At 36.0% G+C, this 72,089-nt stretch overlaps 4 protein-coding genes across 4 annotated transcripts; 2 read left to right on the top strand and 2 right to left on the bottom strand.

Annotated features, from left to right (window-relative positions):
* Positions 1 to 13,530: 13,530 nt before the first annotated feature.
* On the bottom strand, positions 13,531 to 14,556 carry LOC141629230 (uncharacterized). Its single transcript, XM_074442263.1, has one exon. It carries the CDS (start codon positions 14,554 to 14,556, stop codon positions 13,531 to 13,533), a length of 1,026 nt encoding a protein of 341 aa, XP_074298364.1.
* A 22,303-nt stretch (positions 14,557 to 36,859) lies between these two features.
* Positions 36,860 to 38,391, top strand: LOC141626415 (histone H2A.6-like). The gene is made up of 2 exons (XM_074440244.1): positions 36,860 to 37,113; positions 37,897 to 38,391. Exons 1-2 carry the CDS (start codon positions 36,925 to 36,927, stop codon positions 38,107 to 38,109), a joined length of 402 nt encoding a protein of 133 aa, XP_074296345.1. The 5' UTR covers positions 36,860 to 36,924; the 3' UTR covers positions 38,110 to 38,391.
* Positions 38,392 to 39,272: 881 nt separating this feature from the next.
* Positions 39,273 to 55,853, bottom strand: LOC141627118 (formin-like protein 5). Its single transcript, XM_074440580.1, has 7 exons — positions 55,680 to 55,853; positions 42,173 to 42,755; positions 41,729 to 42,067; positions 41,344 to 41,638; positions 41,064 to 41,266; positions 40,266 to 40,501; positions 39,273 to 40,160 (listed from the first exon to the last, which is right to left on the bottom strand). The coding sequence occupies exons 1-7, from the start codon at positions 55,851 to 55,853 to the stop codon at positions 39,306 to 39,308; spliced, it is 2,685 nt and encodes an 894-aa protein (XP_074296681.1). The 3' UTR covers positions 39,273 to 39,305.
* A 9,645-nt stretch (positions 55,854 to 65,498) lies between these two features.
* Positions 65,499 to 66,113, top strand: LOC141629229 (uncharacterized). The gene has a single exon (XM_074442262.1). It carries the CDS (start codon positions 65,499 to 65,501, stop codon positions 66,111 to 66,113), a length of 615 nt encoding a protein of 204 aa, XP_074298363.1.
* Positions 66,114 to 72,089: the final 5,976 nt, after the last annotated feature.

Raw genomic sequence — 72,089 nt, 5'->3', positions numbered from 1 at the left:
TCTAAGGAAGGGATGCCCTTTGATCTTATGCCATGTGAGAGATGACCGAATAGAGAGTCCGACGGTTGATCAGATACCAGTGGTGGGTGAGTTTGCAGATGGCTTTCCAGAGGAGATTCCGGGGTTGCCACCGAAGAGGGAGATAGATTTCACGGTTGAGTTGAAACCGGGGACGGGGGAAATCTCTAAGGCACCGTACCGGATGGGTCCTAAAGAGATGGAGGAGCTCAAGAAATAGTTAGATGATCTGATAGAGAAGGGATACATTAAACCTAGTGTATCACCATGGGGAGCACCAGTTCTGTTTGTTAAGAAGAAAGATGGGAGCTTGAGGTTGTGCACAGACTACAGGGAGCTGAACCGAGTGACGGTGAAGAAAAATTATCCTTTGCCAAGGATAGATGACCTGTTTGATCAGTTGGGTGGTGCATCAGTCTTTTCCAAGATTGATTTGAGGTCGGGGTACCATCAGGTGAAGATTAGAGAGGTGGACATACCGAAGACAGCTTTCACGTCGAGGTATGGCCATTATGAGTATGTGGTGATGCCGTTTGGGTTATCTAATGCACCGGCTGTGTTTATGGATTTGATGAACAGAATCTTCAGACAGTTTTTGGACAAGTTTGTGGTGATGTTTATCGATGACATCTTAGTCTATTCCAAGACTAAGGAGGAGCATGAGGAGCATCTGAGGATTGTGTTGCAGACCTTGAGGGAGCATGAGTTATATGCTAAGCTGTCTAAGTGTGAGTTCTGGTTAGAGAAAGTTGCTTTATTGGGGCATGTGATCTCTAAGTATGGGGTAGTTATGGATCCGGCAAAGATTGAGGCAGTGATAAAGTGGGAAGCACCAAAGAATGTTGCTGAGATCAGGAGTTTCTTGGGTTTAGCTGGATACTACAGACGGTTCGTGAAAGATTTCTCCAAGATTTCTAGACCTATGACAGCTTTGATGAGGAAAGAGAACAGGTTTCGTTGGGATGAGAGTTGTGAGACGGCGTTCCAAACATTAAATGAGCGTTTGACCACAGCTCCTATCTTAGCATTGCCTGAAGGGATCGAGAACTTTGAGGTTTATACAGATGCCTCAAAGAATGGGTTGGGATGTGTGTTGATGCAGAACGGGAAGGTGATTGCCTATGCTTCTAGGCAATTGAAGCCTTATGAGGAGAACTATCCTACACATGATCTAGAGTTGGGTGCAGTGCTGTTTGCCCTTAAGATTTGGAGACATTACCTTTATGGGGCGACCTTTAAGGTATTTTCGGATCACAAGAGTCTCAAGTACATCTTCACTCAAAAGGAGTTGAACATGAGACAGAAGAGGTGAATGGAGCTGATTGGCGATTATGACATGGATATTATCTACCATGAAGGGAAAGCCAATGTTGTTGCAGATGCTTTGAGTAGGAAGAGTGTACATTCTTTGTGTACAGCTCTATCTTTGATGAGGTTGAGAGATGAGGTGGGGAGGTTTGGGATACATATGATGCAGAGAGGGGATGCCATGGGAGATTTGATAGTGCAGCCTGATCTTTATGACGATATTCGAGGTAAACAGGCGTTGGATCCCAAGATAGTTGAGTGGAGAGCAGGAGTAGAGAAAGGGACAGTGTCTCGATTCTCTATTCATACAGATGGTAGTTTGAGGTTTGATGGTAGGTGGTGTGTCCCTAATGATGAGGAGCTGAAAAAGACAATCATGACAGAGGCACATTGTACACCGTATTCAGTACATTCAGGTGGTGACAAGCTGTACAAGGATTTAAAGAACACGTTCTGGTGGCCTGGGATGAAGAAAGAAACAGCTGAGTTTGTGGCCCGTTGTTTGACATGCCAGAGAGTTAAAGGGGAACAGCGACGACCACAAGGTAAGATTCAGTCTTTATAAGTACCTGAGTGGAAGTGGGAATCCATTTCTATGGATTTTATCGTGGGTTTGCCAAAGAGTCAACAGGGTAACAATATGATATGGGTAATAGTGGATCGACTGACCAAGTAAGCTCACTTTGTGCCAATGAAAGATACATAGAATAAGGCACAATTAGCTATGGCTTATCGGAAGAATGTGCTAAAGCTACATGGAGTCCCTAAGGACATAGTATCTGACAGAGATGCGAGATTTATCTCAAGGTTTTGGAAAGAGTTGCAGGAATCTTTGAGAACAACTTTGAAGATGAGTACAACATTTCATCCTGCGATAGACGAACAGACTGAGAGAACGATCAAGACTCTTGAGGATATGTTGCGAGCTTGTGTGATGGACTTTGGTGGTAGCTGGGAACAGAGGTTGGATTTGATAGAGTTTTCTTACAACAACAGCTATCACACTAGTATTGGTATGGCACCGTTCGAGGCCTTATATGGGAGGAGATGTAGGAGTCCGATTTGTTGGGACAACAGTGCTGAGGCAGTGGTTATAGGACCAGAGATGGTACATGAGATGGTTGAGCAGATTAAGATGATCAGGGAAAGGATGAGAGCGGCTCAGGATAGGCAAAAGAGTTATGCAGATCTACATCGCCGGGATATAGAGTTTCAGGTTGGGGATAAGGTTCTTCTGAAAGTGTCTCCTATGCGTGGGGTTATGAGATTTGGGAAGAAAGGCAAGCTGAGTCAGGAGTTCATAGGGCCTTATGATATCTTAGAGCGGGTTGGAGAGGTTGCATATTGTTTGGCGTTGCCAGCTGCGTCAGAGAGGGTGCATAATGTGTTTCATGTATCTCAGCTGCGGAAGTATGTGAGTGATCTGTCACATGTGTTAGAGGCAGAGAGCTTAGAGCTAGATGAGTCTTTGTCATACCTTGAGGTGCCTAAGATGATTCTTGACCGGAAGGTTAGGAAGATAGGAGTGGTGAGACACTTTTGCTTAAGATCCTTTAGTCTAACCACAAGACTGAGGAAGCTACATGGGAGGCAAAGGAGGCTACGAGAGAGCATTACCCTTTCCTTTTTGATCAGGTATGTATGGTTACGGGGACGTAACCTTGTTTCTTTTAGGGGGTAGGAGATGATCGCGAAGAGTTTTTAAGAGCTTTTATACCTTTTTCATTTTGTGTCGGTATGTTTGTTTTGGTTGAGTCGGGTTGAGTTTGGGTTAGTAACATGTTTTATGTTGAGTTTTGTTTCGGTTGTTGAGTCGGGAGTGTAGTAGTGCGTGTCTTTGTTTTGTTGTGGTTTGAACTTCGGGGACAAAGTTCTTTTTAAGGAGGGAAGACTGTAATACTACGGTTTTATGAGCCTCTGGGTACTCTATCGAGTGGGCCTTACTCTGTCCAGTAAGGGTGTTTTGCGATTTAAAAAAGTTTCTGACCTGTTGGGTACTCGATCGAGTAGGCGGCACTCGATCACGTATGTCAGCTACTCGATCGAGTAGCCGGTTTACGGAGGGGCTGATTTGTCGGGTTTTGTTAATAATGCGATTTAATATATAAACTCCTCCGTCACTTTCTTAATACACTTTACAAACCTAATTACTTTAAAAAGAGAAAACAATCTACGTTCTTCGCATCAATCGCATTGTTGGCAAATCCCGGAGCTTGGAAGGTCGGAATTCGTCTTTCTTTATACCTTTGTAATCCTTGTGTCGAGGGTAAGATCTACGTACTGTTTTTATGGTATTTCGTTAAAGTTAGTTAAACCCTAATTTGGGGATTTGGGGGTTTTGTTGTGTTTCTTGATTGGTAGTAATTGTATGATTGTATGTTAGGAGGAGGATTTGTAGAAGAGGCCTTTTGATAATAGCTGTTGAGATCGTCTGACTGTGTTGCTTTCCAGGTAGGGTTTCCCTACTCGGTATTAGTCCCATAATATGTGGTGGTGATTTGTTATTGTTGATTGTTATCATACGAGTATTGTGACGGTTGTTGGTGTTGATTGCTGTTTAGTAGTTGTGATTGTTTGTATCTGTCCGTGTTCTTCGGGGCGCGTCCCTGGCTGAGTGGAGTCACTTGCGGGAGTGGCTTCACACCCATTATTCGCCTTCTGTGGACCCCGCCACAAAAGGGATGTGCACATTAAGGAATTTGGGTTTATCGCTTAACGGAGATGAGCGAGGATTAGGTGGGAACGGCTGCGGTCCCCCACTGGCGGCGTGGAGTGACCTGTTGCGATGGGCACTCTGGCAGGGCTACACACTTTAGTGTGTAGTCAGTATTGTGGAGTTGGGAATGTAGTTCGGAGTATATCTGTGATGATTGAGTTGTGTTGTTTGTTGTGTTGTTGGATTATATAAATTGTGTGATTAGTACTGACCCCGTTTATTGTTTTAAAAACTGTGGTGATCCATTCGGGGGATGGTGAGCAGTTGTTGAGCAAGGTATGAGTCGAGTTACATGGGATAGCTGGGATGTGCCACTTTCAGATGATAGAGTCTTCCGTTGTAGCCTGAGTAGTTTATTAAACATTTCATTTAGTAGAGTAGACAGTTGGTTTTGAGAACATGTAACCGTATTTTGGTATTTGGTTTTGGATTGTATCTTATTCACTAAACTTATACTATTTAAATACTGTTTCGTTATTGTCTTATGATTATCATTGCCTCGGGCAACCGAGATGGTAGCATCTTTATACCTGAGTGGTCCTGGTAAGGCACTTGGAGTATGGGGGTCTTACAGTGACCACGTGAGAGTCCGATTTTGTTGGTCTTGCAAGGTCGATAGGTCAGCTTTATTGCTGGACATCTTATAACTCGTTTGCGTATTGACTACTCTAGCTGTAACTGTTGATTTCTGTTGCATTAAATTGGTCCAAGTAGACAAGTTATAGCTAGCTCTGAGTTTTCGTTTCCGTTCCATTAGTTTGCATTTAGTTTACTCGAGGACGAGTAAAGGTTCGGTTTGGGGAGATTGATACGTGCATTTTATATAGTCTTTTTAGCCTTATTTTTCACGTATTTCTATGCACTTTTATACTTTTTTGTATTGCAATATGCCCCGAATTGGCTACTATGGTTTGTTTTGTCTGTTTTGCAGAAATGAACCTGAAAGTGGTGAAACCGTACTCTTTTCGTCATGTTTTGCATGCATTTTGAGGAGACGAGAATGTTAGAGCGAGTTACTGCATTGGGATCCGTGAAGGAATGGTCAACGAAGCAGTCGGCGACGATTTTGAAGCTGATTTTGGAGAAAGAACACTCGATCGAGAAGACTTTTGGTCGATCGAGTGGTCTCGATCGAATTGCTGTTTTAGGGGTTTCCTCGATCGAGTGGAAATATTGCTCGATCGAGAGGATTTTCTGCTGAAGTCCTTGATCGAGTGGTTTAATACTGCTCGATCGAGAGGTTTTGAGTTTTCACGGGCTTAATTAACCCGTGTTGCCTTATTTCGTTTATGGACTTTGTTTTTCGATTTAAGCCTTCATAATTAGGTTATTAAGTACGCTGTTAATTACTCTACTACGTTTTATTCATCTTAGAACGCCACTCTTACTCTCTTAATCTCTCCTTAAACTTTCTACTGTAACTTTTCTTTTGGATTTCTTTACTCGGATTTGGGTTGTTCTTTACGCCGGAATTCTTGTGATTGTAATCTTTCTTCTCCTTTTAATCTTAATCTCGTATTTATTGCTTTAATCCTTTGTTTCTCTTATCGTTAATATCTGCCCTAATTTCATTTATGCATGATTATTGTTATTTCATCATGTTTCTTATTAGTTCATTCATCATTGTTATTATTGACAACATTAACGATATGAGTAGCTAAATTCATTCATGTTGGGATTAGGGAATCCATGGTAGGATTGTGACGATGTAGCGAATAGGCTAGATGATTTTTTTGTGAGAATCTGTACCCATGGCAATATAATTATAATATCGACTTAGTTGAGTGCACGCTTCTAAGTTACCTTTTAATCTGGTTAAATTTATTCCTGGATCGGAAGATTGGACTAAATAGACCTGCTATGAACAGTAGACTACCCTGACGAGGACGGAAGTTAAGTTAGCGGAAATCTAGGATAGAAAGTGGACCGGAAGGACCTTTCCCATATCCGTCTTACAGTAAATTATCTAGGCTATTTGCAGTTGAGTCACTAGACTATCATGGTGAACCGAAATCCTGACATGTTCCCTCTTTATTGATCATCTTTGCTACATTTTTTGTCCTGTATTTCTCTTTCCTTATTGCTCTTTCTTTCAAACCTTCATTAGTTTAGTAAACCAACTTCAACCGCCCATTTAGTGACTTAAATAAGCGGACCTTTAACAGATATATTGCCTCCCTGTGGAGATCGACCCGACTTCCCTAGCTATATTAGTTAGTGCCAGTTGGTTTATTTTGGTAGGTACACGACTAGCCTGTCAGTCCACATGAGTTTTGCACTATCCTTCGCATCATTGTTGAACCGGGGTGGCCTAACCGGTCGTGATAAATTATAGAGTTATCGCTAAACTTCTGGTTTAAAATAGCATTGACTTCAATCGTATTAATTTTCGTGTAGTACAAGCCAATAGAGAATGTAGGCAACTTTTTTAGTACGTGTTTCGTGCCTTGGGTTATACTCGTGATTTGAAGGAATTCATTATTCCCTTCACTTATTGTCTCAATATGATATCCATTTCGGCGAATATCTTTAAAGCTTAACAAGTTTCTTTGAGACTTAGGAGAATATAATGCATCAACAACTTCAACTTTAGTTCCCCAAGGTAATAATATACTTGCTCTTCCGGAGCCTTCAATAATGTTTGTACTACCCGATATAGTACTCACACTATTCTTTTTCATCGTCAAATGAGAAAAATATTTCATATTCTTAAGTGTTGTGTGAGTAGTTGCACTGTCAGAGTTACATAGTTCTTCATCATTTATTCCCATTCGAATTCGTGGGGTATTCATTTTCTTCAAGAAAATAAAATATGAGTCACTAAAACAAACATAAATATAATAATAATGATAAATTGTAATACCCCGTAATTTGATAAGTATTTATAAGAATAATTTATATAATTTGAATAATTAATTAAAAGACATTTATATTATAATTACAAATAAGACGGCAGTTAATAATAAAATAACGAACGAGTCGAAAAGACGAATTGGGCCCAGTAATAGGCATGTAATATAGTAATAATAGTACTAGTAATTCTATCTTTTATAATAGTGATAATAATAGTAATTACAATAATAATTGTATTTTCTAATAATAGTAGTAATATGATAATTATATAGTTCCTAATTGTTCCTTAGAACCTATGACCTACCTATATAAATAGACCTTATTCATCAATAAAACACACAAATAATTCACATAAGAGAAAAGAGAAAGAAGAAATAATTCACATAAGAGAAAAGAGAAGGAAGAACTAGCTAGGAGATCGTCACAAGGTAATTTTCTAATCGTCTCATAACATACTCGTCTTAAGACTAATATAACTCGTTCAATAGACAACCGTTTACTGAACCGAGACCATGACCTTGACCATGGACCAGCAGGGTGTGACCGGACCCACTATTGACCACCGTTGACCGGCGGGAAGGGGTTTGTTATTAGGGTTTTCGTTGGTGGTTGGGTGTGTTTGTATCATGGGTCATATGGGTTTTTGAGCCTTGTTTCGAGTGACCCAGAGCTGATCGGGCGCTTTGTGCGGTAGTTGGTCGGAGAACGCGAATAAAAGGAGTCGTTGGTTGTTGATTGAAACCATGTAATTGATGGGTGTTGGGACCTCCGTGCTCAACCTAGACCTTGAACTAACCTGGTGTTCAGTGTGAGGTGGTGCGGCAGGTGGTGGTGGCTCATGGTTGCTGCAAGGTGGTCGTGGTAAGGGCGGGTTATATATGTTGTTGTTGGTGTTTGTTATTTGTTGAGTCGTGGGTGGCAGCTAGGGAGAGGTATGGTGACCATATTTTGGTGGTGTTGCCGGTGATCAGTGGTGGTGGTCTGTAGTGGTGGTGTTTGTCGTGAATAGTGGTTTAAACCGCGAGTTTGTATAAGTTGCGTTGGGTTTGTATAGTGTTAGGATTAGCTGGTAGGGCTCGCTATGGCAGCCATGTGGGGTGGTTGTTGCTGATGGTACAACCGTGGTTGGGTTGTGGGCAGAGGAGGCTCACGGTGGGGACAGGCGGTGAATTTGGTGGTTGTCGTGTATGAGAGAATTTATGCAGTTTGGGGGGTTGTGTCATATGTAGTGTGTTTGGGTGTTGTCGTGGAGTTGGTGTGTGGGGTGAGTATTGTAGGGATTTCTTTTACACGTGAGATTGTATACATTTTTTTATTGTTGTTGTTGTTAGACGGGTTTTGGAAACGGGTTTATTTGGGTGTTGACACGGGTTTTGGGAAATCGGGAATTTAATATAATAACTCCATATTAGTTGTATAATTAATTTATAATTAATAAAATCAATTAGTTTTGGTTGTTTTACAGTCGGGTTTTACACAATTAACTACGTAAAGATATAAAAAATGGGAATTGAGTATAATTGATAAATATAATGGGTTTAATTGTATAATTAGTTTTATAATTAGTTTGATTATTTATGTAATTAGTTTAGTAGTAATTATAAATATTATAATTGCTAGGTGACGGTTTTTATTGAAGAGTGCTAAATTGGATATTCTTGCCAGGTAGGATAATCTACTCAACTATATCTGTTTCCGTGTTTAATACGTGAATGTTATTGGAAGGATGATTGGTTTATGATTGCTTATTTAATTAAGTTAATTGAGTCATTAATATTGTTAATTGTTGGAGTTGTGCATATTTTATGCGATTATATTGTGGAATGGTTTATGAGAATTGGAAGGCCCCGGGCTTAGTCTCTGGTGGATAACGTGTGTGATTAATTGGAAGGCCCCAGGCTTAGTCTCTGGTGGATAACGTGTGTGATTAATTGGAAGGCCCCAGACTTAGTCTCTGGTGGATAACGTGTGTGATTAATTGGAAGGCCCCAGGCTTAGTCTCTGGTGGATAACATGGATAGTTGATGTTGAGATATGGGATGTGGACAGTAGCGAGATTGAACTGTTGCTTTATTATTATAATGTATTTTATCCTACTCAACCTCGTGGTTGACCGTGTATTCGTGAACACCTGTGATGAACCATAATGGGGAGCAGATTTGACAGGTACTTGAGTTAGCTGACTTGGGAGCTTAAGGGGATGCGTGAGGATTCGGTCAGTCTACCTAGAAGTCTAGACCATTTAGCTTTATTAATCACTTTATTTATTTCCGCTGCGAGTTGTATTTAATTTTATATTAAGTTTTCGTTTGGTTAAGTTGTAATAAACATGTAATCGCTAAATTTTATTTAAAGTACTTTGGTTTGTTGTACTTTGTTATTCACTACCTCGGGAAACCGAGATGGTAACAGTCCTATTTAATTGGGAATGTCTTGCTAAAGGCTCCTAAATAAATGGGGGTGTTACAAAGTGGTATCAGAGCAAAACAATCCTTAGGCCTAAACCAATGAACAACAATGAATGTAGGATGTGTCTAATAAAATGAACCCCAGGTGGAAATTGTTAGGAGCCCCTGTTAGTGCGGTTAAGAAGCTAGCCTTAATTCGTACCATGGCTCTCTCAGTTTTGAACTGGTTACCTTGAGAGATATTACAGCGTGGGGTAATTTAAAATGAATATCGTTTATTTTGTCCTAAGAGTCCTTGTTTGCTTTATTATTGTTTTCATTGCTGAATGCGGTTACGGGGACGTAACCTTGCTTTTACGGAGATAGGAATGTGTTATGATTTTAAGCATTGGTATATTCATGTGGTTATGAGAAAAGTATGTTGGAATGTATTTGGGAGGTGTAATTACGATTAACATGTGAAGTACTACGGAAAATACGTGGAATTGTGAAGAATGTGATTTGACTGATTTCTCGAAATTTTACCCTTAATTACTTTGGCTGCCATTTATTGCTTGATTAATATCCTAGCACGAAATTTTTATGTGTGTTAGCCTTATGAGTTAGATTTCATATGCCACTGGTTTCATAATTAAATAATATACAGTTTAGGAGTAATAAATATTTTAGTGAACAATGGTCAGAATATTCCTATACAGTTACGTTTTCGTTCCATGTTTTTGTAAAATTTGCCATTTAAAACTTACTTATTGTTTAGGCATGATTCCAACTCCACTATTTAAAATATTCGTATATGTTTCTAAATTGATAAGCCACGTTGCAAGATAATATTTCCAAAATTTATTGTGATTTTTACAATTTGACCTAAGATTCTGACAAGTTGCTGTAAAATTTCTGTTTCGACCAAGTAATTTGTAAAATTTATTATAAATTTATCCTATGAGCTTTAGCCTTGATTCTTTCTCTCATGAATTTTTAACTCTCTGTATTTTCTTATCTCTTTTCACATTGATATTTTAATGTTGTAAACTATGTGAAGTAGAATAACATGTCTAGTGATATGCGGAATGTGTTGCCCTAAGCCTATGTATTTACATTAACTGCAAGCATGTTTAAGTTAGACTTCGTTAGTAATAAATAAACGCACAAGTAATAAAAAGTAATTCAAAGATTGTTGTTATACATTTATCCATCAATCAATGTTATCTTAAAGATAGTGGTTGTCTTATGTTACAATGTGTATTACATGTCTTGCGAGGTTACGATAAATGGGTTGTTATTTCTGTTGTTTGATATCTCGAACTTCGAGGACGAAGTTAATTCTTAGGGGGGTAGAATGGGATACTTCAAATGTTTTTGAGTTATTGTTGTGACGCTTTTAAAAAGTTGGTGTAGTTGATAATATTAATTGGATAATTGCGTTACCACAAGTTGGAATGTGCTCAGTTGAGTGGATGCTTATAGATGTTGTTATAGTATGTGTGGGTGAACATCGGGACGAAGTTCATTTTAAGGGGGGGAGACTGTAATATCCCGTAATTTGATAAGTATTTATAGGAATAATTTATATAATTTGAATAATTAATTAAAAGATATTAATATTATAATTGCAAATAAGACGGTAGTTAATAATAAAATAATGGACGAGTCGGGAAGACGAATTGGGCCAAGTAATAGGTATGTAATATGGTAATAATAGTACTAGTAATTCTATCTTTTATAATAGTGATAATAATAGTAATTACAATAATAATTGTATTTTCTAATAATAGTAGTAATATGATAATTATATAGTCCCTAATTGTTCCTTATACCCTATGACCTACCTATATAAATATACCTTATTCATCAATAAAACATACAAATAATTCACATAAGAGAAAAGAGAAGGAAGAAATAATTCACATAAGAGAAAAGAGGAGGAAGAACTAGCTAGGAGATCGTCACAAGGTAATTTTCTAATCGTCTCATAACATACTCGTCTTAAGACTAATATAACTCGTTAAATAGACAACCGTTGACTGACCCAAGACCGTGACCTTGACCATGGACCAGCAGGGTGTGGCCGGACCCACCATTGACCACCGTTGACCGGCGGGAAGGGGTTTGTTATTAGGGTTTTTGTTAGTGGTTGGGTGTGTTTGTATCATGGGTTATATGGGTTTTCAGCCTTGTTTCGAGTGACCCAGACCTGACCGAGACTAGGGTTGGCATCTGGGTGAAGGTTTGACCGTCTTGGGTGGTTGTGGGTGGTCAAGGGTGGCGCTTAGTGCGATAGTTGGCCGAAAAAGGCGAAATAGGGGAGTCGTTGATTGAAACCATGTAACTGATGGGTGTTGGGACCTCCGTGCTCAACCTAGACCTTGACCTGGCCTGGTGTTCAGTGTGGGGTGGTGCGGCAGGTGGTGGTGGCTCATGGTTGCTGCAAGGTGGTCGTGGTAAGGGCGGGTTATATATGTTGTTGTTGGTGTTTGTTATTTGTTGAGTCGTGGGTGGCAGCTAGGGCGAGGTATGGTGGCCATATTTTGGTGGTGGTTCCCTTGATCAGTGGTGGTGGTCTGTAGTGGTGGTGGTGGTCGTGAATAGTGGTTTAAACCGCGAGTTTGTATAAGTTGCGTCGGGTTTGTATAGTGTTAGGGTTAGCTGGTAGGGCTCGCTTTGGCAGCCATGTGGGGTGGTTGTTGCTGGGGGTACGACCATGGCTGGGTTGTGGGCAGAGGGGGGTCACGGTGGGGACTGGCGGTGAACTGGGTGGTTGTTGTGTATGAGAGAATTTATGCGGTTTTGGGGGTTATGTCGTATGTAGTGTGTTTGGGTGTTGTCGTGGAGTTGGTGTGTGGGGGTGAGTATTGTAGGGATTTCTTTTACACGTAAGATTTTACACGTTTTTTTTATTGTTGTTGTTGTTAGACGGGTTTTGGAAACGGGTTTATTTGGGTGTTGACACGGGTTTTGGGAAATCGGGAATTTAATATAATAACTCCATATTAGTTGTATAATTAATTTATAATTAATAAAATCAATTAGTTTGGGTTGTTTTACAGTCGAGGTTTACACAATTAACTACGCAAAGATATAAATAATGGGAATTTAGTATAATTGATAAATATAATGGGTTTAATTATATAATTAGTTTTATAATTAGTTTGATTATTTATGTAATTAGTTTAGTAGTAATTATAAATATTATATTTGCTAGGTGACAGTTTTTATTGAAGAGTGCTAAATTGGATATTCTTGCCAGATAGGATAATCTACTCAACTATATATGTTTCCGTGTTTAATACGTGAATGTTATTGGAAGGATGATTGGTTTATGACTGCTTATTTAATTAAGTTAATTGAGTGATTAATATTGTTAGTTGTTGGAGTTGGAGTTGTGCATATTTTATGCGATTATATTGTGGAATGGTTTATGAGAATTGGAAGGCCCCAAGCTTAGTCTCTGGTAGATAACGTGTGTGATTAATTGGAAGGCCCCAGGCTTAGTCTCTGGTGGATAACATGTGTGATTAATTGGAAGGCCCCAGGCTTAGTCTCTGGTGGATAACGTGTGTGATTAATTGGAAGGCCCCAGGCTTAGTCTCTGGTGGATAACGTGGACAGTTGATGTTGAGATATGAGATGTGGACAGTAGCGAGATTGAACTATTGCTTTATTATTATAATGTATTTTATCCTACTCAACCTCGTGGTTGAGCGTGTATTCGTGAACACCTGTGATGAACTATAATGGGGAGCGGATTTGACAGATACTTGAGTTAGCTGACTTGGGAGCTTAAGGGGATGCGTGGGGATTCGGCCAGTCTACCTAGAAGTCTAGACCATTTAGTTTTATTAATCACTTTATTTATTTCCGATGCGAATTGTATTTAATTTTATATTAAGTTTTAGTTTGGTTAAGTTGTAATAAACATGTAATCGCTAAATTTTATTTAAAGTACTTTAGTTTGTTGTACTTTGTTATTCACTACCTCGGGAAACCGAGATGGTAACAGTCCTATTTAATTGGGAATGTCTTGCTAAAGGCTCCTAAATAAATGGGGGTGTTATATAAATATAGATTTAAATAAAAATACCATATTGAATAATCCATATAAAATATACATAGGTCCCTTTAAATTCTAAACACACCATATAAATGATAAAATAAGCATTAAACGTCCTAACACGAATTAATACAGATAATTTGATAGAGTCTTAAAAGTTCATAATTATTATCCAAAGTTTAATTCCATTCAGGGGTCGGGAAGAAATTATCCACTTCTAGGTGAGTTGTATCGCCTGAATCAAAGTCACCTTTGCCATCTTCAATCACCATATTTGTTTCGGTATTCTTTCTTTTCTGCTTTACTGATTGAAGATAAAGATCAACAAGGTGTTTGGGTGTTCGACAAACGCGTGACCAATGACCTTTTGCACCACAACGATAACATATATTGGTCACAGTTTCGCTTTTATCTTTCTCACCCGTATTATCTTTTCGGTTCCATTGCAGGTGGGAATGTGTCTTTTTGAAATAACCTCCACGACCTCCATTACGACCACCAAATCTACGTCCACGTTCACGGTCGCGCCATTGTCCACGGCCACGGCCTTGACCACTGCTGCTGGCATGGTCTCTATAATTCCCCTTTTCATTATAGGACATAATATTTGCTTCTGGCAATGGGGTAGAACCAGTAGGACGTGATTCATGATTTTTCAACAAAAGCTCATTATTTTGCTCAGCCACCAACAAACAAGATATTAATTCAGAATATTTCTTAAATCCCTTTTCACGATATTGTGTCTGCAAGACAACATTATTAGCATGAAAAGTAGAGTATGTTTTTTCTAACATATCCATATCTGTGACTTTCTCGCCACATAACTTCAATTGAGAAGTAATTTTGAACATGACTGAATTATATTCACTAACAGATTTGAAATCTTGCAATCTCAAATGCATCCAGTCATAGCAAGTGTTTGGCAATATGACAGTTTTCTGGTGATCATACCTTTTCTTTAGATTGCTCCAAAGGATTTGTGGGTCTTTAATAGTCAAATATTCGTTTTTAAGACCTTCATGGAGGTGACGGTGAAGAAATATCATAGCATTAGCCTTATCTTGACATGTTGTTTTATTTCCATCTTTTATCGTCTCACCAAGCCCTTTTGCTTCTAGGTGTATTTCAGCATCTAACACCCAAGGTAAATAATTCTTTCCCGAAATTTCAAGTGCCGCAAATTCAAGTTTTGCAAGATTTGACATGATTTTCACAAAATTTGATGATTCTCCCAAATGTGTAATCGATCTTGAATAGAGAATCGTGTTGATAATGTATTATGATTCTACTTTGATAAGAGATTAAAATATAAAGAGGGAAAACAATATAAGAGAAAGTGAGTATTGTTGTTGTATATTATTCCATGTACATGTGCATATATATAGAGATATATATATATATATATATATATATATATATATATATATATATATATATATATATATATATATATATATATATATATATATATATATATATATATATATATATATATATATATATATATATATATATATATATGCTCGATACCAAGTTTAATAAATAGTTTTGCTAACTTCTTATCGGAATTGTCCATTTGTTTAGCAACTCTAAATTTCGAGGATATTCAACCTCTTCATTTGTTTAGCAACTCTAAATTCGAGGATATTCTCTTTTTTCAGAGACTTACCCGTATTAAGTACGCGTAAACTCATAAGATGAGACATCGTTGAATTATGACTTAACTATCATAAATTATATATACTTCCATGGCTCGATACCAAGTTTAAGGATCTTTTACGGTACCAACATAGTATAAGAACGAGGACGCACACCCAAGTGCTCATTATAAGTGATTGGGATATTACCACGAAATTGTTTAATCGGGAACTGTAAGCGTACGGAGATGACAAAAACGCCTAGCGCCTATCCACGGCATAACGGCAAAACGGTGTCTCTCCTTCCGCAGTTATCAATTCAGTTTTAACAAAATGTGTACCCTCACTAAACCTTCTTATTTTATGTTGATAGGTAATAAAACCATCTTAAAATAATAACACATCCATGGTTTAATATATAACTTAATCAAGTGTCGTCATAATTCAACAAAGGATTTAGCCTATTAGGCTCATCCTTAGAGTAAAATAAATTTAAAACAAGAAAAATAAAAACAAGAAAACTTACAAACTTAGATTGTGCTCAGAATAGAAGACGAACAGTTGACGAGATTTTATTAATTAAGAAAGAAGATTTACAAGGGGGAGAGAGAGAGAGCTAAGAGAGAGGGGTAGGAGAAGCTCGCCTCTAACTAAAACATTTGCCCGTTTATATAGGCAAAATAAAAACTATTCACAACTATTACAAAACACTTTATTAGTGTTTAAAAACTATTGCAAAATTAGTGCGGGAACTGTTATTAGTGCCCATTATTGCCCATGTTGCTTATTATTGTCCATGCTATCATGCGTCATTGCATGCGTGTCTTCTGAGTGGTTTTTATTCCACTATTTTCCCTTTGTCTTTTGATTTGGCATCTTTGGCCCTTTTATTGATTATTTCTTCTTCTATTAATAATTGGACTTGTTTTCCGCTTCCATTTCTTGAGCATCTTGAAGAAGTTCAAATTTATTCTTGCTATTGGATCTTCGTTGATTTTGTCATTGATACATCGCTTGTCCGGGATTTATTATCCTCTTGCATTTGTCTTTGAGCTAAAGCCTTTTTCTCGCAATTTAGCATAATAACTGAGAATTTCAGCTTCAGTTTTATTTTTTGCCTGAAATAATTCTTCAGGTAGCTGGTATTCTTCCAATTCGCCAGATTCTTCCGCATTGAAGATGATCATACTATCAATTTTGTCTTGAATTAAATTAATTGTGTAAATACACTTTAACTCATTTGTTTCTTTATCTTGTCGCATCATTGCGTCCCAAAAGCGAGAATAAGATTCTCGTTTTAAACAAAATAATTTGAGATCATTATATCCTGTTTTGGGGATAAATTTCCAAATCCAGGGAATAGAAAATTCAATAAAGAAGTTTAATTGAATAATTCCAGGAATATCATCCTGATCAGTTTTTGGAAGCAAATCTTTCCATTCGTCATAAAGACTTTTAAACATTTGTGGCAGAATGTCTTCATTAGTTCCATAAAATTGCCACCATTTGATTAACCAATTTGGTAAATTTTGGTCAAAAACTTTTGGGTAAATTTTTATTAGCCATGTGTGGCTCTTCGTAGGATTTTCATATAAGAAAACTTTATCAAAAGCCTGGACATAATCCCAATAATTGTATTCAACTTTGATATTATTTTTGTTTATCAAAGTTTTAGAAGTAGATGGAGTTATTCCCCATTCTTCAATGGATATTATCCTTTTGATATTAATTTTTGAAAATCTCCGTAAATTTCCTGGATCCTCCCAATGATTAAAATTGCAATCATTTTTTTAAAGGATTCCTTCATAAAAACTTCGACTTTTATAAGTCTCCATAGGATATTGATTATTTGTTAAATAACGGTTATATAATAACCAGGGATTATCTTCCCATTTCTTGTCAGAATTTTGGAGTATAATAATCTCCCTTTCTTCTGGTGATTTCACCATTTTCTCTTTTTCATCAAGAGATTCTTTCATAATTTTTTTGAAAGACGGAGAACTTATATTAAGTTCTTTTTGTTTCCATATTTGAAACTCTTCAAATTCTTCATTTGTGATATTATCACATAATTTTTTGGCTATTAGCCTTTTTTCACCATATTGTGCCAAAATATTATTTGGTCTTATATAACCAGATGATGATCCTGGTCCTGGGTTATTCCCAGTTTTGATAATTTCGGATGATTGTCCTGGGTTATTCCCATATCCAATAATTCTGAGGATATTATGTTGGGTTAAGTCATAATTCAACAGTATCTCATCTTATGAGTTTACGCGTACTTAATACGGGTAAGTCTACTGTGAAAAACAGTATGACTGAAGAGGTTGAATATCCTCAGAATTTAGAATTGCTAAACAAATGGACAATTCCAGAAGTTAGCAAAAGAACTATTTATAATTATGGGTTTTTTGAATATATCGGGTTAAAACACAGAGTTAAAACCACAGAGGAATCTATTTCTCTAAATAATGAAGAAATGTATCTTCAACTTTTAAACAATAGTGACTTAGAACCACTAAGAAAATCTAAGCACCAATTTATTCATATTGGTTTAGTCCAAGTGGCTTTTAAACCACTAACTCTGGAAGGATTACCAGAAAGTTTTGTTGCAGCCTTAAGAGATGGCAGAAACTTGAATTGGCAAAAGTCAATTATTGGAGTTGTTAAATCCAGTCTGGCTCATGGTCCAGTATATTTTGATGTTTACCCAAATTTACAATTATCTTTAACAGATGCTAATATATTAGATGCTTTAACTTTGAATGTTAAAACTCATGGTTACAATTATGCTAAAGGATCTGAATTAATTTGTATTTGCTACAGGATTTATTATAAACCTTTATATACTTTAAATCCTCACTTGTAGATTAGCTGATAAAGCTATAAATGAGACTATTATTATTGAAACCAATTGTAACAGATCTAATATCACTACTAGAAAGGCTATTAAATGGGAAGAAATATCTTTCCCTGAAAATTGGACAATCACACAGGCTATGCCTCCTCAACCGATTATGGAGACTAATTTACTTGATGTACAACAAACTCCTGAAGGAGCTGTTACTTTAAATTTTGGTAATAAACATATTCGACCAAAAAGTAGTACTTCAAAAATGACTAGATCTTTTTCTAATAGGACTTTTATTTCAAATTTGATCAAGATTTAGATACGCCTAGTACATCTAGGTGTTCAACTTCTCAATTAAGAGATGAAGATTTTATTGAAACAGATGAAGATGTTTTAAGAATGCATTCTGATAAAATTTTAAGACGACATTCTAAAAAGGAAGCGGACACATTGTCCCAAATGAGTTATACTGATGATTAAGAAGGCCTTCCTAGATTTTTCTCCTGGTTCAATAACCAGAAAACTAATTAGTAATGAATTTCAATCGCCTATTTGGGAAAAATTTAGAAATTGGTTTTTTCATAATTTTGATGAAAAACAACAAGACATCTTGCAAGATGAGTTTTATGAATACTGCAAATCAGTAAATGCAGTTATTTATTTTGTCCCTTGGTATTGTTCAACTTATTTATATAAACATTTAATTATTCTTGAAAGAAATTTTGAACTTCTCAATGGTAATGAAGTTAAGGGAGTTTATCCGCCTCTTAAGACTAAAAGAAAGCTTAAAGGAATGCAGGTGTTATTAACACATATATCAGCTTTTGGGATTTTAAATTTAATATCTAATTTATCTCCTCCTTCTTGAGATAAACTATGAGTAGTTTTGACAAAATACCTGGAGTCAATTTCTCCTTCTTGTATAACATTTAAATCTGCTCCAGTATCAATTAAAGCAATAAATTCTTTAGAAAATTGATTATTAATTCTAAGAAGAATCTTAACATACCATTTTTGTCCAGCAACCATATTTATGGTTTGGAGAAATTTTTTATTTTTCTCAAGTTCTGGGAGAGTATCAACAAGTTGCATAGCTTGATCCTTACCATCAGGGTTAAGAATAGGAATCTCATGGTTATCAACTTTTTTGCCATTAGATTCTTGATCATTATTTAGTAAATCATTTTGAAAAATAAAAAGTTGTTCAAGATTAGAAATTCTTGTATCACTTCTTTGTTCTTCAATTTTTAGAAGTTTAATCTCAGATTTTAAATTATCCATCTCTTTCAAAATATCTTGTAAAGAAGAAGGATTAGAAGTTATGTTTTTATTTTGAAGACGTTTATAAACTTCATTTAAAGAATAGGGTTTTTCTTCTGTAAAACTCTGTTTTCCATAATTAAAATTATTATGAGAAGTGCTAGGTATATTTTCAATAATTTGTGATCTTAAATCAGCACTTGGGATGGCTTTTAAAACATCTAACCAATCATTATTGGTGAGAACCTGTAATTTGACATCTTGAAAATTAGATAAAAGATTAAAGAATTCATCTTTTTTGGGATTAATACAAGCTTTTCCCTGTCCACAAGGTTCACATTCTGAGTTAGCAGTTGCAGAACTACTGTCTGTGTAAAAAGAATCATTTTTAAGGATTTTAAGATTATTACTAGAACTACTAGAATTATCAGACATAGTTTCTGTTTCACTCTGTAGATCTGGTTCATTAAGAAATAATTTTGAAATCTTGTCTTTAAGATCATCATCTATATCAAGATTATTAATTTGTTTTTGGGTCCAGCAATTGTTTGCCATATGACCCTTTTTATTGCATTTAAAACACCTTATTTCTTTTGAAGGTATATAACCCTTTTTTCTATAATGCTTTTTATGGAATTTTCTCTGATTTTTCCGATAAGTTTTTTCTGCCAGTTTAGCTTTAGAATATCTTTTCTTTTTATATCTAGGAGAATAAATTCTATCATTACTTTTGTTTTGTTTTCTACGAGAAGTAGAAGGCATATCCATACCAAATTGTTCACAAAATTCACCTAATTGGTTTCTTTCAATAATGTTCTGATGTTTGAGCTGCTGGTTTAATTTAATCTCATTACAAAGGTTTATTCCTTCAGTTGTACAAGCTTTAATAAGGTGACCATAATTATATCGTTCATAATAAATAGAAGGATTATCTCCACGAAGAATCTTTCTGATTCTTTCTGCAAATAAATGTGGTAAACCATCAATAAATTTAGCTTTCCAATGGGAGCTATTGCATTCAGGTAAAAGCATGACTCTGCTAAGGAAGGTGTCTTTGTACCACCTAAAATCAGTTAAAGTTTTACATCTAAAATTTTGTAAAAGAGTTCTTGTGGAATCATAATTATTCCCCAATTGACTAGTAAAATGATCAAGTATATTAACAAGTAAAGTGTAAACCGCAGTTTCTGTGGGCACTTCATCTTTAATTTCTGTATTAGTAATAATAGCTGTTTTTTGTTCATTAGTGAGGTAATTATCCCACCATCCTTTAAGTTGACCAGTGAATCCTGATGCTATCATTTTAGCAACAGTGGAATCACTATTATTAGCATTTTTACAAACTTGAGAATACATAAGCATTCTATGACAATGGTTATGAATTTGTTTTTCAGCAAAATAATCTATATTCCATTTATAGATATGAGATCCACTATAACTATGTCCAATAATCTCAGCATTTTCTTCCTGCCCAATATCAACAGGTGAAGGTCTTCTATTATAGTATAGAGTATTAATAGGTTTTTGACCCCATTTATTTTTTGAAACAACATTCAAATCATCTTTGAAATTTGGATTGAATTCTTCATTTAAAGTTTGCAACTTTAAATTTGCAACCTTCTCCGCCAACTGACTTATAAGTTGTTCATTTTTAATGTCAGATAAAAATTTAAAATTCTTTATTTCAGGAGGATTTTTGATAATAGGAGTTATTTCTTTCGAAGAAGAAGAAGGGTCTTCAGTCTTGGTATTTTGAATGACTTGATTAAGAAGATTTATGACTTTATTAGCCTTATGGTGTAAATCTGTAACATGTTCACCAAGAATTTTTAAAGATAGATTAGCATAATTATTTTGTTCACTTAAATAATTTAAATGTTTAGTAGTCGTGGTAATAATTCCATCTTCATAAATTTTTGAAAGGGGCATGTAAGAACACCCATCTAATTTAAATTTCTTAAGAGGAGGATAAACTCCCTTAACTTCATTACCATTGAGAAGTTCAAAATTTCTTTAAAGAATAATTAAGTGTTTATATAAATAAGTTGAACAATACCAAGGGACAAAATAAATAACTGCATTTACTGATTTGCAGTATTCATAAAACTCATCTTGCAAGATGTCTTGTTGTTTTTCATCAAAATTATGAAAAAACCAATTTCTAAATTTTTCCCAAATAGGAGATTGAAATTCATTACTAATTAGTTTTTCGGTTATTGAACCAGGAGAAAAATCTAGGAAGGCCTTCTTAATCATCAGTATAACTCATTTGGGACAATGTGTCCGCTTCCTTTTTAGAATGTCGTCTTAAAATTTTATCAGAATGCATTCTTAAAACATCTTCATCTGTTTCAATAAAATCTTCATCTCTTAATTGAGAAGTTGAACACCTAGATGTACTAGGCGTATCTAAATCTTGATCAAGGGCTGAAATAAAAGTCCTATTAGAAAAAGATCTAGTCATTTTTGAAGTACTACTTTTTGGTCGAATATGTTTATTACCAAAATTTAAAGTAACAGCTCCTTCAGGAGTTTGTTGTACATCAAGTAAATTAGTCTCCATAATCGGTTGAGGAGGCATAGCCTGTGTGATTGTCCAATTTTCAGGGAAAGATATTTCTTCCCATTTAATAGCCTTTCTAGTAGTGATATTAGATCTGTTACAATTAGTTTCAATAATAATAGTCTCATTTATAGCTTTATCGCCTAATCTACAGTGAGGATTTAAAGTATATAAAGGTTTATAATAAATCATGTAGCAAATACAAATTAATTCAGATCCTTTAGCATAATTGTAACCATGAGTTTTAACATTCAAAGTTAAAGCATCTAATATATTAGCATCTGTTAAAGATAATTGTAAATTTGGGTAAACATCAAAATATACTTTGGACCATGAGCCGATGGATTTAACAACTCCAATAATTGACTTTTGCCAATTCAAGTTTCTGCCATCTCTTAAGGTCGCAACAAAACTTTCTCGTAATCCTTCCGAGTTAGTGGTTTAAAAGCCACTTGGACTAAACCAATATGAATAAATTGGTGCTTAGATTTTCTTAGTGGTTCTAAGTCACTATTGTTTAAAAGTTGAAGATACATTTCTTCATTATTTAGAGAAATAGATTCCTCTGTGGTTTTAACTCTGTGTTTTAACCCGATATATTCAAAAAACCCATAATTATAAATAGTTCTTTTGCTAACTTCTGGAATTGTCCATTTGTTTAGCAACTCTAAATTCTGAGGATATTCAACCTCTTCAGTCATACTGTTTTTCACAGTAGACTTACCCGTATTAAGTACGCGTAAACTCATAAGATGAGACACTGTTGAATTATGACTTAACTATCATAAATTATATATACTTCCATGGCTCTGATACCAAGTTATTGAACCAGGAGAAAAATCTAGTAAGGCCTTCTTAATCATCAGTATAACTCATTTGGGACAATGTGTCCGCTTCTTTTTTAGAATGTCGTCTTAAAATTTTATCAGTAATGAATTTCAATCTCCTATTTGGAAAAAATTTAGAAATTGGTTTTTTCATAATTTTGATGAAAAACAACAAGACATCTTGCAAGATGAGTTTTATGAATACTGCAAATCAGTAAATGCAGTTATTTATTTTGTCCCTTGGTATTGTTCAACTTATTTATATAATCATTTAATTATTCTTGAAAGAAATTTTGAACTTCTCAATGGTAATGAAGTTAAGGGAGTTTATCCTCCTCTTAAGAAATTTAAATTAGATGGGTGTTCTTACATGCCCCTTTCAAAAATTTATGAAGATGAAATTATTACCACGACTACTAAACATTTAAATTATTTAAGTGAACAAAATAATTATGCTAATCTATCTTTAAAAATTCTTGGTGAACATGTTACAGATTTACACCATAAGGCTAATAAAGTCATAAATCTTCTTAATCAAGTCATTCAAAATACCAAGACTGAAGACCCTTCTTCTTCTTCGAAAGAAATAACTCCTATTATCAAAAATCCTCCTGAAATAAAGAATTTTAAATTTTTATCTGACATTAAAAATGAACAACTTATAAGTCAGTTGGCGGAGAAGGTTGCAAATTTAAAGTTGCAAACTTTAAATGAAGAAATCAATCCGAATTTCAAAGATGATTTGAATGTTGTTTTAAAAAATAAATGGGGTCAAAAACCTATTAATACTTTATATTATAATAGAAGACCTTCACCTGTTGATATTGGACAGAAGAAAATGCTTTGAGATTATTGGACATAGTTATAGTGGATCTCATATCTATGAATGGAATATAGATTATTTTCTTTGAAAAACAAATTCATAACCATTGCCATAGAATGCTTATGTATTCTCAAGTTTGTAAAAATGCTAATAATAGTGATTCCTTGTTGCTAAAATGATAGAATCAGGATTCATAGGTCAACTTAAAGGATGGTGGGATAATTACCTCACTAATGAACAAAAAACAACTATTATTACTAATACGTAAATTAAAGATGAAGTGCCTACGAACTGCGGTTTACACTTTACTTGTCAATATACTTGATCATTTTCTTGGTCAATGGGGAATAATTATGATTCCACAAGAACTCTTTTACAAAATTTTAGATGTAAAACTTTAATCGATTTTAGGTGCTACAAAGATACCTTCCTTAGCAGAGTCATGCTTTTACCTAATGCAATAGCTCTCATTGGAAAGGTAAATTTATTGATGGTCTACCACACTTATTTTTGAAAGAATTAGAAAAATTCTTCGTGGAGAAAATCCTTCTATTAATTACGAAAAATATAATTATGGTCACCTTATTAAAGCTTGTACAGCTGAAGGAATAAACCTTTGTAATGAGATTAAATTAAACCAGCAGCTCAAACATCAGAACATTATTGAAAGAAGCCAATTAGGTGAATTTTGTGAACAATTTGGTATGGATATGCCTTCTACTTCTCGTAGAGAACAAAACAAAAGTAATGATAGAATTTATTCTCCTAGATATAAAAAGAAAAGATATTCTAAAGCTAAACTTGAAGAAAAAACTTTTCGAAAAAATCAGAGAAAATTTCATAAAAAGCATTATAGGAAAAAGGGTTATATACCTTCAAAAGAAATAAGGTGTTTTAAATGCAATAAAAAGGGTCATATGGCAAACAATTGCTGGACCCAAAAACAAATTAATAATCTTGATATAAATGATGATCTTAAAGACAAGATTTCAAAATTATTTCTTAATGAACCAGATCTACAGAGTGAAACAGAATCTATGTCTGATAATTCTAGTAATTCTAGTAATAATTTAAAAATCCTTAATAATGATTCTTTTTACATGCAGTAGTTCTACAACTACTAATTCTGAATGTGAACCTTGTGGACAGGGAAAAGTTTGTATTAATCCCGAAAAAGATGAATTCTTTAATCTTTTATCTAATTTCAAGATGTCAAATTACAGGTTCTCACCAATAATGATTGGTTAGATGTTTTAAAGGCCATCCCAAGTGCTGATTTAAGATCACAAATTATTGAAAATATACCTAGCACTTCTCATAATAATTTTGATTGTGGAAAACAGAGTTTTACAGAAGAAAAACCCTATTCTTTAAATGAAGTTTATAAACGTCTTCAAAATAAAAACATAACTTCTAATCCTTCTTCTTTACAAGATATTTTGAAAGAGATGGATAATTTAAAATCTGAGATTAAACTTCTAAAAATTGAAGAACAAAGAAGTGATACAAGAATTTCTAATCTTGAACAACTTTTTATTTTTCAAAATGATTTACTAAATAATGATCAAGAATCTAATGGCAAAAAAGTTGATAACCATGAGATTCCTATTCTTAACCCTGATGGTAAGGATCAAGCTATGCAACTTGTTGATACTCTCCCAAAACTTGAGCAAAATAAAAAATTTCTCCAAACCATAAATATGGTTCTTTGGACAAAAATGGTATGTTAAGATTCTTCTTAAAATTAATAATCAATTTTCTAAAGAATTTATTGCTTTAATTGATCTTTGGAGCAGATTTAAATGTTATACAAGAAGGATAAATTGACTCCAGGTATTTTGTCAAAACTACTCATAGTTTATCTCAAGCAGGAGGAGATAAATTAGATATTGATTTTAAACTCCCAAAAGTCGATATATGTGTTAATAACACCTGCATACCTTTAAGTTTTCTTTTAGTCAAAAATAAACTCTCGGTTCCTATTATTCTTGGAACACCTTTTATAACAAAAATTTATCCTTTTACTGCAGATAATAAGAATTTAATCGCAAATTATCAAGGAAAAACTATTACTTTCGGTTTCATCATGAAACCCTTTATGAAAGCTATAAATGAGATTTATGATAGAATTTCTTTAAAAGAAAATCAATTAAGTTTTTTAAAACATGAAGTTAACATTTTGACTATAGATCAAAAACTTAATAATCCTAGATTAAAACAAAAAATTATTGATATTGAAAACCAATTTTCTTTATCTATTTGCAATGACCATCCTAATGCTTTTTGGAATAGAAAAAAGCATATAGTAAATCTTCCTTATGAAGAAGATTTCAGGGAAGATAATGTTCCTACTAAGGCTAGGCCTTGTCAAATGAATTCAGAATATTTAGAATTTTGCAAAAAAAGAAATAAGTTCTCTTTTAGAGAAAAAGCTTATTGGACCATCCAAATCACCATGGTCTTGCATGACTTTTTATGTTAACAAAAATGCTGAAAAGGAACGAGGAGTTCCTAGATTAGTTATTAATTATAAACCTTTAAATAAAGTTTTAAAATGGATTAGATATCAAATACCTAATAAAAAAGATTTATTAGATCGTTTGTATAAAGCTCTCATATTCTCTAAATTTGATTTAAAATCTGGTTATCGCGATTCAAATTGACCAATGACAGATGATACAAAATCGCTTTTAATGTTCCTTTTGGACAATATGAATGGCATGTTATGCCTTTTGGTTTAAAAAATGCTCCATCGAATTTGAGAAAATTATGAATGATATTTTTAACAATTATAGTCATTTTATCATAGTTTATATTGATGACATTCTCATCTTCTCTATGAATATAGAAGAACATTTTAAACATCTAGATATTTTCAAAAAAATTGTCATATCTAATGGTTTAGTAATTTCTAAAACTAAAATGTCTCTATTTAGGACTAAAGTCGATTTTTAGGTCATAATATTGAGAAAGGCCAAATTATTCCTATTAATAGAAGTATTGAATTTGGGTCTAAATTCCCAGATGAAATCATTGACAAAACTCAACTTCAAAGATTCTTAGGAAGTTTGAATTATATTTCACCTTATTATGATGACTTGGCAAAAGATACTGACTATTTTATATGACAAAGTTGAAGAAAAATCCTGTGCTTGGTCTAATGATCACACTAGAGTCCGTAAGGAAAATTAAGAGTAAAGTTATATCTTTACCATGCCTTAGTTTGGCAAACCCTCATTGGGAAAAAATAGTAGAAACCGATGCTTTGGACATTGGTTATGGAGGGATTCTTAAACAAATAGATCCTAATAATAAACAGGAATTTTTAGTCCGTTTTTATTCAGAAAATGGAATTTCGCACAATCTAATTATGCAACGGTTGCTAAAGAAGTTTTAGCCATAGTCAGATGTGTTTTAAAATTTCAAAATGATTTATATAACCAAAAATTTACAATAAGAACTCGATTGTAGTTCGCAAAATTTATGTTTCAAAAAGATTTTAAACATGATGTTTCCAAACAAATGTTTGCAAGGTGGCAAGCTCATTTAGCCCCTTTTGATTTTGAAATCCATTATAAAAAAGGATCTGATAATCATCTCCCTGATTTCTTAACAAGGGAGTATTTAACTCTATAAGAGTTTGTTATTTGTTTCAGGAATGGATTTTGGTCGAGGCCGTGGCCGTGTCCGCTTTATGCATCCTTCTAATAGAGGGAGAGGAAGACAATCATCCTCAATTATCAGATATGGGAATACCCATAACACAGGACAATTATCCTCAATTATTGGATATGGGAATAACCCAGGACAATCATCCGAAATTATCAAAACTGGGAATAACCCAGGACCAGGATCATCATCTGGTTATATAAGACCAAATAATATTTTGGCACAATATGGTGAAAAAAGGCTAATAGCCAAAAAATTATGTGATAATATCACAAATGAAGAATTTGAAGAGTTTCAAATATGGAAACAAAAAGAACTTAATATAAGTTCTCCATCGTTCAAAAAAATTATGAAAGAATCTCTTGATGAAAAAGAGAAAATGGTGAAATCACCAGAAGAAAGGGAGATTATTATACTCCAAAATTCTGACAAGAAATGGGAAGATAATCCCTGGTTATTATATAACCGTTATTTAACAAATAATCAATATCCTATGGAGACTTATAAAAGTCGAAGTTTTTATGAAGGAATCCTTTCTGAAAATGATTGCAATTTTAATCATTGGGAGGATCCAGGAAATTTCTGGAGATTTTCAAAAATTAATATCAAAAGGATAATATCCATTGAAGAATGGGGAATAACTCCATCTACTTCTAAAACTTTGATAAACAAAAATAATATCAAAGTTGAATACAATTACTGGGATTATGTCCAGGCTTTTGATAAAGTTTTCTTATATGAAAATCCTACGAAGAGCCACACATGGCTAATAAAAATTTACCCAAAAGTTTTTGACCAAAATTTACCAAATTGGTTAATCAAATGGTGGCAATTTTATGGAACTAATGAAGACATTCTGCCACAAATGTTTAAAAGTCTTTATGACGAATGGAAAGATTTGCTTCCAAAAACTGATCAGGATGATATTCCTGGAATTATTCAATTAAACTTCTTTATTGAATTTTCTATTCCCTGGATTTGGAAATTTATCCCCAAAACAGGATATAATGATCTCAAATTATTTTGTTTAAAACGAGAATCTTATTCTCGCTTTTGGGACATTTAATTCAAGACAAAATTGATAGTATGATCATCTTCAATGCGGAAGAATCTGGCGAATTGGAAGAATACCAGCTACCTGAAGAATTATTTCAGGCAAAAAATAAAAGCGAAGTGAAATTCTCGTTATTATGCTAAATTGCGTAAAAGGCTTTAGCTCAAAGACAAATGCAAGAGGATAATAAATCCCGGACAAGCGATGTATCAATGACAAAATCAACAAGATCCAATAGCAAGAATAAATTTGAACTTCTTCAAGATGCTCAAGAAATGGAAGCGGAAATAAGTCCAATTATTAATAGAAGAAGAAATAATCAATAAAAGGGCCAAAGATGCCAAATCAAAAGACAAAGGGAAAATAGTGGAATAAAAACCACTCAGAAGACACGCATGCAATGACGCATGATAGCATGGACAATAATAAGCAACATGGGCAATAATGGGCACTAATAACAGTTCCCGCACTAATTTTGCAATAGTTTTTAAACACTAATAAAGTGTTTTGTAATAGTTGTGAATAGTTTTTATTTTGCCTATATAAACGGGCAAATGTTTTAGTTAGAGGCAAAGCTTCTCCTACCCCTCTCTCTTAGCTCTCTCTCTCTCCCCCTTGTAAATCTTCTTTCTTAATTAATAAAATCTCGTCAACCGTTCGTCTTCTATTCTGAGCACAATCTAAGTTTGTAAGTTTTCTTGTTTTTATTTTTCTTGTTTTAAATTTATTTTACTCTAAGGATGAGCCTAATAGGCTAAATCCTTTGTTGAATTATGACGACACTTGATTAAGTTATATATTAAACCATGGATGTGTTATTATTTTAAGATGGTTTTATTACCTATCAACATAAAATAAGAAGGTTTAGTGAGGGTACACATTTTGTTCAAACTGAATTGATAACTGCGGAAGGAGAGAGACACCGTTTTGCCGTTATGCCGTGGATAGGCGCTAGGCGTTTTTTGTCATCTCCGTACAGTTACCAGTTCAGATTAAACAATTTCGTGGTAATATCCCAATCACTTATAATGAGCACTTGGGTGTGCGTCCTCGTTCTTATACTATGTTGGTACCGTAAAAAGATCCGCCTTAACAATATATATATATATATATATATATATATATATATATATATATATATATATATATATATATATATATATATATATATATATATATATATATATATATATATATATATATATATATATATATATTACAAAGAGACCTTTTGGTGAAAGGTAACAATGGTTCCTAAAGGATAAGGAGATGAAATGTTACAATGGTTAGGAAGAGATACAATAGTTGGGGATGTAAAAGTATAATGGTCATCCACTATACATATTTTATAACAAATCCATTTTAATTCAGTGATTTATTTCATATTTCTCAGATTAATTGGCTAACTTGGATCATTGACCGAACGATATTTGGTATAATATCTTTGGTGATGTTATATGGTAATATGGATTTGGGTGGCATCCATAAAGCAGAGAGTGATTCCACTTCAGAAGTCCATAGTGTTTCATCTTAAATCTAAGGGATATTCTACATGGTACCCCTCAATTTTTCGACTTTCTACATGGTACCCCTACACTTTTTAAAACATACATGGTACCCTTAATTATTGTCATTATCACTAAGTATACCCCTAAACTTTATTTTCATCAATTAAACTCAGTTTTAGGCGTTAGGTAATGACTTGGACGCGAAACCAAACTTGTCATTTATTATCCCATGACATAAAGACTATATTAGGCTCAATATCCATCTCGATCCTAATATTTATTGATATATATGGGATAAAAAAAATTTGACGGAAAGTATATTGATTCCTTGTCAAATTATCACGTCCAAAGATGGATATTGAACCTAATAGAGTCCTTATGTCATGGGATGATAAATGACAAGCTTGGTTATGCGTCCAAGTAATCACTTAACGCCTAAAACTGAGTTTAATTGACGGAAAATAAAGTTTAGGGTTACACTTAGTGATAGTGACAACAATTAAGGGTACCATGTATGTTTTAAAAAATGTAGGGGTACCATGTAGAAACTCGAAAAATTGAGGGGTACCATATAGAATATCCCTAAATCTAATTAGTCATAATAGGATTAACACCTAGACATATAAACTATGGTTCATTTTTATGCTTTTCTCTATGTTCACTGCATTAGTCATAGGGCTGAGCAAAAAATTCGATGATCCAAATTAATTCGATATCCGATCCGAATTTTTGGATATCCGATCCGAAAGTTAAGTTTGGTTTGGATATCCGATCCGAAATATTTGGTTTTGGTTTGGATATGGATATTAGAATTAAAACATTTGGATATACGATCCGATCCAAAACTATAGTTTTCTAGTATAATTTCGAGAAAATACAATTTTATTTGATACAATAACTTGATTAATGTTTAAAATACTAGAGAGATACGTAAGTGGTACTTAAATTTTATGTTGAGAACATTTGAGTAAAAATACTAAAGAAAATCATCATGTAAGACGATGAATATAATCGTGTTTCAAACTTAATTTTTAAAGTAAATTCAAAAATATGGATATCTGATGGATATCCGCATCCAATCCGATTATTTTGGATATCCGAACATTGGATATCCGAAATATTTGTTTTGGATATTGGATATCTAACTTTAGGATTTCTAATATGGATATCCAATCCGAACTCTAGCACTTTGAATCGGATATCCCATCTATGCTCTGCCCTAAATTTAGTCATACGGGTGATTGTCTCTTTATGCCATGCGAAATAAATAAATAAATAAAAATCCAATTGCCTAATATCCCAATTAATCTCTATGATTGTGGTGCATAATTGGGACAATTTTGATATTTTATTCACCAGATTCAAAAGATATAGTCCATATATAGCATCCTATATTTATTTCTTTTTTCGGGGTTCGCCCCTCTTATTTATCAAAAACAAATATTTACTTCTTTTTATATCTTGAATAGCTATTTTGAGATCATAATATGATTTCTTTTCTTTACAATACTAGGTTTAGGGCCCAGCTCCGCCCGAGTTACCTTTATTTACCATTTAAATTTTAGTTTCTATGAAATAAAATTGTGTTAGGATTACTTAAATTATACATTTACCATTTATAGAATATTTTTCTATCATATACCTTGAAATTATGATGAGAGGAAAAATTTATCAATAAATTATGAGACATATTCAGTACGCCAACTCTTAATATTATTACTTTCATGACATTCCCTGTTGAAACTCTTACGTTCTCTACTCTTCCAATAACTACTGTTTCTTTGACTACTAGCGTTATTGTTACGGTTAAATTCACTATTCGGGTTTTTTTTTAATCAAACTTGAGAAGTTCAGGTCTTGTGAAGGAGCAATAGCAAGCATAACATTTGATCTCCAATCATCAATTACATTTACCCTTCGCTCTCTCTAAACTACCTCTCCCTCCCTTCTCTCTAAAAACACAAAAAAAAAGCCTAGCCCTCTTTGAGCCGCCGCCTCCTGTCCACACACTCCACCCTTCTTCCCCTATGCGATCGCTGGCGATGGGTCCATCCCAAGGCCCTTCTCCGGCGATCGATCACATCTCCTTCCTCGTTTGGCCTGTTTTTTGACCTCACCCCTTTTATTTCTTTGTTCTTCCTGTATTACCACAACCACAACGATTGGTGGATAACCTGAGCATCAAGGGGTCTCTCGGGTCTGTCTCTGCGGGTTGTCAGGCTGATCAGTTGTTGTCGTTGCTTCCTTGGGGTTCCTGCCCTTCCGACTCCTTGTCCTGTCACCGGTTTCCTTGCATGCGACCCAGGGGTGATCCCCCCATTTCCCCCACCCCTGGTAAGTCTTTTGTTTCCGGCTGTGAATCGGAATCTAAATGTTTAATCGAGTTCGTCTTTCGGTGCTTCTCGTTGTGCCCACGTTCTGGTTTTGACCGGTCTTTTCGTTTTCTGTCGGTAGTTCCGACGTCTTTGGTCCGGTCAGTTTTGTGACAATTGTGTGTGGGCTGTTTCGTGTTGTGTTTGAGGGGTCGGCTTGGGATCGAGTGGTGATCCCCCCATTTCCCCCACCTTTCGGTTCTCTGTCCTTGTTGTGTTGGTCTATGAGCATAGCTCATTGGGTTTGTTTGGGACCGATAGGTGATCCCCCTCATTTCCCCCACCTTATCGGTCCCTTCTCTTGTGTGTCTTTTATGTCTTTAAAGGTTGGTTTTTACATGTGGGGCGGTGGTCCTGGGAGGAGTCGCTTGGTGAAATAAGTGTCCTTTTTTGGTTTCTTGGTGCTTGTTGATCTGTCGCTTCTTTCCGCGGTTGTGTTTGTTGTGTCCGTTTTTTTTTAGGTTGGGGTGAGGTCATGGTGGATGGGTCTCCCTTTTGAGATGTGTCTAGTAGGGGAAGAATTGGGATTTTGGCTGTATTGTTGGTCAGGTCGGATGTGGTGGTTTCCGCTACTTATTGATGCTTGTTTTTTGTTTACAAATAAAACCGTTTCCTAGCTTTATCTTCCTAGCTTTAATTAGGTCTGTCTGTTTCATATTTAGTTACGGGTTAATATGGAAATTAGTCACTGTACACCTGGTGGGTGTTGTGTCCTTCTCCCTCCTCCGCCCTGGTGAGTTGGATTTTAGCAATGATGAACGGGTTGGTTTCGACAGAAGACGTTGTTTCCTGGCTTCTTTTGACTGGGTTTTGGTTTATGGACTGCTTTGGGTCTTTCTTCTTTGCATGGTGGATTTCCTGAGGGGTTGGTCTTTCATATTTGGTCTAAGGGTTCGATTTATAAGGTGTAGGAGTTTTTTCTCCGCCGATGGCAGACTTCGTCGTCTCGCTCATCTCTTTTTCTTTCTTCGTTCTTTTCGTAAGAGCGGAAGTGCACCTTGTCATTGTCACTCTGCGGCTCGTTGGCACCGATGTCTCCTGGAAGTCGAGTGTGTTTTTGAAGCTGGTTCGGTTGTTCGTGGCCCTTCCTCTGCCCTTTTCCATCTTATGGTCGCGGATTAAGCTTATCTTATTGTAGTAGCTTTAATTTTATTTAATATTTATGTTTTGCTTAGGTATGACTTTGTAGTGCTAGGTTTAGCTCGCGGGTTTCTAGTGCTACTTAGTCGAGTAGCTTACTTTGTTGATGATAGAACATTGTAAGTTATTCTCCTGCTGTTGTCCAAAAAAAAAAAAATAGCAAGCATAACAAGTCTATCTTAAATATACATCAACAACACATACTTGTCTTTCCCCTTGATATCATCCAAAAGGAGTAAATGAACAAGTTACCAGAGTCATATATTCATATCCCTGCATATATCAATTAGCACGTTCAAACAAATACTTCGTATAACAATCACAAAACATGAAGGCATCATATGCATAACCTGTCAACATATGCAATTATACAGTCAACAAGAGCTTGTTCAAAATACTTAGCTTACAACCCAATTGAAAATCGACATTGTTTTAAGAGTAAATTATCAATTACACCCACGCCAAATACACATTTTTACATTTACTCCCACGTCAAATTTTTTTTTTTTAAATTACACCCAAATTAATAGCTCAGGTTATAATTTGCACCCAAGGCCATTTTCAGGTGAAAAAATTAATAAAATGACGATTTTGCCCCTGCATTTATTTTCTTCTTCATGCTTCTCTTTCATCTTCTCAATAACAATCATTTCATTGCTCCCTCTATATCACCATGGGTACCCGTTTTTTGCATAGTGCGTGTTGTGGTATATACCTAGTGAATCCTGTAGGTGATGTGTAATTTAATGAAATTTGTTTGCTGATTCTAAACCTTGTGCAGGATTGTTGTTGTTAATGTAATTTAAAGTGTATGCTTTCGGACTGGTATGTATTCTCACACTTATCGCTAAACACACTTTTAGGCCAGCTCTCTTATTGAAGAGGAGGCTCAATGTTTACGTAGAGCAATGGGACACAAAGAGGATTCACTTGATGAATTTGTTGAGGCTCGTAGGACTTGCTTGAATGATTTGATGAATTTCCCAACTCGTAGTGCTTATGGTCTGCTCAATCTCCCCAAATTTCATAAAGTACCCGTTAACTTCTTCGGGTCCAATTTCGCCAACACATTGCTCACATAAATCTTCCTTTGTGTATACTTCCTCTATTTCGAATTGATGAGGGATAAATTAAATTGGGGATTTGGGGACTTTCTCTATTTCGAATTGATATAAATTAAATTGGGGATTTGGGAAAGATAAGGGAGAAATTAAACTGGGGAAGATGAGGGTGAAATATTGGTGCTAGCAATTCGAAAGCCGAGTCAAGTTTGAAGATCGTAAAGGAGGAAACCATGGATGATGTTTTAAGAAAAAAACAAACTGACAAGTAAGAAGAAGGAAGGGAGGGCAAAAATGTCCTAAAATCAATTTTCTACCCAGAAAATTTGAATTTTGACGGAAAAGTGGCCGGATTCCGATATTGGGTGCAATTTGTAAACTGAGCTATTAACTTGGGTGTAATTTAATAAAAAAATTTGACGTGGGAGTAAATGTAAAAATGTGTATTTGACGTGGGTGTAATTGATAATTTACTCTTGTTTTAATGACGATACAATTTTAGGGGTTTTATTACACTTTCTCATTCTATCTCTAACTTCATTTTTTTATCAATAATATTCTACATTTTCCATTGTTTCGATTTGTTTATTTAGTATATATTAGTATGTCATACATTTTTTTTAATAATAAATTTAGAAGTTGATTAGAGAGAAAAGAGAGATTAGGGCGATGTAGAGTCGTTTTTCCGTAAAAGCTTGCCCAATTACTAATTTTATCGATTATATTTTCTTCGGAAAATTCACGTGGTATTCCTACGGTTTGACATTTTGCACAAAAAATCCAATTTTTTGAATAGGAAAACTTTAAGGATTATTTCATATGAATAATCCATCTTATGGGTACCCTACAAATATCACTTCATTCTATCAGTAATTCCAATTAAATCCATCCTATCCACCATTCTTCTCATACCAAACTTAGCTAAAATTATGACATGTTATCTTAGGTAGCCATCTCCCTCCTCCTTATTTAAGTATTTTTCGACTAATTTTCTTCCTTTTATTATCTTCTTCAACTTCTCTGTTCTCTTTTTTCTTTCTCTTGATTATTCATCACTATACACCAAAATTCAATTCTACCAAATCAATTACCGCCCCTTCTACTTTTGTTGCCATTCCCTACAACCATCATCATCACCATACTCCGTTCGTGTCGTCGCTGAGATTCGATTTGACAGCTACGAACCCGACAACACTCCTCTTATGAATCCCAATGTCACCTTCTTCTTCGGCCCCAAAATCCTCAACTAGGGATCATTACTTGCTAAAAAGTGTTAAAGAATAAAGATTGATTACAAATTAATACCACCACCCCACAACCACCCAAACCTAAATTAAACTTTACCGCTAAATTGAATTGGGGATCTAAGTTTTCAAAAACTATTACTACTGATGGTGGAAAGCACGTACGGTGGTTCAAGGCGACAACATATTAAGAACGCGACGAGGGTGAGGTCGACGGAGGCTCAGTGGTGGACGTGACTGGTGACGTAAATGATGATGTTTGTTTGATGAAAACTGAAAACTGCTGATGGTGGATGAGATGGTTTATATGGTTTGATGTGTGTGCAAGTTAATATGAGGTGGTCAGTATAAAAGTGAAGGTAGGATAGTGATGGTGGCTGTGGGATATGGCGGTGGCAGTGAGGTGGCCGAATATGGTTTCTACTTTCTATGGGTTTGATTGAGGTGTTACGGAGTATTGTATAGTGTTCTTTGCTTTTAACCTGAAAATAACAAGGGTGACCTGTTGTTCAGGTTGCCCGTTTTCCTAGACTGTTATGGGCAGAATGGTGGATAGGATGGATTTAATTGAAATTACCGATAGGATGGAGTGATATTTGCAGGGCACTCATAGGATGGATTATTCCTATGAAATAATCCAAACTTTAAAAGGTCATAGTTCATGTTTACGAGCTCAGAAAGTGATGATTTTTTCCCCAAATCGATCACCTTTCCGAGAACTACGATTAATTGGGTATTTTGTGCAAAGTGTCAAGGTTTGGGTATACCGTGTGAATTTTCCGTCCACAATCTCTCTCTAAAACTCATTCTCACTTGATCCGAATATGCAAGTCTTTCGTTCAGGAATTGCCTTGGAAATAAAGACGCATCATGTGTATCAGGAAGCGAATGCTTGCGACGATTGGCTAGCAAATTTGGGTGTGTTTCAAGCACAACAACTTCAAGTGATTAGGGTCTCGGATATGCCAAGTCGACTTTTTCATATGCTGCAGGAGGAATGGCAAGACCTCATATAGTTCCGTTTTATGCGTTTTAGTTTCCCGTTTATTTGTTGTTGTTTTATCCTGGGTTAGTCCCGCTTCTATTTACCAAAAAAATAAAAAAATCGTAAAATACAGATGATACTGACTCCTGAGCTTTCATTGTGAACGGGTTGGCAAAATCAATCCGTCTCATACTCCAATGGGTCTTGGTATAGACGGGTGGGGCGAATAGACGGATAAAGACCTCTAATAAAATGGGTAGGGGGGACAAGGTGGGGCACCCCCCATGTGCTTCCCACTTTATGGCAAATGGATATTTTGTGAGGGAAAATGGTATCCGTCTATACGTATAGACGGATAGTGTCCGTCTATAATGAGAATTTGTGCTCATACTCTAATCCATCAAATCCCATCGTCCATTCAGCAAACAATCAAACGGCAAATCTTTACGATCCGTGTACTCAACCATGATTGGCTAGAACTCAAACAAACCCCCTATATATAGCTCCGCACCCACAATCTCTCTGTAAAACTCGCCCCTAAACTCCATAACCCTACAAATCTCGACAAAAATCACCATTATGGCAGGAAGGGGTAAAACACTAGGCTCCTCCGCGACTAAGAAGGCCACATCTAGAAGTAGTAAGGCCGGTTTACAGTTCCCGGTTGGTCGTATTGCTCGATTCTTGAAAGCCGGTAAATATGCCGAACGTGTTGGTGCCGGTGCTCCGGTTTATCTCGCCGCCGTCCTTGAATACCTCGCCGCTGAGGTATCCTTCCTCTTCTCTCTCTTCACACGCTTAACTGCTTTCAATCTAGGGTTTTCTAGTTGTTTCTTATTTTATGAATGATTTTATTGCAATTGGATTGATTTCAATTTGTCCCACAAATTTTAACCTAAAGGTTTGTTATTTCATGTTTTCATGAGAATTTTGTGGATGATTTGATCCCGATATGATGATTTCGAACTAAAATTTTGATTTTTATGTGATTGTTTTGTTATTTCACGCTCTCATTCGATTTTGGTAATGGTTTGATCGAATTTGGATTGATTTTCATTTTGTGATCAAATTTTGAAATCAAAGGTTTCGTTTTTGTGCGATTTCTGATTTTGTTCATGTTATGTTTCTGATTTGTCTAGTTCGCAAATCGGTAATTAGGTTGTTAATCCTGATATTATTTTGTTGCATCTGGTGATTGTAATTTTGTTGGATCTAGGGTGTAATCATCGATTGTAAGATCTGGCTAGCTTTTCTTTAATTGACCCCTCTATTTGTTATGTTTCTGGCTAGCTTTTCTTTAATTGAACAAAGGTTCTAGAATGATGGCTTTGAATTTTCTGTGGAGATGTGTTATTCTCAGGGTTTGTATTTGTATTCAACTTACGTCGATTCATTCAGTTTAGTTGAATTTAATTACACTTACGCTTAATTAATTGCAATTATTTCATAGCCGTATCTCATTTAATTAAGTATGAATTGAATGTAACTGGTATGGTCTTGAATTAAATTCACAATGCTATTGCAATGTAATCTGTATGTATGTTTGTGTAGGTGTTGGAATTAGCAGGAAATGCAGCAAGAGATAACAAGAAGACTCGAATTGTACCCAGACATATTCAGTTGGCTGTGAGGAATGACGAGGAGCTAAGCAAATTGCTTGGCGATGTCACAATTGCCAATGGTGGTGTTATGCCTAACATCCACAACCTTCTTCTTCCCAAGTCCAAGTCTGGCAACAAGAGTGCTGCTGACGACGACAGTTAAAACAATGGATGGGTTTTTCGTTTAGCTATAAAACTTGGGAAGCAAGATAAGGATTTGCTTGCTTGTGGACCATGGTTTCTTAGATGATTATAGGATTAGTATTTAGTTAGGTTTTCTAGGCGAGTTTCTTAAGAGTTGCTTGTTTGTTTGATTGTCGTCTCCACGAAGGACCTTTGAGTTATTATGTGTATAATTTCTTCTGAAATAGATAATTTTTTGGAATCAATTTGCTTGGTTTTGAACTCTAATTGAATGCATTTAATGAACGAACCTGTTTTTCACATGATATTGGACGATGATTCATGTTAGTTGACTGCAAATCATGTTTTTCAAATGGTATTGAACCTGTTTTTGTGGTGGTGCCATCAATTGATGCAGTTTCATAATGAAATTGGCGATTGACATACCGCACAATCAGATTGAATAATTTTGTAAGACAGTTTTACTGAAAGGAGCATTTCATTCAATTGGAGAGTCAAGGCACGAATTCTCAAATGAAGCAGTTCGTGATGAACTAATAGTTAGTTGGTATTAGAGCAGTGCAAATGTTCTGAACTATCCGAGTTATGAATAGGGAGAAGACAATTTTCATTCGTCATAAATGTTAGCAATTGGCAAAATTTACCTACTTTGAGGTAGTCTGGCTTTCATAGTCAGCTCAGGAGTACTACTATAATAACTACAAACAAAATCTAACAAAACTTTGGAGTGGGAGAATGGAGTACAGTACTGTGTGAATTAAACTTGTAACAAATTTTACAATGGGAAATCTGAATGAGGATTTATGCAAAGCAGTTGCAGGGGAATCAGTGCATCCTCTTGGCCCACCCATCGGCCATGATCATCTAATTACAAGTGTCAGAAACCACCACCGCTGAAATGTAAACTCCGACAGCTCGGGATCATATATGTTGATCCCAAATGCTAATTCCGCTAAAGCATGAGTGGTTTCTTCACCTAGTTGAAATAACAGACACCTGGTAAGACACCTAAGGTGCTCAGCTCTAAGCAGACCTGTCTGTTATCCTTAGTCTCCCTACATGAGCAAAAAGGAAACAAAAGACAAGGCGGAAATTTATCAATTAGGAACATCATGAACGTCCGATCTTAAATTCAAATGGAGGAAAATGAGAATAAAAAGCTCATAATTTTACATACCTTACTCGGCATTCGGCAAGAAATAATGGAGTATTTGACTAATCATCATCAGAACTAGAACCACCATTCACACGCCGCTCTGCAATAGCTGGGAAAAGACGACGGTGAAAATCAGGAGAAAACGGTGTACGCGGGGTCTCTGTAGATGTTTGCCTAGAAGGGGGTTCCTTTTTTTGAGGCTTAGGCCAATTGGGCTTCGCTTTCACCTCACGGCATACCTTCTCCAACATTATCAAGAAATCCCGAACTATAACAAATAAACGTAAACCTTCTTCCTTCCCGGAGCTCCCATGGAAGTAGTCAACTGTACTTTTCACAAGAGCCATAATCCTCTTTTCTTCCTCTAGTAACTGCATGACATCACCTTCTGCATGCTGTATAAAGCTTTTCAGGGCTTTATGGAACCTATTATCCTCGTTAAGATCATTCATTTCTTTATTGAGGAAATTCTTTGCTTTGAGCAAATCAGTTCCAAGCTTGGCAATTGTTCCTGTCACACTGTCGGAATCTATACCTGCCGCTTTTCTGACATTTTGAAGCTGATCACCCACACCCGAAACAACTTGAAGGCCGAGATTACAAAAGTGATCTTCGGAGTCATCCGGGATATCTTCTAGGAAATCTTCCGATTTTATACTAGACATGCTATTGCTCTCTCGGGAATTACGTGCAGCTCTCCTGCCTTCATATCGGATGATTTCCTGAACAACGAAATGGAGAAGCGTGGTCTTGCCATCTGTCCCTTTGACGTCCGCCAATTTCAAAAGGGTATCCAACTTAAATGCTTGGGCACCACCCCGATATGTCCCGTCATTCATGCGATTACCTGTCTTAAGGACTGCTTCCAAGAGCTTGAGGAAAAGCCGGCTATTTCTGAGTTCCTTGCAAGCCGCCTTCTCACAAATGAAAAAGAGTAGCATGGGATGGATACACAGAATGAGAAAATGAAGCAAAAAAACAAAAGAAAAAAAAACTAGCTAAACCTTAAACATACTCACTTCGAGAGTTACAAGGTTCTCCTGGACTATTGTAGCTTCTTCATGAAGAGTACCCATAAAGAGTAATACCTCGATTCGTTTGAAGGCAAATGGGATGTCCACCATTTCCTTCAAAAAACGTTCAGCTAGCCCGAGTTGAGAAAGTTCCCCATCGAAAAGTCTGAGTTTTAATTCCTCTTCAACTGTTGGAGCCATCTTTATCAAAGTCTCAAGAAGCTCTGAGGGAAGCTCATTACCTATAGAATTATGGACAGCGGTTTTTATCATGAATAACTGTCTCCTATCCCTATATACAGCTTGAAAAATGACCAGGTAAAGAGTTGATATTCAGCGGAAATGAGGATGCAGGTACAGATTCTAAATATCAGACTTTGGAGCAGGTTAACGAATCATCCACTTAAAATAAAAGTATGGCGTGCAGAATTACCAAGTTCCAATGAAAATGAGAATGCAACTGTATCCTCACATGTTCTATGAATAACATGATCATATCAAAGCATCTTAAACAATCAATTGGAAACCTAAACAATATTGCTACCTCTGTTCATTTATACTCGCTACATATTCTTCGTTGCGACATACAATACTACATTGTACTTGGGGTTAGTCGAAAATCAAATGCACAAATGAAAGGAGGGAGTACACCTCACTATCTCAGATGCCAATCGCCACCACTATTTAATAAAAGAAAGCATGCTAGCATAAGATGCGCACACTGCGTACAGAAATGATCAAATCGACAAGCTCAGGACATGGTTAATTTATGCTTCCCCCTTAGAGATAAGGTGGAAGAATCACCTTCTTGAAGTGCATCACTGACTTCTTTGGTAGTCACATTTAGAGCTCGCAAGAGAATGGATAGGTTTTGCGCCTTCTTCTGCTCTATAAGTTGGACGGGTTGTGGTCCTGGATGTGGATTCAGGGAAGAGTCTTTCTTTTTCTCATTTTTGTTCTCCACAGCAACATACCCAAATAATGATTCTATCATCTCCTCGTTAAACCTGCAGTTTAATACAATAAATATACTGTCATCATCATTGACCAAAGAAACAGTAAGCAAGGTGGGTAGGGCACTCACTGGAAGGATCCTGCCTTAATTTGGTCCCATACCATAGCATGATCAGGGTTAGCCATAACCTTATCCCAGAAAAATGGTTTTAGCTTTGTTTTAGAAGCATCAATGCCACCTTTTACACCAAACGGCGGGGGTCGAGGTGGTGTAACACCAGCCTTTGGAGGTGGTGGTGCACGCGCGCCGGACTTCCTGGGTGGCGGTGGTGGCGGAGGTCCAGGAGATGGTGGGCCAGCCTTTTTGGGAGGAGGAGGAGGAGGAGGTCCTGTTGGTGGTTTCGGAGGAGGAGGAGGAGGAGGTCCTGCTGGTGGTTTCGGAGGAGGAGGAGGTCCTGATGGTGGTTTTGGAGAAGGAGGTGGTGGTGGTGGTGGTGGCGGTGGCGGTGGTGGACCATTCAAACCAGAAGCTGGCTTCAAGGACACAGGTAGTTCAGGTGGCAAGAGATCTGGCCTACCAGGTGGAGGCTTTAAAGGAAGTAATCCAGGTGACGGCGGAATGATCCTTCCTGGAGGGGGCTTTAGAACCAAGGGTTGTTCATTTGCACTGCCACCACTTAACGAATCTGTTGAGAATCTTGTGGCAAGGGTCTGAACTGAGGCTTTATCACCCGAAAATACAACACTTGTAGTGTCAGTAAAGCTACTAGAGAATAACTGACTGTTGCTCTTTTCTTTGTCACCCGAATTTTCATATGCCCATGTTTTTGATGAATGATCTGCAGTTTCAGTGCCTAACATCAGTATGCGATCAACAAATATGTAGATAAGACTTGAGCACTGGAATAGACATTTGGAAGAAAGGAGTATTATAAGTATACCATGAATAGAACTGTCACTCATGCTGAGGCTTAGAAGAGGCCTATCATCCTTAAGTTCAAGGCCTGAACCACCGGCGAGAGCTTTGTGGCAGCATAGAAACAGAATTATAGAAACAAAAGATGTGGCTACAGCAGTGACAACAACAGCAACAAGTATTGCTGTTTGACCGTCACTCTGATGATCTTTTGTTGCGTCTGACCCACCATCCGGAGGAACAGGAATTGGAATGACAAATGTGTCTTCTTGAGAGGTAGACTTCAGCGGTTGTTCTTCAGCCAATTGCCTCCTAAAGTCAGCTCTGTGATTGGACGTAGGCAATAGGTGCCGCGGATTTTTCTGTAACCAACTAACATGGTGCACATCGGTACCAGAAACCGGAAAGAGATCACAATTCTCCCTTAAACACCTATGAAGTCTTTCCTTAATCTGTGGATCAAGTATGCTAAGCACTTTTTGAACATTCTCCTCTGATAATGCCTGATCATGAACACTTGTACTTGTAGTGGTACGTAGCGTTTGCGGAATACGGAAAAATAGATCTTCATATATACGTTTCACATGTATCAACTCAAGTTTGCAATTGTTCACCAATGCATCTACCTGCCATGACATATCCTTGTAAAGTCGTCAGCACTTGGGGAATTTTTTGAGGGGGACCGATAAAATTTCCGTTAATAGTTTTAGAATCTAAATCTCAAGTACATATAAAAGGCAGAGCGGCTACAAATTGGGTGTCACTCGGTGGTGCCCTTTCATTTTCCATCACTTATAGGGTCACCGTCAAAATATTATGGGACCATTTGATTTATGAAGTTAAAAGACACTCTTAAAGTCTTAGGCCACAACGATTGTCAATTTAACAAAGCACGTGAATTATAAAATGATGATTCAAGGATTGAGAAGAAGCATAAAACCCAAAAAAATGAAGGATAGTTACTTTTATTTAAATTGTCAAAGGAATAGAACGAGATAGAAGAAGAACTAGTATAACACCCGTGAAAATTCACGAGATTGTTTACATATTTTAGAAATTAAACTAAATTTTAAATTTTGTTAATGATTTTACAAATTAAATTTTCAAAACTAATTTAATCATCCACATAACTTGTAGTGCACTTGTCATTCAATAGCACTCACCACAAATATTCTCCTCCTCTTTCTTTGATTTTTGTATCAAAACCAAAGATAAACAAACGACCCAGAAGCAGGGAGTATCATATGAAGTACATATTTTATGGGATTTCTTCAACTTTAGCTTTATAAATTGTAAATCTTCAGTCATTTACCCCCTTTGCATACTTATGTTTTAAATTAAGATCAACATAAAACTTATCAACCTGTTTTCCGACGGATTCACTATTCCGATTATTTTTGTTAGACTTCCACTACTCCTACAATTAAATATATTTACTAAATTTGTTAGAGAAATGTAATTATATGTATCTAATAATACGTTTATGTATAATTTTGGTGCCCCGCCATCCCATCTCGACATACTTGTTAACATATTAAACTTTATTTTGAACAAATTATAATTGCGTTGACTCTTCTAAGTCTTACATTTACCATTTACGATTTATGTTGTAAATTATTATGATGGGAAACTTATCAACTAATTCTGAGATACGATCACAGTTGCCCCTATTAGTATTTTACTTTCATTAATTAATCGTCCTCCTACTACCAATATTAATCTCAGTACGCCTTGTTAATTCTTTACCCAATTAGTCTTTCTTTAAGGCGAATTCGGAAATGAGGATAATGTGATAACGCCACTCACAAAACGAATAGGGGACAAGGTGGGGGACCACGACTTCTCTCCTCTATTTGGGTCATTTGTAAGAGAAAATGGTATCCGTCACTCCAAAGTGACGGATACGTGCTATCATAAATAAGATTTTGTATTCTTTACCTAACCGAAAATTATTTACTTTTATTACTCACGTTGTTTCTTCTCATATTGTCAGTCTGTCACTGTCGGGCCTTCTTCTTTTATCATATGTATATACTTACAGATTTTTTATACTTTACCTTTTTAACTTCATCTTCGATTATTTTCTAGACTATAATATTTTTATAAAAATTAAAGTTAAAAGGTCACTTTAAAAAACAATAACGTTATATATACAAAAACGGAGCGAGTATAACTCTAATTGCGGAAAGAAAAATAAATATATTAGACATGCCCAATTAGGCAATTACCCACTACTAACAGTTTAACACACTCACATTAATTATACTGTAACTACTGATCTTATCATATTCTAACATCGTCATTTATCATCATAATCGATCATCAACACATTCCATATTTTCATTATCCTTATCCTATTTATTAAACGAACAATCACAGAGCTGACGTGTCAGTCTGTGGTTGAAAGTTCATATTTTTATTTATTTAAATAAGGCCCCACCCATGTTCATTAACATGTTTAATTTAGAAGAATCAATTTGATGGAGTACATTAGTGTGACATGGGAGTACCAAGTATGGGAGTTAGGACTGATGTGAATTATTGCTCATGTATTAGTAATATTATTGTTATTATTAGTACTAGTTTTAAACCCGTGTAAAATTGCACGGGTATGTATTTGGGACGGTATGAATGTTTTTTGATGAATATTTTATTTTTACATTTCTATGGTAATTATCTAATAGTTCTACGTAATTTATTTTCGCAGTACAATTTTTCTCATTAGAGTACTTTTTGCACCAAACTTTCCATTTGTTTACCCTTGGCTAAAAAACATCAAATCTAATTCTCTATCTTTCTCTATTGTTGAAACCTTGACCTCCTTCAACCTTCTTCAAAATCGTCAATTATGAATGATTATTCGAGTGTAGCGCAAATATTTAATTCATAAATCCGTTATTAATAATCAAATTTACTACTGTATACTCCCTCCGGCTTGCTGTTTTCTTCCCATTTCATTATAATACTTCTCAAACATATTAGAGAAACGGGAAGAAAATTAAAAGCCAGAGGGAGTATGTTATAATTTTGTTCTTTTTAAATTAGGGTTTATGTTAAAATTAATTAAAGGCTAATTAGTGTGGTATGGTGGGGATATTAACGTACTTGGATGTCGCCGGTGGTGGTTAATGTTGGTGGTCCGACGGTGTTCGCCGGCGATGTGTGAGTGACCGTCCGAACCGGCGACTGTAGACTGTAGTAAGGGATATGCGTCAGAGGGATACGTGCAAAGGGATATGCGTGGCTATGATATGCTTGGGAGGGGTTGTTCGACGGTGGTGGTGTTGGTTCAATAGGTCGGCGAAGGTTGTCGGTAGCCGTCCCACGGTCCCAGGTACCCGCCAGTGATGGTGTTTTGGGTGGTTAATAGTGTAGCAGTAGCAACCAATCAGCCATTACGCGTGGTTGGGTTATTTTTCATTTTTTCTTCCATAGTAGTTGTACGTAGTACACTGGCTTAGTTGTTTGTTTCATTTTTTAATTCAATGTAGTACATTTATTAATTGATCTGTGAAATTTTAGAGAGAATTACTTTAGAGAGAGATTAGAGAGAGAAATGGAGAGGAGAAATGTGAGGGGTATAATTGTCAATAGTGTACTGTAATGAGTAAAATGTGTACTGCGAAAATCAGCACTCTAGTTCTATATCAGTGATCTACATGTTTAATGTAGATCAGTTATGTAACTGGAAATGAACATTCTCGACGTTTGTTGAAGAGTAAATTTACTCGGTAGCCTATCATTGTCACCTACCATTTTCGGTGTGCGCGTCTAGTAGTTAAGTTGCCGAGTTTTTAACTGTAAGTAAATACTTCGTCATGATTTTTTTTTTAAAATATATCGTACTATCTTGTTTTAAAAAATTATGCCTGTAATTTATTCGCATTATATGTAATTCAATCCCGTAGTTAAATATAAATCCTTCTTGTAATTATGTAATTTTATTGTTATTCAATTTTTTTTGTAAAATTATGTAAATTCTATAATTTGTAATTAGTTTCATTTATTCCGATTTGTAATTCACACCGCTTATATGCCATTAATTTCTGATATGTTCATTTTATATATACTTTTACCCCTCATTTTAGCTCGGTTTCTATTGATTATCATACTTTAATTAGTATATTTTTGAGCTAATTTTGTGTTCTAGGTGCATTGTTGTGTTTGTTACGATTTTGTAGGAATCTAAGCATTTAGAGGCTTTTTCCTATGATTTTGTACACCAAGTTCACTAAGCTAAACAAGGCCAAATATTGGACTAAGTGTGTGAAGATTGCTTGGGTTTTGCATGAAGATTAGTGGATTGAAGTAAAGAATTACAAATGAAGCCAAATGTAAAGTCAAGCCCAAAATGAAGGTCCATATTAAGGTGCAAGCATTGGATGCCAAGAGAGCTTAGGATGCTAGGAATTTAGAGCATTACCGGGTAATTAAGGAGCATTAAAACACGAAGCATAGAGATTCCTCACGTAATTAATCAAGAATTAAGGCGATTAACCGAGGAACACACGACCCCGATCTGGGCCGCCTAACCCCGATCGGGGTTGCATGCTCATTGATGGCTTACATTTTCTCCCCCTCTCCTATAAATAGGAGAGGTATTCCTAGGTTTTGGATATCCAATTTTACGTCTAAGTTTACTTACAATAAGCCTCAAGCATTATATTTTCTCTCATTAGTTTTCATTTCAATTTATAAGTTGTTAAGCATTCCATAGTTAATCTTTCAACATTTTGTACTACAAACTATTGTTCAAGCATTTGATATTCAAGCTTTTGGTTAATTGTTCTTCCATATAAGTTCTCCTTTATAAGGTATTTCTAATTCCAAGTTTACAATTTACATTATTGTTTTAGTTATCACATAGTTATTATAATCAAGTATCTCATTTTACATTAGCTTTATTCTATTCACATGTTATATCATCTAATTAATATAAATCATATAACCATGCTTAATATTTCTTATAATTTAGTTTGCAATTTACATTTTAGTATGAGTAGCTAAATTTCCTAGTCTAAAGGCTAGGGGAGCCATGCAAAATAAAATATATAACATGATTAAATAAGTTCATAATAATATTGTTCAATTGTTTCCATCACATGTTTGCTTTGTTACGCTTAATCTTTGATTATCGGCCGTAGTCGTAGATTAAATTTGTTCATTCGTTCTAAAGTCGAGAGGCACAGAATTGAATTAGACTAAGCATGTGTGGTAGGACGACCTAGTCATGGACGAGAGTTTTTCTAGGACCCGGTCTATGGTTAATACTAATGCCGTAAGGTGGGTATCTCTAAGCCTAAACAATTGACAAAATTATTAGTACCAAATTTATCATGTTCATATGTTTGCCTTTGCATGAGTGACCCGAACCCTTTAGACTCACTTTTATTATATTATTTACATCGCAATTTTTATTAATAATCAACCAAACAAACCAAACCCAAAATCGAAGTCGACCTTGATAAAAATCTACCCATAGCAATTCACGACGTAATTCCCGTTTCCTTGTGTTCGACCCCTATTACTACATTAATTTGTGTCTAGGGAAATTATCTTTGCATAGGTACGCGATAAGCCTATCAATTTCATTTATTCGGAATGTATAAAATTATTCCATAGTATTTGTTCTAAGACGGAATTTGTCGCATGTTTGTATTGGCAGAATTCTGAAGAAATAAATACTTTTCACATTAACAGGTTCCACCATAACATGAATTTCCAAAAAAAAAAAGGTTGTATTAATGACGTGACACGTCCTGGATTGAGTATTGTCTTCTGAATTAATAAAGATAAGATTATTATAACCAATATCTATTTTTAATTTAATTATAATGTACGAAACGGTGCATTGAAAAATTCAATGAAATCAGAATACTATTTTTTTTTGAGGGAAAAATAAGAATAATATTAATGATAACAACAAATATAACCAAATTAGTACAACAATAAACAATTGCTAATATCTGGAAAAAAATATACTTATGTGAAAAAACAAAACAAAAATGACTTAAAAGGAAAAAAAAAAGGATGTAAAAAGCTTATGAGTAATATTCACATAAATAATTTTTGAAATAAGTTCAAAATAATTAAATACAACAAAGTTGCAGGAAATTAAAAATACCAAAAAACTTGTTAAAGATTGGACAAATTATTAAAAAAAAAAAAAAGCAAAATAGACTAATTTCCTAAAAAAAATAAACTGATAAAAAAAGTGCTAAATGGAAAATATGCATAAAAAATATCAATTAAAAATGTGGATTATTGTAATATCGTCTTCAATTAACAGAAATAGTCTGCAATAAATCCATACATTTTTATTTGAAATTATTATAAGATTCATGCATGAGTATCAAATAGTTTGATTGAGGCCTTAAGGGTCACCTTTTAGTAAGGGAGAAACAAGGCTTTAGTTTTTATATATTTTTGGATGAAACAAGAAATGGGCAATATTGAATATTTTGGATGAAAAAAGAAATGAGTAATTGTAGGGCATATAATAAGAGAGCGGCGGAAGTGTGAGTGAATATCATGCATGAAACAAGAAATAAAAGTGAGGGATTAGTTAGTGAGAATGGGTAGATTTGCAATAAGTGGATTATACATCTGATGCAGTACCTCTAATTCTATAGTTTTTGAGCATTATAATAAAATTTTTGAGTTTTGTTTTAAAGTTTATGAGTTTCACTATGAAGTTTTTGAGTTTATTCACTTTAATATTAAACTCTAAAAAATTACAATAAAACTCAAAAACATTACATATAGGTTTAGTTAAATTTGAGTTTTGACGGAAAAAATATTAAAATCTAACTTATAAACTCTAATATGCTCAAAAAAATACACATATGCTCAAAAACAAATAAAGTTTGAGGTAATAAACTCAAAAAAAATACATATTTGCTCAAAAAACAAAAAAAATGGAGGTAGTACATCCGATGTATGTTCCTTTTTCTCGTAGATTTGGGCTAAATTAGTGGATTATTGTATTTATATAGGGTGAGTGTTGGGTTTCTTAAACGGCCTCGGTCCTAATAATTTGTTTACTTTCAATTGAAATATTCTTCAAAAAACAATAGGCAATTAAGAGTGACAGATATGTGCCGTCACAAACAAGAATTTGTGTAATACTTTTTGCCTATAATTTATGAAGTATATAACATTATTGTTTACTCTTGAGCCATTGTATATTTATAGGATAATATTACGAGTTCAATATTTAACAGTTGGACTAAATCATTTTATATGTGCACGGGTCACAATTTTCATTTTATCCTGTTCACTAAATAACAATAATCTATTTTAATAAAAAAAATTATTTATAGGAATAATCCAAACTATGAGTGTCCTTATATTACTCTAAACTTCAACTTAACTCTGTTTAATCCCTCCTATCCCGCTCCTTCCCAGATTAAACTTAACACCTTTATAATGGCTATACCAGCTAACTTATATACCTTCTTTATTTAAATCTTAATTAATTCATTGTTTTTTTCTTTGTTTACCCGCATCTCCTTCCTAAATTACCTAATATAGCTGGTAAAAAAATTAGCTAAGTTTGATTTGAGAAGGGAGAAGGATACGAGGGATTACGAGGGATTAAATTGAGTTATATTGAAGTTTGGAGTAATATAAGAAGGGCACCTACAGTTTGGATTATTCCTGTGAAATAATCCTAAAAAAAACGAGTTAAATTTTTCATTTTAAAACGTGCACATACCAAAATTTTCATTTAAACATTGCACGGGTTCCACAAGCGTGAACGAGATGACTAAATGAAAAACAGGTTTAACAATTTGCACGGTCTACAACTATTTAGACAAATTCACTTTTACTAATTTTGTTTTATTCATCTGAATTACTTTGTTTGATATGTTAGTTGGGTTTTTTGAAGTCTCCCGAGTAACAAGACAAAATAGTAACTCAAATTTAGCTAGCAAAAGGATATATCATACTATATATAATAACTTAATAACTATCTAGCCAATTGACCCAAATGCATCAATTACGAAATTGCAAATGAATTTTGTAACTCAAAATTTAAAACTTAAATATGACTTTATAACTCAACTATTTTACCATGCCGAAGCAAGGTCAATTGGTAGGTCATGACCTTGCCTGGTCATGCTAATGATCGACATAATTAAGCAAGTATAATTGGTGACCTTTGATGGTTAATTTGTGACCTTTTACATTAAAAGGTCAATTTGTGACCATTGTTGAACAAATTGACCATCTTGGTGACTTTCTAGGTGGACACTTTTTATTGGTTGAACAATAAAAAAATAATAAATAAAAGTATATAATATGATAGTGGGGTATGATTGGGAATGTTGTGAAGTGGAAAATGATTGAGTTGATGACCTAGGTCGTGACCTTCTGCTTGAGAGGGTGAAAGTAGGTCAAAATAAATAAAGTGGAATTAAGAGTAAAATCGGGCCGCGACCTAATTAGCACGACCTCTGCTTGGGGATGATCTTACATTACTTAAAATTGTTTGACAAAAAGTAGAGAGATTTATTACTTGATTTAAAACTATATTTTTTAAAGACAATTAACGTTAAAAAGAGATAATTACTAATTATTATAAAAAATTATCTTATATATTTCATTTATAATAAAAAAATTTGAATTAACACACCCGTGCAATTTGCACGGGTTTAAGACTAGTATCATTTAAAGGTAGTCTTTTTAGGCTCATTCAAATTGCTTAATACGAAGTATGAGTCAATAATGATGAAAAACGATCAAATGAGCTATTTTCTAACTTGGTAACTTAGAAATGGTAGAAAGAAATTGAGCCTCTAAATTTCAACCCAATGTATTTCATGGTCTATCATTCTTTCCTTAATCGGTAAATCATTTTCTGTAGTAGTGTAAATTACCAGGTGAATTGGTTAAGTGGGATACTTAAGAAGATGTCGTAGAGTTCATCAATGGCAGGCTGCCAAAGTGCCAAGCTTCGCCAACGCCATTAATGGAGAACCAAGGTCTCGATTTCCCCATTTTCATCCTCTCACATCTCGTATGCGGGCATCTACTTTATTAATGGAAAACCGACGCCATTAAAATTTACTTCTTTATTAATGTAGAACCAACGCCATTAAATTTACTGCACAATTTAAAATAAATTTTCAAAGCGTCTTGCTTGTGACGGGCTAAACCCGTCACAAGCTGAAGACCTCTCACAAAAAGGGAAAAGGGACAAGGTGGGGCATCCCCATGTGCTTCCCCATTCACCTCTCATGAGTATTTTGTGAGAGGAAATGGTATCCGTCAGCTTGTGACGGATATCGCCGTTTTCAATGAGATTTTGTGATAAATTTTAGTCTTGGTAAAAGTGTCGGGAGTTATATGTCCAGCTAGTTGTTGGGAAATGGCAATGTATAGGGATGGAAAAGTAATGTTTTTTCCCTCTATTTTGTACTGATTAATAAAATATGACTTTTTGGATAATTTTGTCCAATTAATAGGAGAGTCCCAAATGAAGTTTGCTGAAATCTCCTTGTGCCATATCAGCTATTTTAGTGTCTTCTTTTATAAATATAATGATGTCGTCGTTGTTGGTCGTCGGTCGCCGGTCACCAATTTATGGCCGTCAGTGATGAGCAATTCTTATACCATACACCCAGATGTATGGTGTATGGTACTCTCACCCATGTTTTGGTAGTTTTCAAAAGCTACCTTATATTTAGGGGTATTTGTAAAAATACTACCTTATATTAATTTTTTTGTTTTCAACTACCTTTATTTTCTTTATTTTTGGTCAATAACTACCTATGCTAATGGTATAGACAAATTTGATTAGTTTTCCGGCTTTAAACTATGTCATACGACTCTTTAATGTTTAAATCATGCCTAGAACATATTTTGGGAAGTCATAATGTACTTACGCTTAATTTTAGTAGATGCTCATAAGTATTATTGAAATGTGAAAAACATAAATCTTGGTCATCTGAAGTTAAATTGTGGTTTTTATGCGGTTGATCATTGTTGTTTGATGCTAAAAGAGTCATATGAGATAGGTTAATGTCGCTAAATCGATCAAATCTCGTCATCTCGTGAGCTTAGGTAGTTTTTGACCAAGATAAGAGAAAATAAAGGTAGTTTAAAACAAGAAAAATAATATAAGGTAGTTTTTTTACAAATACCCCTAAATATAAGGTAGTTTTTGACAAAAAAACCGAGATCACTTTTGATATAGTTCGATACACATTTATGATACTTAAATACATATTCACAAAATTTAAGTCGTATATTTACATACAGCTAGTCTTGCTATAGACGGATATATCCGTCTATAGCTAAAGACGGGTCAAATAGTTTGAAAGTGGTGACATTTTTGGCCCCCACCACCCCACTTGTTGCTTGTCCTATTAGGAATGCGGTATTGTATTTGGCCCGCCTTTAGTTATAGATGGATATGTGCCGTCTATAATGAGATTTTGTGATTTACATATTGTATGTTGTGAAGGTAAGGTTTAAATTTGTGAATATGTAATTCATATGTTGTGAATATGCAATATATGTAGTTATATTTTGTGAATTTATGTTATATTGTGTGATTATGTATATTTTATTAGATGAATATTTATAATTAGTTCAATAAATATGTTTGTTATATATTTTTTTTGAATATATAATTTTTGAATATGTTTACTACATTACGTGAATATCTATATGAATTGTGTGAGTATGAGTTTTAGGAGTTGTTTGGTTGTTATAAGGGAATATAAATTCACATGAACTTCAATTTCACATAAAATGGTAATTCATGTGAATTGCACAAAAAGTGTTTGGTTGACATATGGGCATTCAATTCATGTAGGAAGTTATGTGGGAATTGCCACTTACCTAGGGGGAGCTAGGTAAGTGACTTCCTCCATAATGGAGGAACTTAAATTCCATGGGAAGTTCCACTTCCATGATTTTGACAACCAAACAAGTATATAATATTGCAATTCATGGGATTTTCAAAATCTCATTAATTTAAAGAGTAACTAAACAAGCCCTTACTTTGAGAATATGTTTTTAATTACGTGTGTTGTGCGGAAGCGTGAATACCCCGTGTTGAGCCTCTACTGCATCTGTGTCCACTGTCCATAATAGTACGATATTGTCCCCCTTTGGGCCAAGCCCTCACGGATTTTCTCTTGGGCTCTTTCCCAAAAGGTCTCATACTATTATATTTAGTGGATACTTATAAAGATGAGCTTTCACCTTTACACTACCGATGTGGGACATGAGTTTGCACCCTAACAATCCTCCCCTCAAACCAAGGACCATCATCTTGACTCAGACCTTGATCTACACGGAGAACTCCCCACACCATACAGCCCTAACTTTTAGACACCTGCATCACTAAGTCTTGATAACCTCCCCTTAAATGACACAGCATCCATGTGTCTCACGGGGCTTGTGCTACACTTGCGTACCAAACTCCTCTGCATCCAATATACCCTGGACTGCTCCGAATCCACTGCCTCAGCGCATCATATCGGACCGCCTTCGGACTTACCATGAACCGCTTTTGTTGCCTTCATTAAACCTCAGCCCACCTTGCCAAGTCGCTGACGATCTTCTGTTGGATGGTCCTGTCTCAACACCGTGAGACCATGTCGCTTCTCGCAAACATATTAGCTCTCCCTCGAGCTATAGGAGTTCCACGCCTTATAGTGTACGTCCACCTTCAAGTCTTGGCCTGATGAATCTCTGTGTCTAGCCCAAGTCGAACCTTGGGCTCTGATACCACTTGTTGTGCGGAAGCGTGAATACCTCGTGTTGGGTCTCTGCTGCATTTGTGTCCACTGTCCATAATAGTACGATATTGTCCGCTTTGGGCCAAGCCCTCACGGATTTACTCTTGGGCTCCTTCCCAAAACGCCTCGTACTATTATATTTAGTGGATACTTATAAAGATGAGCTTTCACCTTTATACTACCGATGTGAGACATGAGTTTGCACCCTAACAACGTGAATATGTCAATTATATGTTGTGAATATCTGAATGAAAATGTCAATTATGTGTTTTAAGTATTTCTTTGTTATGAATATGTCAATTATGTAATGTGAATATATGAGTAGAATTAAATAAACATCAAAATATATCAAATGGGGTCTCTATTTATAGAGAAATAAAAATTACTAGCAATGATATACTTTTTATATTTTTTTAATTTATAAATTTTATGATTTAAAAGTTAAAAAATTAATAAATTAAGTGGGAGTACGAAGTATCATGCACATAGGAGCATGATATATCAGTGTGGCTTTTACCAGTTATAGTTCAGTTACGGGATAGTGAATACGTTTTGTTATGTTTAATTTAATTTAATTTAATTTTTTTAAATTGATGGCTACGTGTCGGTCCGAATCTCACAAGCGAAACCCATACTCATGATTTTTATGTAAGACTCATATCCAACCCATGCTCGTTGGGTCCCAAAAATTCAGACCCAACCCCGACCCTGAGGGTCTGGGTCGGGTATTGGACCCACTATCATCCCAAGATGGAAGAAATCAAAAGGAGGAGAACATGAAGAAGACAAGTTTCCTTGTTTGGAAAGTTGAGCTAGGGAAGAAATGGTTGGATCCATTTTCCTCTCTCTGACATAAAATAGAAATCCTTACAACATTCCTAAGTTTTATATGGAATACATCTTCGTTTCTCCGTTTCCCCTCCCCAATCATCCTCTATTCTCCTTCCCCATCTTTTCTTTCGTAATTTTTAACCCAAACAAGCTCTTAGGATAAATCCCGATTAGAAGTTCAACTCTGAAAGAAGAGAGTTTTAGGACTTCACGATCATATCACCCTCCCTCAAGACCATGTGTCAAGGCAAAACACATTTTATACTTCATATGTAATACCACTAACACATCTTCTAAAAAAAGCAAAAGATAGAACTAGAAAAATTATTGATACTCACACTTGAAGACAAAAATGTTCAAAGTGTAGACATTCATTAAATTTTTAGGGTAAAGAGAACCTCCCAAGCCAGCCTAAGCCTAAAGGAACTACCAATGAAAAGTAAAATCTTAAATCATACAACACCTCAAAAGCAGAGGAAAACTTTGTGAAGCTCTACCATTAAGCTTAAATTTATGATTTAAGCACATGAGTGCAATCATAAAGACACGCCCATGTGTTATAGTCTAAGTTTCTTAACTCTAAAATGCAAGCCTCCAAGGGATTAAACAGATTTCAAATGGGACAGAGAGGTTAAGAATGAAGATGAAATCCTGACCAAGTCACCCTATGAAGCGGTAGCAAAATAGAAGAACACAAATTCAACATCCTTCAATGAATATATTAAGCCATGCTAGTACATATATAGTTTTATGAATCATTCATTCATTAAAAAAAAAAACTAAGAGATGTACGCTTTCATATGCAGCTGAGACACAAACACATACATCATAGTCAATGTAGCATTAACAACTATAGAAACTTCACTAATGTACTAATTCAACGTAATATAACACATCAAGCAGCAAAACAAATATGCAACAATGCCGTAATATCAAAAGGTAATTCAAAATCAAATGTCATACCAAAGTTTTATCTGATTTTTGAGAAAAAGATATGAGACGAAAACCCAAAAGTAGCTCTTTGATCACCTCTCTGTCTTCCAATGCCCTTCCAAAAAATCCACAAGATAGAAGAATAAATACCATGCAAACTCCCACATATTTTATTTGCATTTTTTGAAGAAAAACTTTGACCATAACACAAACAAACAACAGTTCTCATCTCATCAATGATGAAACCCTAAAATTAACTCCAAACAAATAATCACAAACCCTGAAAATGGGGATTTCACAAATCTCGTACAAAATTCACCCCAAAATCCTATCTTTCTACACCATCTAAATCACCCAGATCATTTCACATCACAAAAACCAAAATAAAACAATTTGGCTTCATTGTAACCTACCCAAGTTCTCCATCCAACAAAAAATAAAAATTTAGCAATACCAATAAATTGTTCATATAAATGAAAAGAACCCAGATGAAGATATCAATGGAATGAATATTCACCCTGTTTACTTTTTACCCAAAATAATAGGCGTTTTTTGTAAATTTGTTGGGATATTTTCGCTGCAATTTCAAGTTTTTTAAATTAATAAATTGGACAATAAGTTGTATGTCAGAGATCAAACGATAATAAGAGAATGATTTGCTTGAGAAGACAAAAAAATTTGAGTATGTTGATGTCAAAATGTGAATCAAAGTTGTTTAAATTTTGTCAAAATTTCACGTATTTTTATTTTTCTTCGAGATGAAATTCGAAAGGAATCCATGTTCATTCTTTCTGCACTAGATCCCTGAGTAGGAAGAAATGTAACCCCATAAATTCACGGGATATGGCCACCTTGAATCTAGTTCCTGTTATTTCTTTAAATTTTTTTGGGTAGCTAATTTTATTCATTTAGTTTCCTCGTGACTTGGAAATTTTTAGATGCTGCTTTTTGTAGCCCGTATTTTATTAATATCTTATGTCATAAACTTTCCAATTATAATCTTTTCTATCTCTATGTTTCTCTTATTAATATGTTGCATCGAACAACAATTTTTCTCCTTAAAAAAAAAAAAAACTATCAACAATTTTTTTTTTCAATTCATAAGCTTAATTAAATAACAAAAAATATTTCAATCACAAACAACAATGATAGACACGAAGTAAATCAATCATATTCGATTCATTCAATTTAATTAATTTTAGATTCATATGCTTTTTTAATTTTTTTTTTTTTATTTCTACACTTTAGAATTTACGACCCAATCAATCAAGTTATTGAATTGTTTGTAATACCCCGAATAATTTTACTTTAAGATATATATATATATATATATATATATATATATATATATATATATATATAATATAGAATTATAAGAGATTTTGTAGGCTAGACTTGTATATTTTTTTGTATAAAACAACTATACTTTAGAAATCTATTACTAAGAGTATATGAGGCGGGACTCATTACGAGCTTTTGTTTTTACTAATGCGTACCATATTAGATAACTATCAAAAAGAAAAAAAGAAAAAAGAAAAAAAAGGGAAAGCTAATACGTACTAGTCTAAGTGTAACTCACCCTTGCTAGTTACATAGGCTCTACACGTTTTCTTACCTAAACATTAATCGCCTAAAAAAACCTCGCCTTTTTCGCATACGGGTAGTGATAAGCACTCATAGATATTGCTAAAACATACACGAAAAACATATACTTTGTGGATCGCATGGTTCACATACTAATCCGTGCTTATTGCTTGAGCTTCACACATTATAAAGTAGAGGAGGTATGATTTCGGGACCCTTTATCGACAAATGTAATTATTTACCTTTATATATCGTTGAAATAAGATATTAGAAATAAGCGGTTATATTAGTTTTATTGTTAATTTCATATTATGATTGTTATACCGTCCCATATTATATTTATGTCTTATATGCTATAGTACACGTTTGTCATACTAGTACCGTTGTTATATTGTATAATTGGCCAATTGTAGCATCCGGGATACGATTATTGATTTGAGATGACATTATTATGAAAATCGAAACTGTGTACACAGCAGGGGCCTTGACTCCATATGAACTAAAGGAGTGTTGACTTCAGGGGCGTTGGCTCCATATGAATTAAATGAGTGTTGGCTCTAGGGATGTTGGCTCCATGTGAAATACGTAATCTCTATCTCTTCAGTAATGGTATACATCATTAATGTGATATGAATATATATCCTGTTGGTATGGTAATGATAAATATGTTATAATGTTTGGATACCAGCCTAGTCTCTGGTAAGCTATGTACTCTCGCAAGTTTATTGTATTGTGCGATATAATGAGGAGAATTCTTAATGAATAAAGGAAATGATATAAGGCCAGTGGAGGCAACTGGAGTCATACTCAGCCTGTGGTTGGCTGATTCCGTTACGTTCACTCTTTTTCAAGTACAAGTAACCGTGAAGGTCAAGTGTGAGGAATTTCATAAAGAAGATAAGACACATAAGATGTGTAATTATAGAGTTTTAGTTTTAGTTTCATAAGTGTATTTATTTTATTGTAAGTCTTGTATTTTCCGGAGGGGAAATACGGCGGTGACACCCTTGTAATTCCGGTGTTGTCTTTTTGTTAAAATAAAGAGCTATTTTGAGCAGTCTGCTTGTTTTTTGGGGTGTTATTGAATCAGGAGCTGATCACCAGGGTTCCACTAATCCTGATCCTGACTCAAATTCAGGCCAACCTCAGCCTGATCCAGCTCAAGCACAGCCCCCTAGGTCAAGCTATCAGCTGCCAATCTGGCCAACTGATAGGATCCTCAGTTAAGTTTTAGGAAGACTGAAAATCCAAGCTTAAACAGGCCAAGTTAAGTTTAGATTAGTGCCAAATAATAAAGCAAAAGGTAGGAGAAATGTCACTATCAGGAAAAGCAGATTTCCTTATTTGATCAAGAAAAGGCCTAGTTGAGAGCTCGAGGCAATGGGAGCATATACAAAGATCACATGACATATTTTGCTAGACAACAAGATCAATTAGGAGCCTTGGGACCTCTAAGAACAACAAACAAAATGTCTGCACCAGAACAAGCCAAGGATAACTATCACCTGCTATTACCCCACTGTTTTACCTAATGCTTTTTTGGTTTTACCAGTAGTTGACTCCAATGTAAAATATTATCTTTATGTTGTGTAATCCCTAGATGGACTGATAGCCCTTGGATCAAAACTTGTACTCAGATTGCATCAAGACAAGGCCTATATAAGGTACCTATACTATTTTAAATGAATGAAAACCTTGAGACTTCTCTCAACCAATTCAAACTTGTGCTTAGCTGTAGTTTGATACCAGAATTAATAATTTAACCTATGTTAATCTGTGATTAAGTTGATCAAAGATCTGTTGGCATAACTAGGTTAACGCTGTGCTTGACTATGGGTTGATTCAGTTGTGTTGTTCAAGTTTAACTTAGAACTCTTGTGTCAATTTGTGGTGTTCTTTGTTTAAACTTATCAAACTATCATCTTTAGTTTCCTATGAACTTTCCGTGGAAATTTCAGGTAATAGTTATATCCTTTATCCATCCAAATTTGCAAAACTTTCGAGTTCAGACAACCAGTCAGTTAATCCATCTGTCAGGTTGGTTGTTGAATTTATTAAAAATAGTTAGAGTGCTTGAGAAATATTGAAACTTTGCTCAGAGTCCATTTATATATCAAAGTTAATTGTCTCCAAATTTCAAGATTTATAGAGGTAATTTGATATTTTATTTTAAATACTGAAGTTCATTATATTGTGTTCTTGTCAGTCAATTTTTCTCCTGAATTATTGACTGTCATGGGATTTTACACTGCAAATTGGTACCAAGAGCTAGGTTATAACACAATTCCACCTTCGTGTTAGTCTTGGATTAATATTATTATGAGTTCATCATCCCTAACTACATTAAAAATACAAAAAATAACCATGAGTGAAGAGAGACTTGCTGACATTGAACAAAGGGCAAATCAGCTAGCAGAAACTGTCAATGTGATGGTTGATGTTATGAATGCTGTTATGGAGAGGATTCCAAATCCCGATCCTAGAAGAAGGCCACCACTAGGCAGAGGTAGGGGCAGGGCTAGAGGCTTCTTTGTGGGAGCAGGAAGGGGACAACCTCTACCTGAGCAAGAGGAATGGTCAAATTCAGATGAAAGCAACATAACCCATGAGGAGATTCCTGAACACATAGACAAGCATCTAAAGGTAGAAATTCCTGAGTTTTCTGGTAGCCTTAATCCTGATGATTTGTTAGAATGGTTTAGAGATATTGAGAAGGTCTTTGAGTATAAAGGTTATACTAATGTTAAGGCTTTTAAAGTTGCTGTCTTGAAACTAAAAGGATATGCTTCTTTATGGTTTGATAATCTAAAACACCGAAGACTTAGAGAAGGAAATGAACCTCTTAGATCTTGGACTAAACTTAAGAAAAAAATGATGAGTAAATTTGTCACCAAGGATTATACCCAGAATTTATTCATTAAGCTGTCAAAGCTTAGACAAGATGAGAGACCTATTGAGACCTATTTGAGGGAGTTTGAACAGCTAACCTTACAGTGTGAGATTACTGAAAAACTTGAGCAAAGGATTGCTAGGTTTCTTGAGGGCGTTGATAAAAACATTGCCACTAAGGTTAAAATACAACCCTTATGGTCTTATGATGATGTGGTTAACTTGTCATTGAGAGTTGAGAAAATGGGGAAGACTAAACCCACAGTGTTTAAACCTATTGCTAAGCTTGTGAACAAGCCTTATCTGGTGCCAGGATTGGTGAAGCACCTAAATCCACAACCCTGCCCACCTCTGATAAAGGAAAGAGAGTCCTGAAACAAAAGTCTAACCCAATCCCCACTAAAATAGGATCAAATGCTTCTAGTGTCAGGGCTAGGTCCACTTCAGGAAGGATTGTCCTTCTAAAATGACTATGATAGCAGTGTAAGTGGAAGAATGGGAAAAAGAAGGAATAGTTGAGTATGAGCAAGAGAACCCTATTATGGAAGAGGCAGTTGCTGAGGAGGGGTCAAGTCAGGATGTGATCATGGCTCACCCTTATCAGGTCACAGTCTAGCTTTTAAAGAGTGATGCACTCTCAGCAAGCACCATTGGAAGAGGAGCAAAGGTCCCTCATTTTCAGGAGCAAATGCACCATTCAGGGGAGGGTTTGCAATTTAATCATTGATAGGGGAAGCTGCACCAATGTAGTATCTGTTACCATGGTTGACAAGCTTAACTTCAGCACTCAGGAACACCCAAACCCATACAAGTTGAGATGGTTAAGCAAGGGAGCAGAAGTCAAAGTTGACAAACAGTGCCTGGTACCATTTTCAATTGGGAAGGTGTATAAGGATGAAGTCTTGTATTGTAACACCTCCTTATTACCCGACTAAGGTAATTCAGAGATGTTACCATCTCGATTTCCCGAGGCGGTAAATCGGAGATACAATCAAGAAACATTTATTATAATTAAATAAGTTTAGTGATTACAAACCATAAATGTAAACAAATGATAAATGAAATACAACTCGTCTATGACTATATCATCCACCTAGTGGCTAAGTACTCGACTCCAAAGTCCGTAGCGCGGCCCGAATCCTGATCACGTCAACAAGCAAAACCTGTACTCAACCTGCTCCCCATATGATCGGAAATATCATATGGATCGACACAGGCCACCCCGAAAATAGGTGACAATTACACAGACACACAAACGTTAGTTTCAATAAATAAAGTGCGATACAACTCCAAGTGTGTGAGTATACAACACGACTATGATATGAATGAGACGCTATCAAATAACCACCACATTGGTACCGGGACACGTCCAAACGTACCCACAACCACCACGGTAGCGGGACACGCCCAGGCATACCGACAACCACACTGGTTCCGGGACATGCCCAGACATACCAACAACCACAAATAGGTACCGGGACATGCCCAGACGTACCGATTCCGGAAGCCAACCGGGTCCCCTGCCAGACGTCATGTCTCAACTACACGAGTTCCTCCGTAACTCAAGCCGTTAATGTGCACATCCCTCTTAGAGTGGGAAGCTCTAAGAGGTGACTCAAGCGTAAGACGGTTTCCCAACCGCCTTACGTCTCCATAACAACAAGTAAACCACCATGTCCTCCGAATACAAGACATTATAATAAATGTAAGATACCATATAACATGCCAATTACCGACTCATCTAATGCAAATGAATGACAAATGACTCATTTAACAATTAGACATAATATTGAAACTGAGTAGGATAAACCTACCTTTTAGCAAATCCCGCTAAACAATAAGGCAACCGGATAAAAATGTGCTCCTCCATAAAGTCGGCACCTAATTACGATAATTATATAATTATTAACTAATCTAATTAAATGAAATACGAATTCAATTAATTAAATTAAAACCCGTCTTAAGCTATTCAACTCTCGTCTTAATTACACTCGGTCAAAATAACCCTTGCACCACCGTGTACACCACTAACCCTAGCCACCATAGCCACCCTCTTCCGCCACTGTGACAACTGCCACCAGCCACAGTGGGTCCTACAGCCGACAACAACAACCGCCCCAACCACACCCGACACTAACAACAAAACACCCGCAACAACACACACCCATACTAGCCTAGTCACCACCGTCACCTCCTCCTGACCATGGTGGGTCTAGCAGTAGCCACCATGCCACCAGAGACCGCGGCAACCGACAACCCAACAACAACAAACACGACAATCACAACCAACACCACCCGAGTACCCCCCTCCCCCTTGAACCCGTTTTCTACAACCTACGGCCACCTATACCACCACCTTAGACCACCACCACACTCCCCTATTAACTCTCAACACAACCACCCCACAACCAACCCAAGTCAGGCCCGCAACGGTGGTAAAAACCGAGTCCAAAGACCACAAAAATGGCAACAAACACCACATTTAAAGCTCGGTCAAACTCGTTTTTGGTGGTCAACAGGTGGTCAAAGGTCGGTCAAGGTCAGTTCCAAGGTGGGTCAAGGTCGAGGCGGGTCAACGGTATAAATTAAATAATATAAAAGCTAGTATAAGACGGTATTACCTTAGGATCACGAGGCGGAGGGACAAAATCTCCACTTTCTCTTCCTTTTTCTCTCTTCCTCTCATTTTATGAATTTTGTGAGATTTTTAGTGGATAAGGGTGATGGGTGGATAAGGGTGGAGTATATAAGGTAGGTGAGTGGAAGTTTCTATCAACAGTCACAATTACTACCGTCTCGAGTTAATTATTATCGTATATTATTATTACCATTATTATTATTATTATTATTATTATTATTATTATTATTATTATTATTATTATTATTATTATTATTATTTTTATTATTTTTATTTTTATTATTATTATTATTATGAGATGCACGCAACTTTCATTAAAATAAAAATAAAAGGTTTACATGAAATTGGTGGGGAGCCGAGAGACAATCTGGGCTCCCACACCCTTAGCAATAGCAAAGCTAAGTCTAGTAAAAATGTAAGCGGCTACCCGAGCCCCCGCATCCTGAGATACCGAGAATTTCTGGATCCGCTTGAGCAAGACAACAAAGATCCGAACCAGGCTCCCAAGTGAATAGAAAGAGAAAGGTAGGAAACCATAACCCGCTACCGCGCACAAATCCCCATACTTAGCACACTTTATTTGAGCAAAGATCGGGCGACAACCCGCCCCGCACCAAATCTGCCAACCCAGTCTGAGTCAAAGGGGAAGAACCTGTCAGGTCGACGCACACATCACGCCCCCTGTCCCAAGAATAAAGCAATTATTATTATTATTATTATTATTATTATTATTATTATTATTATTATTATTATTATTATTATTATTATTATTATTATTATTATTATTATTATTATTATTATTATTATTATTATTATTACTATTGTTGTTGTTGTTGTTGTTGTTGTTGTTGTTGTTGTTGTTGTTGTTGTTGTTGTTGTTGTTGTTGTTGTTGTTGTTGTTGTTGTTGTTGTTGTTGTTGTTGTTGTTGTTGTTGTTGTTGTTGTTGTTGTTGTTGTTGTTGTTGTTGTTGTTGTTGTTGTTGTTGTTGTTACTATTATTATTATTATCATAATAATAATAATAATAATAATAATAAAAATTATTATCATTACCATCTTATAATAATAATAATAATAATAATAATAATAATAATTATTATTATTATTATATTATTCCGTCTCATGTATAACTCGTAGAAACAATATAAAATATATAATTATAAAATACGGGGTATTACATGTGTGATGTGATACCTATGGATGCCTGCCACCTGTTGTTAGGCAGACCCTGGGAATTTAACAAGAACTCAGTGTATCAGGGAAGGAGCAGCACCTACTCTTTCAAGCAGAGTACCGGGAAGATTACTCCAACTCCTCTACCGGTTAGTCAAAGGAATTGGAATTCCGGCTTGATACATTACCCAAACTTTCTTTCAAACATTGCTACCAAGGACCAAAGAGATGGTGAATGCCTCCGCGGGGGGAGGATTTGATCACCTAGGAGATGAAGAGGGTTCGGCCTTTATCAAAAAAATGGTTGACTTATAGTCTAACTATGGGTCAGAGGTAACATGTTGAGAAGAAGTAGCCGCTATCCACAAGAGAACTCTTCTAGCTCAAATGCCGAAACCAATGCTAAACTTGATCTTATCACAAAGAAACTTGAGCAAATGCAAAGGAATCAAGTGCACCAAGCTAGTGCCTCCCATGGTACACCCATGGAAGAGGTCATTCCTAACTCTTCTTGTGAATTGTGTGGGGGAAATGGACATACTCTTTATGTGTGTGCCAATAATGCTTACAATGTGGGGGTATGATGATAATGTTCAAGATGTCAACGCTTTTCAAAGCTACAACAACAATATGAGGCCACTAAGGCAACCCTACAACAACAACAACCAAAGCAATTACAACCCCAATTCCAACTTCTATCATCCGGACATGAGGAATACCCCACTCTTGAGTTATAAGAGCACGAATGTGAAAATTCCGCAACACATCCAACCGCAAAAAACCAACCCATCCGGGTTTTCTCAACCTAAGGGTGGAAACCAAAATCCAAGGAGCAACTTCAGAAATGAAAACCAATGGTCAAACAACAACCAAAACCGAAATTTTGGGAACGAACCTCAAGTGTACCAAGATTTTGGTGGTAACCAAGGTAATCAAAGCTTTTACCAAGGAAACCAAGGGAATCAAGCAAATCAAGGGTTTGGCCACGGGTTTGTTCAAGGATTTCAAGACCAAGGGTATAGCCAAGGGGCTAAGGGAACTTATCAAGGGGGATACAACAACAACAATCAAGGCCCCAACGCCCGATTTGACTATAGGTTACCTTTACCTTTGGCTAACCAACTATTCCAAGAGCCGAATATGGAATCTCAATTTGGTGACTTGATGAAAGTGGTGAAGAATATGCAAATATCTCACCAAGAAGAAATGAACAACCTCAAGAAAGACATGGAGGCTTGAATGGCTTCCCAAGCACTAGCCAACCCTATAAGACCTCCGAAAGGTTTCTTAGGGCAAGGGCAATCATCAAGAGACCATGCAAAAGTTAAATATGTGAATGCTATTGAGGTGGAAGAATCTCATGTGCCACCTAATCTAGGTGAGAGTTCAATACCAACACCCTTTGTGACAAGTGAAAAGATTGATGACACATTTAGTTCAACCGCTACCGAGTTTGAGAAAGGAAGAGGTTGTGAAATTGAAGATGAGTTTGTCCTTGAAGAGATAATGGAAGCACCAATTGAAAGAAAGAGACGGAATTTGATCCGGAAGAAGTATAAATGCTAATGGTGGAAGATGACCCGCCAGCCGAGCAAGAAGAGGCCAAAGATGACTCTAGATATGAGATGTTCATGAACTTAGTAAAGAAGATGGAAGCCACCTTTCCATCACCGGAAGATATGCCTCTTTACTCCGATTTCCTAGCGGAAGTTGTTGCAAGGAAATGGAGTAAGGATGACCATGAGCTTGTTGCTTCAAGGGAGGAATATAACTCGGTCATAACAAATGAGGTGCCCGTCAAACTTGATAACCTAGGAAGTTTCTCAATTCCATGCACCATTGGCAACCAAAAAGTGGACCGTGTTTTGTGTGATTTGGGAGGAAGTGTTAGCGTGATACCTCTCATGAATGTGAAGAAGTTATATGTTACAAACTTGACCCACACTTCCATTAAAATCAAGCTAGCCGACGGAGCAATCAAACCACCAATTGGGATTCTAAAGGATATCATGGTAAAAGTCAACAAGCTCTCTATTCCCGTGGACTTCGTGGCGATGGACATCCCTATGGGTAGGCGCTCCCATATCATCCTTGGTAGGTCATTTTTGGCCACGGGAGGAGCTATTGTTGATGTTCAAAGGCGAAGTTTGTCATTTGAAGTCGGGAATGAGAAAGTTTAGTTTAAGTTACCAAGTGCTACTAAGAGAGAAGTGGTCAAAGACACGTTTGCTTCAGAAACATTGGGGCATATCTTATGCCAAGGAACTCATGTGCAAAGAGATCACAAAAAGGAAAACCGAGTATGGCTTGTGCATGATGAGAAAGGAAAAGAGAAATTCCAAGTTAAGAATGGAATGAATGACACCAGTGTCCCTACAACCGAGTCCGTGTCCACCGCCTTAGGTCCGAGAACTGGTTTCAAGAATGAGGACGTGCAAAAACCGAGGAAGTTGATAAGGAAATTTCGCGGGAAAGGAGAGTGTGTCAACTATCATGCAAAGGATAAAGGGTTTGATGATAACAAAATGGACCTTGAAGAAGAGCAGGGCTAAAATGGCAAGAAGTGAATCGAGCCACGAGTGAACTACAAAATGAGTTGGTAAGAGCGAAAGATCCTCTTTTCTTGAGCAAGTTCAAGTCAAGTGCTAGTGATAAAAGGACAATAGAGGGACACCAAGGGGGTGATCCTAGCTAAATGAATCTTCTCATCATGATAGGTTTGGTGGAGTTCCTCAAGAACCACCATTTTTTGTAAATATTGCATGCATATTAGGTAGAACATGAGAGCACTTGGAACAATTTTCTTCTTCTGCAAACTTGGTTTTGGTGACGGGATGTCACACCGATATTGTCGTTTAGGAAATGTGGAACACAAGCATACCCTTCACTCAGCCTAGTTCCCAACATGATGCGTTGACTTAAAAGTGGAAAACATGCAAATCAAGGCCAAGTGGAAAACATGCAAATTACAAAAGAAGAGGAAAACACGAAGAGAGGGATGCCCAACCGAGCCACAGGCAGCCTGCCCCCTTATAGGCTGGGCACCCCTTGCTTTTTGAAGTTGAAAAATTGTTGAAAATTGAAGAAGATGGACTCTCAGCCGGCTTACCGGCCGCGGGTACCCCTACAGGCTGGGAAGTCCCTGTAAGTTTTGTGACAAAATTGAAGAATGAAGTGAAGGAGGGGGGGGGGGGGAGGGGGTGAGCCGGTAGGCCGGCAGCCGATCCACCGGCCACGAGCACCCTCATTGAAGGAAACTTGTAAATATTCAGGAGAGAAGAGCTCCCAGCCGACAGGCTGGGGCTGGGACTCCCCTTTGACGTCAACATTTGAGAAAAGAGAAGAGAAGGAAACTCCATACCGGTAGGATAGCAGGCGGTCCGCTGGCTGGGAGCACCCTTTTGAGTGAAAAATTGAACTAAGGTAGAAGGCATAGACTCCCAGCCGGGTGACCGGCTGGTCCCCTGACCGGCTTGGAGTCCCTTGTATGTTTTCAAAATTTTTCAAGATAACCCTAGACTCCCAGCTGGCCCACCGGCTGCCGGTCCCTAGACCGGCTAGGAGCCCCATGAAATGGCTTATAACACGCGACGGGTCATTATTTTTCTCACAATTTCTCTACTCTTCTTCTCTCTAAAATCAAATCTCTCCCTTAAAACTCCTTTAATCCTTCACAAACAACAACCAACACCATCCCAATCACTGACCCTCTTCCACCAACAACCATAGCACCAAAGAAACGGGTTCGTCGGATGTAATATAGCCCTTGTTCAAGCTGACATGTTTGCGGCGGCGGCTTCGGACACGAGTCCCGATCCGGATTTCTTGGGACTCCAATTCGCCTCAATCACGCAAAAATGTAATTTTGTGCTATTGAAACAACGTCCCCTTCACCCTACTCGTTTTATTAATCGCCCTTCAATGAGGGATCTAGGTTTAGACAAGATTTCGGTAGAATTGTTTATGGGAGTCGGGATGAAACATATGTATGGTATTCATGAAAGGACCTACCCCCATCTTACTTGGGAGTTTTTGAGCTCCCTCAAAATTGACGAACACAAAGCGTCGGGAAAGGTAGCTTTCCTCCACTTTCGACTTATGAACAAGGACTAAAGTTTAACCTTGTCCGACTTTGCAAAAAATTTCGGGCTTGATGCGTCACTGTCCCACAAGGCGCCTGCAAATTTTGATCATGGGATGGTTTGGAAGGCCATTTCTGGCCTTGATTACCGGAGAGGTGTGAAGAGGCCGGCTAATTCTATTCACAATGCGGCTATAAGAATTTGGCATAGGTTTATGGGGTGGACTGTTTTTTCTCGGGATGAACCACATAATGTCCGAGCGGAGGAGCTAGAAATATTGGGCTCCTACCTTTATCGAAACCCAAAACCATTCCAAATGTGTATTGCCCATCATACGGCCCTTCACTTCCATAAATTGGCTAATTCTTCGGGTAAATTGACCCCTATTTGCGCGAGTGGCATCATCACCATAATTGCTAAGGGAGTCATTCGGGCTCTAAATTTGAACACAATCAACTAAATTATTGGGGACACTACCCTCTCAAGGGACTACATTTAACAATCCATTAAGTGGATAATGAGGAACCCGGTTGACCGTCTTGATTATTGGCAAATCCGGGTTATGGGAATTGATAAGAACTCGGTGCCACTCCCAAATGCACCCAAAATGAAGATAGTGCCGTGTCTAGAGCACTACTTACTTGAGATTGAAAGGGAGGCGGAGAATGTTGATCCTTCGCAAGATCCGCCCATTGTCTATGGCCGTGACTGCCAACCCCCCACCCAAACGACAATGCATTACAACTTGCTCCTTACTTCCTTCCAATCTGGGCCCTTCCAACAACCTCCACCTTGGTCTTACCATCAAGAGGAGGGGTCATCTAGTCAACAACCACATCCACCACAATAATTCACTTGTCCCAATTCAATTGTAGAGTTCATGAACAACATGAACTTGGGACTTCAAACGGCCGCTAGTGAGCGGCTAGAGACGCAAAAGAGGTTGGATCGGATTTACGTTGACCAATCCATTGGTCACTTCCCCATGTAAGATGATTATATGAGACGGGGATATAAGCATCCATCCGGCCTTCACCCCTGCTACTACCTTGCCCCGGACGGGGGGTATCCTAGAGACGATTTCATCATTTATGAAGACATCAAACTCCAAAACGACTACTTTAGCCACCGCGCTTTCCCCACTCCGGCTACTCATGGAGAGGGGCATGATGCCGTATGGTTTGGCAGCACACCCTCTATTTTTGGCGGGGGTGATCTCGGTGGTGCATCCGATTCCGGTGGTGACTACATGACCGATGGATTCGGGTCGGGTGAGAACCCAATCCCAATGAACACGGATGACCTCATCCGGGAGGAGGAGTTCGGGGATGACGATGATGATGGTGAGGAATCGGGTTTTGAGGCCGGTTCTTAGTTGGCTTCCCTTGCTCCCTACCATTCCAAAGCACAAGTATGATTCCTTAAATCTAAATCTCTCATGCATAATTAGAATAGCTTGCATTTAGTTTACTTGTAATATATTAGAAATAATTTCATATAGTTTCATTCATATAGGATTGCATTAGAATTTAAATTCATGTAATATATTTTTACATATAGGATTGTATTCATGTAGTATAATTTGCATCGTACTTCAATTCTTGCATTTAGTTAGACTCATGCATTGCATCCTTGTTTAAAATAACTAAAAATTTGAAAAATAAAAAAAATCTTCAAAAACATGTATTTCATTTCCAAATTTCCTCCACACATTTACTTCCATTGGAAATTATGTAAATAAATAAGTGTGGGGAGAAAATTCTATCATTTAAAAATACAAAAAAAAGTTATTTATTTTTAAAAAATTCAAAAATTCAAAAATATGTTCTTTTATTTCAAAAAATGCCTCTTAACCACACTTCCTCCGTCATTTGATGTTGTAAATATCAAGTGTGGGGAGGAGGCCAAAAAAAAACAAAAACAAAAACATGTTATTTTATTTTAAAGAAAATTTCAAAAATTACAAAAACAAGTTTTTACTTTCAAAATCTTTTTCAAAATAACAAAAACATGTCTTTTATTTTTCCTATTTCTTCCCTACATTTCGTTCCATCGAGGACGATGTAAATTTTAAGTGTGGGAAGGAAAATATTCACTTTGTGCATATTTGTATATATTTACTTGTTAATTTGGAAAAATTACAAAAAATGCCTAAAAATTCAAAATTTTCAAAATTTTCATTAATATTGCATTGTTTATATTATATATATTGTATTTGTCCTAACCATTTTGATAGGCAACACATGCGAGCATCGGAGAAGACGTTTGGTAAAACTCTTCCAATATTTTCTCCTTTATCCTTCCTTTTCGTTTTGTATATATAAGCATGGAGGAGGATGAGATATGTGATGTGGGTGTTCCCTTTGGGAACCGTTTTGGATATGCTTGTGTTGTTGGTGTGCTGTTAGGACTAGATATTGTATGCATTTAGACTAGAAATGTATATATGTGTTCACTCTTGCATTCACGTAGCTTGTTCATATGTTTAGTTGCATTTCATACACGTTGCATCTTGTTTGTAAATAGTTGCATAGAGGATCTAAATGTGGAGGGTATATGTCTTCAATGATGATAATTGTTTTGCCCGTGTCATTTCCCTCTTGATAGCTTGTGCCTCTTGGTGACACATGGTTAGGGTTCTTGCTTGCAAGAACCCGAAAGTCTAGCTTAACAACCATGTTTCCATCACCCTGTGAGATCGTATTAGGCCCGAGACTCGACCTAGGACTGACATAGCTACACAAATATGAGGATAGAGCCTCCTTACGGCTGGTCCATCAAACCGGTCCCGTTATGTATTTGTGAGTAGTTCTTCTTGCGTGGTGTGTCATGTCAAAATGCATAAGTATGGAGCTCATTCATTTATTCCGTAGAAATGTCGGTGTGCATATTGAGATGATTTTGTTCAATAAAGTAACCTCACTATAGCCAAATAAGCCTATGTTATACCCTTGAGTTATTTTTCCCTTTTGTTAACCCATTTTGTGCCTAAGCCTTGTCGTTTCCATTGCCAACAAAACAACTACATTCCATAAACAACTCACCTATATTGAGTAGTTCGTCGTTGTAGTCCGTTTGTGGAAGTGAATTTGGGTTGGAATTGACTTTCTTGGGGTGTATAATCTTGGATATCACATGTTTGTGACGGTTCTTCAATTTCGGCTTATTTTGCTTGAATAAGAAGGTTACAAGTTTTGGAAAATGAAACAAAGAAAATCAAATGGAAAAGATAAAAATGAAATGAAAAACAAAAAGAAAAGAATGTTGTATTTGTGTCCAAATAAAGGGTTGATGGATTTGCAATTGATCTTATTTCGAAAAGAAATGAATGATATTTGGGAATGACAATCTTTGCCAAATTTTGTGAAAGAATTCTTTTGCATTTGCTACGGTTTAGTAAATTGGTTTGATGGGGCGACTACTCGATCCTTAGCCCCACATGTCCTAACACGGTGCTTGGACCAACCCCTTTTCACCTAACTCAAGCCTCGTTACAACCCGATTATCTCTCTTGTATGTGCATCATTTTGAAATTTATCTTGCAGATATTGGATGGAGTACCATATTAGAATGCGGGCATGCTTCACAAGTCGAGTTAGGGGAGTGGTTTTGGTTACTTTTGTCACAAAAATCACCCGTTTCTTCATTGATAGACTAGTGAAACCCGTGAGAGTCGGATTTAGGTCTCCTTGGGTCAATGGTTTGATATAGAGTCCAATCTTTTATGTGTCACGTGTCATTCTTAGGAGTATAGCGAAGTACTTCCCCTTTCCCGCCTAGAATTTTTTTCTTAGGCACTCCGTGTTGTCATTGTAGACTAATTGAGCTAGAGCAAGGGGATAGACACCTCGGTGAGACCTTTAGACGATATAATCCACTATTGACTCTCTTTGTTCGGGTTTTAAAAGCAAAACGACCTCTTAGATGAGTAAAGCAGTTTGACTTTTTGTGATGCATCTTAAGTGTTGATTTGTGCTTAAATGTTGGATGTGTCAAAAATTTTACGCGAGCCCCCACTTGTCTGGCAAGGGATCACATACCTCATTGTGTTTCGTTATGAGTTGAAGGGACGGA

The sequence above is a fragment of the Silene latifolia genome, chromosome Y (assembly GCF_048544455.1).
Source record: "Silene latifolia isolate original U9 population chromosome Y, ASM4854445v1, whole genome shotgun sequence".
Taxonomy (NCBI): domain Eukaryota; kingdom Viridiplantae; phylum Streptophyta; class Magnoliopsida; order Caryophyllales; family Caryophyllaceae; genus Silene; species Silene latifolia.
The sequence above is the reverse complement of the archived record's forward strand: the minus strand, read 5'-3'. Positions and strand labels throughout refer to the sequence as shown.

Excerpts from the sequence above, each read along its gene's own strand:
- LOC141626415 (XM_074440244.1), top strand. The coding sequence starts at position 36,925 with ATGGCAGGAAGGGGTAAAACACTAGGCTCCTCCGCGACTAAGAAGGCC. Across the intron at positions 37,114-37,896 it reads TTGAATACCTCGCCGCTGAG|GTGTTGGAATTAGCAGGAAA; the intron begins GTATCCTTCCTC and ends ATGTTTGTGTAG.
- LOC141627118 (XM_074440580.1), bottom strand. The coding sequence starts at position 55,853 with ATGGTCAAAGTTTTTCTTCAAAAAATGCAAATAAAATATGTGGGAGTT. Across the intron at positions 41,267-41,343 it reads ATTAAGGCAGGATCCTTCCA|GTTTAACGAGGAGATGATAG; the intron begins GTGAGTGCCCTA and ends ATTAAACTGCAG. Across the intron at positions 40,502-41,063 it reads CAGTGATGCACTTCAAGAAG|GTAATGAGCTTCCCTCAGAG; the intron begins GTGATTCTTCCA and ends ATAATTCTATAG.
- LOC141629230 (XM_074442263.1), bottom strand. The coding sequence starts at position 14,556 with ATGTCAAATCTTGCAAAACTTGAATTTGCGGCACTTGAAATTTCGGGA.
- LOC141629229 (XM_074442262.1), top strand. The coding sequence starts at position 65,499 with ATGGTGGAAGATGACCCGCCAGCCGAGCAAGAAGAGGCCAAAGATGAC.